The sequence below is a fragment of the Microtus pennsylvanicus genome, unplaced genomic scaffold (genome assembly GCF_037038515.1).
Source record: "Microtus pennsylvanicus isolate mMicPen1 unplaced genomic scaffold, mMicPen1.hap1 Scaffold_112, whole genome shotgun sequence".
Lineage (NCBI taxonomy): Eukaryota > Metazoa > Chordata > Mammalia > Rodentia > Cricetidae > Microtus > Microtus pennsylvanicus.
In genome coordinates this window covers 1,468,288-1,540,376 of record NW_027460895.1, presented here as the reverse complement: position 1 = coordinate 1,540,376, position 72,089 = coordinate 1,468,288, and positions in this window count along the sequence as shown.

The window sequence follows — 72,089 nt, the reverse complement described above, 5'->3', positions numbered from 1 at the left end:
TAGTTATTTACTTACTTACTTACTTACTTACTTGTTCATTCATTCCTTCACTTCCTTATCTTCTTTCATATATCTGTTTATTTATCTGCTGATTTAGCGTGACTCATTTACTTATTGAATGTTTCAATTATTATTTAGTTTTATTCATTTATTCATTCTTTATGTCTATTTTTATGTATGTATTTACTTACTTTCTTAATTTTTTTTTTTACTTTTTAAAATTTACTTAATTTTTTTCTTTCTTTGGGAATGTAGATTCTTTCTTCCTTTCTTCCTTTCTTTCCTTCTTTCTGTCTCCTGACTGTCACTGGCTAAGAAAATGGTGGCCTCCATGTCACTGGTCAGCATAGCAGCTCCTAAAATGGAATTTGATGAAGGGATACATAGATAGATAGATAGATAGATAGATAGATAGATAGATAGATAGATAGATAGATAGATGGGATGCGCACACGCTCACACACACACACACACACACACACATATGCACGCACGTGCATGACATGTACAGATGGGGGGCGATTCCAATGTTTTCAGAGGAAGGTGCTCGCTGGTAATAATAAATGTGCTGGTAAATAAGGCTGGAAATAGCTGAATATTAAATCATTAAAACTCTTCAAATAAATAAAAAGCAATTCCATTTCTCTCTCTCTCTCTTTCTCACCATATACCAGCACATCTGAACTGACTGCAACATACAAAAGAAGAAGAAACACGGAAAGAAGACATCCCTGCTGGACAGGATCTGAGATGAGAATAAATTCATCGAATGGCTGCCAACAGCATTTCATTGAGAAGAGATTCCACATTTTATGCTGTACAGTTACTTAGTTAGATAGATAGATAAAGAGAGGCCTGTGAACTGGGGTGGGCTGTGGCTTCTCAGGTCACCTCAGGTCAGGGAGGGGCTGAGGAGTGTCCCATTGGCCTTGACAATAGGCAGGAGTCAGAGGTTAATGTCAGGGCAGGGCCTGAGAGTTCCTCAAAGGGAATGAATGGAGACCCTTGCTTACCTAAGAAATGCCTGACCTTGGAAAAGGACTTGTGGAAAGCGGGCCCTTGAAACTGTGGTTTCACGTCTTACTAGAAAGCTCCCTCTTGGAAGGGAAAGTCATCGTGATATCTTACTCTTTTCCCAAGGATACCCTACCTACCCTTCTGATCATTCATACTGAATTAAGTCTTCCACTGCAAATAAATAAATAAATAAATAATAAATGAAGTGGGTGAGTGAGTGAGTGAGTGAGTAAGTAAGTAAGTAAGTAAGTAAACAAGCAAATACGTGGATGGACAAATAAATACAAAGTTTGCTGTTGTTGACTGACTTTTGATTTCATAATGAATCTCTCTCTCTCTCTCTCTCTCTCTCTCTCTCTCTCTCTCACACACACACACACACACACACACTAAATATACAATAAAAGGAAGCATAACACCTTTACTCAGGGGGCAGAGTGAACTCTGAAAGTTTTCCAGGCGGGGGGGGGGGGGGAGAGACAGAATATAAGAACAAAATGAGAAACAAGGAAAAATAGTGTTGGCTGGCTGGCCGGCTTTCAGTTCCCTGACAGAAATGAGCACATTGTGGAGGAAACACAAAGTTGTTACACTATGTGGGTGTGATGAGGAGAGATTGTGAGTGAGTGTCCTGTCAGAACAAAGTTAGTCCCATAGTTGATGAAATTCATTATCCCAAAACTTCAGCAGAATATATCCCAAGTTTGCAAATGTGTGATCAGCTTGTGACAGGTTGGGCTGGAGATGCTGAGAACTGGGGAGCCCTCAATGCAAGAGCAGACACTCATTCCCATGAAGAGGGAGAGAGGGAGGGAGGGAGGGAGGGAGGGAGGGAGGGATCATTCATTCCTATACTCAAGTTTAAAGAAAGATGAGTGGCTATCTATGGAGAGACCACTCACAGATATGAAAAATCATTTCCTAAAAATCAAATTTCTCAGTCAGTATGCAACTGCTATGGTGCTTCTCCTAGATAGAGCAAAACACACAAACAAACTGATTCCTTGATCTAGAGCCACAGTGCACATGCTGTGGAAAAGGGGACATGGCCAACTTGAATCACAATATTCATCAGAGCATGAAAAGAGCGTAAAAAGGACACAGAGGAGAGATAATTGTGGTCCTTCCTTCCTCCCTCTCTCCCTCCCTCCCTCCTTCCCTCAGGAAGTGACTGACAGATGAGACTTTGTCCAAGCAGGTTCTGTCTGAAATACCAGACTTGAGTTTCCCCCTCTGTGGGTATTAGCTAATCAGTCCTCCCTTCTTTCTGTAGGAAGGTGGTGCATGTCTCTCAGAACTTACCTGGTTTCCTCTGCACCAGGTGAACCAGGGAAAAGCTTTCTAAGCCTTATTCAGACCCATAGAGGCTGCGCTGTGTGTGACTTCAGAGACCTCAGGGAGTATAGGGGTGGGTGGGTGCTTGATGCTTCAGACTCATGTCATTGAAGGACATAACATAGTCTGGATTCACAGAGATTCACAACACAGAGCCATTGTCACTTACTAGCAGCTCAGGACACCCAGAGCTAACAAGAAATTGCAGTCTCAGCTGGGCTTTAATCACAGCACACACACAGATCTCTGTGAATTCAAAGATGGCCTGATTTACAGAGTGAGTTTTAGGACAGCCCAAGATACAAAAAGAAACCCTTTCTTGAAAAACAAAGCAAAACAGCAAAAGAAAGAAAGACAAGGAAAAAGAAAAAAATGGCAGTCTCTTTCCACTCTCTCCTCCATTGGCTCTTAAAGAGCTCTCAAGCTGAACTGGAGACCATGGTGTCACTCAAAACTGGGAAGCCAGAAACCTTAGGGGGGTCACAGGAGTCGGACTGACTGCAGCACTTGATGCCTCAACCCTGCTAATGGCTGTGATATAAGGCATGGTAAAATACGGGCTTTGGCAGAGCACTACTCCCCTTTCTCTATTATTATTGCTACACAACGAAAAGGACCGGGGGGGGGGGGGTGATGATGTGCAGTCAGTGCTGGTATTGAAATCTCACTGACTCCTTCCGCACTCCTTGTCAATTCCCGACTTTGTCAAATCAACTATCGTGAATCTTTGATGTGGGTTGGCCCTTTAGGAACTCAGAGAAACAAGACAGACAGACCTGTTTCATCCCAGAAACCTCCCAGTTCCTGAGCCCTAGCCCTGGAAGTCTCAAAGCCATCACATCCAGAAATCTCTCTAGTCCCTGCTAGTGGTGAACTCACTTCGTCTTCCCCAGGACCACTAATTATTTCTCCATGTTTTCCTGTGAGATCTGAGGCCAGCTTTCTTCTTCCTCCCTCTGGCCTCTCCACGAACGATCTCCATTCTCTAGACAACATGTCTAGAACCGAGTCTTATAGGCACCGAGAGAGTGTGTCTTGAGGGCAGTTGGCGTTTCTAGGACACGAGTGACATCACAAAATTCCGAGAGCTCTCTGGGATACCGTGGAATTTCCAGAGAAGGGACTGCTGATGTCGTGAGGCACGGCCTTTACCTCCTTGCTGATATTTCTCCCCGAACTGACCGACCGACCGACCGACCGACCAACCGGAACCTGAGGTTTCCTTTCCAGGAGTCTCTCCTCCGACACAGAGGGAGCCATTCAGGATTTCCTCCTTCCAAAACCAGAAATTTCTCTCTGCTTCATTAATATCTTCTCACTACTTCCTGAACCCATGGGGAGTTAGTTAGTTGAACACTCACTTTTTTCATGAATGACCCTTCCTCCCTCTCCTGAACATCTCATATTACTGATTCATACTCAGTAAAACAGTAATATGAGAAATTAGGCCAGGAGGACATGGAAGATGAGGGTTGAGTCTTCTGAAGTGAACAAGCACTTAGGGAAGGCTAAACTTAAGGGAATTTGACTCTGAGTGGCAAGACATGAATAGCTGCTGCCAAGGCACAGATACAGGCACCAACTGGGCCCTCGGCATCCTCCTGCATCATCAGAGCTGTGTGGGAAACTCAGCCCAAAGGAGGGGCCGTGTTCAAAGGGAGAGGGCATTTTCGAGGACAGCACTGTTTTCTTTTTCTTCTTTCTTTCTTTCTTTCTTTCTTTCTTTCTTTCTTTCTTTTTTTTTTTTTCGAGACAGGGTTGTTCTGTAGTTTTTTTTTTTTTTTTTTTTGGAGCCTGTCCTGGAACTAGCTCTTGTAGACCAGGCTGGTCTTGAACTCACATGCTTTCTTTTTTTTTCTATTGGATATTTTTGACTTCTTTATCAAAGATCAGGTGTTCGAAGATGTGTGGATCGATATCCGGGTCTTCTATTCGGTTCCATTGGTCCTCCTGTCTGTTCTTATGCCAGGACCAGGCTGTTTTCAGAACTGTAGCTTACAGAGTGTTCTTGCAGGTGGGGCACAGAAGAGGTTAATTACGGTACCTTAGTTCTTCTGCTTTTCTAGCAGACCGGAGCCCAGCTGACAGGAATCCAGTAGAGATGGTGTCAAGGTTCACACTGACACTAACAGCTGTAACTTGAGCAGGATTTGTGATCCACATGAAATTTGCAATGAATTGCAGCAAATCTGTGACACTCTAACTTGCTCAGGCTCAGTATCTGAACATACAGATGTTTGCAATGATCACTGGCTTCAGGATTTTTTTTTTGTTGTTGTTGTTGTTTTGTTTTTCCACGAGACAGGGTTTCCCTGTAGCTGAAGTTTAACGGCCTGGTGTTTTTGTGACTTACTGCTTCAAAGAACTTCTCCATTTCTTTATCCCTAAGGGAAAAGAAATATAATCACTAAATACATTTAAGTGTCTTTCAACCATTTTAGATCCCTCTGTTGAGAGTTCTCTGTTTAGGTCTGTACTCCATTTTTTAAAATTGGATTATTTGTTCTTTGGATGACCAATTTCTCGACTTCTTTGTGTATTTTGGAGATTAGTGAAGATCTTTTCCCATTCTGTAAGGCCGTCGTTTTGTCTTGTTGGCCATGTTCTTTGCTTTACAGAAGCTTTTCAGTTTCAGGAGGTCTCACTTATTAATTGTTTCTCTCAGTGTCTGTTTTTTTTTCTTTTTTTTTCTTTTTTCTTTCTTTTTTTTTCTTTTTTTTCTTTTTTTCTTTTTTTTTTCTTCTTCTTTTCTTTTTTTTCTTTTTTTTCTCTCTTTAGTTTTTTTCTTTGTTCTTTTTTTTGTTTTGTTTTTCTTTTTTTTTTCTTTTTTCTTTTTCTCTCAGTGTCTGTGCTACTGGGGTTCTATTTAGCAAGCGTTCTCCTGTGCCAATGTGTTCAAGTGCATTTGATATTTTTATTTTTATATTCTTTTATTGTGGATGAAGTCAATTATTTGAACTCTCAAATATTTTTATTGTTATTATCTCTCTATTTGTTTGCTTATTTGTGGTTGTTCACCAACTTGACTATCTAGAGGAAGTAAAAGTCGTAACAAGGTTTCCGTAGGTGAACCTGCGGAAGGATCATTAACGTGAGAGAGCAGCGGCGGCGGCTCTGCCCGCCCGCTCGCCTGCCTCGCCCGAGTTCTCGCCGGGAGGCGCGCTCCCCGGGTCGCACGTGTGTTGTGCGCACGGAAGTGTGCCTGCGCACGGGCGCGCGTGGCGGTCGTGAGAGAGAGGTCGAGAGAGGGGGAAGGGGGACGGGCGCCGGCTCGCCTGCCCTCCTCGCCCCGTCCGAGGACCCGTGTCTGGCTCTGCCGCTGGCGGCTCACGGTGGACGGCGGCTCTCTTCCCGCTCTCGCTCTCCTCCGTCCACTCCCGCTGCTTGCCTCACCGCACCGCAGCGGCCGGCGGGTGTGTCCCCTCTTTCCCGGGCGCGCGCCTTTCCCTCTCCATCCCTCTTCCCGGGGGAGGATGGGCGAGGGTCTGGCGGCGCCCCGGGCCCCCTCTCGCCGCCGACCTCCGCTCGCGCGCCGTGGCGCCGCGGCGCGCCTGTCGGGGAGGCGGCGGAGGTTGGGCGCACTTTTTTTTCCCCCCTCTCCACCTCCTTCTCCAAAGGACCGGGGTAGACCAGTAGTCCCTCCCACCGGGCGGGAGGCCATTTTTTTCCCCCGGGGATGCGGCGGGTCGACCAGATGTCCCGCTGGACTCTTTTTTTTTTTTTTTTTTTTTTTTTTAATGTATAATATATATTATATCTTCCTAGACCTGACGGGTCGACCAGTTGTCTCTGTGCACTTCCTTTTTTTTGACGGACTGGAAGCGGGTCGACCAGTTGTCCGATTAAATATTTGGCCTTAAAATGCTAAGTACCGGGGTTGACCAGTTGGCCTTGTGAACTTGGGTCGACCAGTTGTCTTTTTCCATGTCTTGATTGAATGATGTCATTCTTCAATGTGTTGGTGGTTAGTTTATCTCTTTTGTTCTCTATGCCAACACGCCCCACTCACCAAACACTTTTTTTTTAATTTATTTATTTACTTATTTTTATTTTACTTTTTTATTATTTATTTATTTATTTATACATACATACATACATCCTGTCTATCTGTCCAGATGGGGCAGGGGTAGAAGGGGCTAGCTATGAGAGGAAGGTGCTCGGTGGGCATCCAGTTGTAAATAAGGCTGGGAATAAATAGCTGAATATTAATTCATTTGAGTAATATTAAAACTGTTCAAGTAGAAAACAATTGCTTTCTTTTTCTGTTTGCCCAGAGATCTGACTGACTGCAACTTGGAAAGAAGACGGCCCTGCTGGACAGAGACCTCCCTCCTGCTTTGGGTGGGTCGACCAGTTTACATGTTTATTTCCACGTTTTGTCTTTTATGGATTGAATGGATGTGTCTCTCTCTTTTTTTTTTTTTTTGGTTTTTCGAGACAGGGTTTCTCTGTGGCTTTGGAGCCTGTCCTGGAACTAGCACTGTAGACCAGGCTGGTCTCGAACTCACAGAGATCCGCCTACCTCTGCCTCCCGAGTACTGGGATTAAAGGCGTGCGCCACCATCGCCCGGCTCTCATTTTTTTTTTCACGATTGCTTGCTTGCTTGCTTGCTTACTTACTTACTTACTTACTATCTGTTCAGCCCATCTCATTTACTTACTTCTTTAAAAAAAATGACCCACCTAGTTATTTACTTACTTACTTACTTACTTACTTGTTCATTCATTCCTTCACTTCCTTATCTTCTTTCATATATCTGTTTATTTATCTGCTGATTTAGCGTGACTCATTTACTTATTGAATGTTTCAATTATTATTTAGTTTTATTCATTTATTCATTCTTTATGTCTATTTTTATGTATGTATTTACTTACTTTCTTAATTTTTTTTTTACTTTTTAAAATTTACTTAATTTTTTTCTTTCTTTGGGAATGTAGATTCTTTCTTCCTTTCTTCCTTTCTTTCCTTCTTTCTGTCTCCTGACTGTCACTGGCTAAGAAAATGGTGGCCTCCATGTCACTGGTCAGCATAGCAGCTCCTAAAATGGAATTTGATGAAGGGATACATAGATAGATAGATAGATAGATAGATAGATAGATAGATAGATAGATAGATAGATAGATGGGATGCGCACACGCTCACACACACACACACACACACACACATATGCACGCACGTGCATGACATGTACAGATGGGGGGCGATTCCAATGTTTTCAGAGGAAGGTGCTCGCTGGTAATAATAAATGTGCTGGTAAATAAGGCTGGAAATAGCTGAATATTAAATCATTAAAACTCTTCAAATAAATAAAAAGCAATTCCATTTCTCTCTCTCTCTCTTTCTCACCATATACCAGCACATCTGAACTGACTGCAACATACAAAAGAAGAAGAAACACGGAAAGAAGACATCCCTGCTGGACAGGATCTGAGATGAGAATAAATTCATCGAATGGCTGCCAACAGCATTTCATTGAGAAGAGATTCCACATTTTATGCTGTACAGTTACTTAGTTAGATAGATAGATAAAGAGAGGCCTGTGAACTGGGGTGGGCTGTGGCTTCTCAGGTCACCTCAGGTCAGGGAGGGGCTGAGGAGTGTCCCATTGGCCTTGACAATAGGCAGGAGTCAGAGGTTAATGTCAGGGCAGGGCCTGAGAGTTCCTCAAAGGGAATGAATGGAGACCCTTGCTTACCTAAGAAATGCCTGACCTTGGAAAAGGACTTGTGGAAAGCGGGCCCTTGAAACTGTGGTTTCACGTCTTACTAGAAAGCTCCCTCTTGGAAGGGAAAGTCATCGTGATATCTTACTCTTTTCCCAAGGATACCCTACCTACCCTTCTGATCATTCATACTGAATTTAGTCTTCCACTGCAAATAAATAAATAAATAAATAAATAATAAATGAATTGGGTGAGTGAGTGAGTGAGTGAGTAAGTAAGTAAGTAAGTAAGTAAACAAGCAAATACGTGGATGGACAAATAAATACAAAGTTTGCTGTTGTTGACTGACTTTTGATTTCATAATGAATCTCTCTCTCTCTCTCTCTCTCTCTCTCACACACACACACACACACACACACACTAAATATACAATAAAAGGAAGCATAACACCTTTACTCAGGGGGCAGAGTGAACTCTGAAAGTTTTCCAGGCGGGGGGGAGGAGAGACAGAATATAAGAACAAAATGAGAAACAAGGAAAAATAGTGTTGGCTGGCTGGCCGGCTTTCAGTTCCCTGACAGAAATGAGCACATTGTGGAGGAAACACAAAGTTGTTACACTATGTGGGTGTGATGAGGAGAGATTGTGAGTGAGTGTCCTGTCAGAACAAAGTTAGTCCCATAGTTGATGAAATTCATTATCCCAAAACTTCAGCAGAATATATCCCAAGTTTGCAAATGTGTGATCAGCTTGTGACAGGTTGGGCTGGAGATGCTGAGAACTGGGGAGCCCTCAATGCAAGAGCAGACACTCATTCCCATGAAGAGGGAGAGAGGGAGGGAGGGAGGGAGGGAGGGAGGGAGGGATCATTCATTCCTATACTCAAGTTTAAAGAAAGATGAGTGGCTATCTATGGAGAGACCACTCACAGATATGAAAAATCATTTCCTAAAAATCAAATTTCTCAGTCAGTATGCAACTGCTATGGTGCTTCTCCTAGATAGAGCAAAACACACAAACAAACTGATTCCTTGATCTAGAGCCACAGTGCACATGCTGTGGAAAAGGGGACATGGCCAACTTGAATCACAATATTCATCAGAGCATGAAAAGAGCGTAAAAAGGACACAGAGGAGAGATAATTGTGGTCCTTCCTTCCTCCCTCCCTCCCTCCCTCCCTCCTTCCCTCAGGAAGTGACTGACAGATGAGACTTTGTCCAAGCAGGTTCTGTCTGAAATACCAGACTTGAGTTTCCCCCTCTGTGGGTATTAGCTAATCAGTCCTCCCTTCTTTCTGTAGGAAGGTGGTGCATGTCTCTCAGAACTTACCTGGTTTCCTCTGCACCAGGTGAACCAGGGAAAAGCTTTCTAAGCCTTATTCAGACCCATAGAGGCTGCGCTGTGTGTGACTTCAGAGACCTCAGGGAGTATAGGGGTGGGTGGGTGCTTGATGCTTCAGACTCATGTCATTGAAGGACATAACATAGTCTGGATTCACAGAGATTCACAACACAGAGCCATTGTCACTTACTAGCAGCTCAGGACACCCAGAGCTAACAAGAAATTGCAGTCTCAGCCGGGCTTTAATCACAGCACACACACAGATCTCTGTGAATTCAAAGATGGCCTGATTTACAGAGTGAGTTTTAGGACAGCCCAAGATACAAAAAGAAACCCTTTCTTGAAAAACAAAGCAAAACAGCAAAAGAAAGAAAGACAAGGAAAAAGAAAAAAATGGCAGTCTCTTTCCACTCTCTCCTCCATTGGCTCTTAAAGAGCTCTCAAGCTGAACTGGAGACCATGGTGTCACTCAAAACTGGGAAGCCAGAAACCTTAGGGGGGTCACAGGAGTCGGACTGACTGCAGCACTTGATGCCTCAACCCTGCTAATGGCTGTGATATAAGGCATGGTAAAATACGGGCTTTGGCAGAGCACTACTCCCCTTTCTCTATTATTATTGCTACACAACGAAAAGGACCGGGGGGGGGGGGTGATGATGTGCAGTCAGTGCTGGTATTGAAATCTCACTGACTCCTTCCGCACTCCTTGTCAATTCCCGACTTTGTCAAATCAACTATCGTGAATCTTTGATGTGGGTTGGCCCTTTAGGAACTCAGAGAAACAAGACAGACAGACCTGTTTCATCCCAGAAACCTCCCAGTTCCTGAGCCCTAGCCCTGGAAGTCTCAAAGCCATCACATCCAGAAATCTCTCTAGTCCCTGCTAGTGGTGAACTCACTTCGTCTTCCCCAGGACCACTAATTATTTCTCCATGTTTTCCTGTGAGATCTGAGGCCAGCTTTCTTCTTCCTCCCTCTGGCCTCTCCACGAACGATCTCCATTCTCTAGACAACATGTCTAGAACCGAGTCTTATAGGCACCGAGAGAGTGTGTCTTGAGGGCAGTTGGCGTTTCTAGGACACGAGTGACATCACAAAATTCCGAGAGCTCTCTGGGATACCGTGGAATTTCCAGAGAAGGGACTGCTGATGTCGTGAGGCACGGCCTTTACCTCCTTGCTGATATTTCTCCCCGAACTGACCGACCGACCGACCGACCGACCAACCGGAACCTGAGGTTTCCTTTCCAGGAGTCTCTCCTCCGACACAGAGGGAGCCATTCAGGATTTCCTCCTTCCAAAACCAGAAATTTCTCTCTGCTTCATTAATATCTTCTCACTACTTCCTGAACCCATGGGGAGTTAGTTAGTTGAACACTCACTTTTTTCATGAATGACCCTTCCTCCCTCTCCTGAACATCTCATATTACTGATTCATACTCAGTAAAACAGTAATATGAGAAATTAGGCCAGGAGGACATGGAAGATGAGGGTTGAGTCTTCTGAAGTGAACAAGCACTTAGGGAAGGCTAAACTTAAGGGAATTTGACTCTGAGTGGCAAGACATGAATAGCTGCTGCCAAGGCACAGATACAGGCACCAACTGGGCCCTCGGCATCCTCCTGCATCATCAGAGCTGTGTGGGAAACTCAGCCCAAAGGAGGGGCCGTGTTCAAAGGGAGAGGGCATTTTCGAGGACAGCACTGTTTTCTTTTTCTTCTTTCTTTCTTTCTTTCTTTCTTTCTTTCTTTCTTTCTTTCTTTTTTTTTTTTCGAGACAGGGTTGTTCTGTAGTTTTTTTTTTTTTTTTTGGAGCCTGTCCTGGAACTAGCTCTTGTAGACCAGGCTGGTCTTGAACTCACATGCTTTCTTTTTTTTTCTATTGGATATTTTTGACTTCTTTATCAAAGATCAGGTGTTCGAAGATGTGTGGATCGATATCCGGGTCTTCTATTCGGTTCCATTGGTCCTCCTGTCTGTTCTTATGCCAGGACCAGGCTGTTTTCAGAACTGTAGCTTACAGAGTGTTCTTGCAGGTGGGGCACAGAAGAGGTTAATTACGGTACCTTAGTTCTTCTGCTTTTCTAGCAGACCGGAGCCCAGCTGACAGGAATCCAGTAGAGATGGTGTCAAGGTTCACACTGACACTAACAGCTGTAACTTGAGCAGGATTTGTGATCCACATGAAATTTGCAATGAATTGCAGCAAATCTGTGACACTCTAACTTGCTCAGGCTCAGTATCTGAACATACAGATGTTTGCAATGATCACTGGCTTCAGGATTTTTTTTTTTGTTGTTGTTGTTGTTTTGTTTTTCCACGAGACAGGGTTTCCCTGTAGCTGAAGTTTAACGGCCTGGTGTTTTTGTGACTTACTGCTTCAAAGAACTTCTCCATTTCTTTATCCCTAAGGGAAAAGAAATATAATCACTAAATACATTTAAGTGTCTTTCAACCATTTTAGATCCCTCTGTTGAGAGTTCTCTGTTTAGGTCTGTACTCCATTTTTTAAAATTGGATTATTTGTTCTTTGGATGACCAATTTCTCGACTTCTTTGTGTATTTTGGAGATTAGTGAAGATCTTTTCCCATTCTGTAAGGCCGTCGTTTTGTCTTGTTGGCCATGTTCTTTGCTTTACAGAAGCTTTTCAGTTTCAGGAGGTCTCACTTATTAATTGTTTCTCTCAGTGTCTGTTTTTTTTTCTTTTTTTTTTCTTTTTTCTTTCTTTTTTTTTCTTTTTTTTCTTTTTTTCTTTTTTTCTTTTTTTTTCTTCTTCTTTTCTTTTTTTTTCTTTTTTTTCTCTCTTTAGTTTTTTTCTTTGTTCTTTTTTTTTGTTTTGTTTTTCTTTTTTTTTTCTTTTTTCTTTTTCTCTCAGTGTCTGTGCTACTGGGGTTCTATTTAGCAAACGTTCTCCTGTGCCAATGTGTTCAAGTGCATTTGATATTTTTATTTTTATATTCTTTTATTGTGGATGAAGTCAATTATTTGAACTCTCAAATATTTTTATTGTTATTATCTCTCTATTTGTTTGCTTATTTGTGGTTGTTCACCAACTTGACTATCTAGAGGAAGTAAAAGTCGTAAAAAGGTTTCCGTAGGTGAACCTGCGGAAGGATCATTAACGTGAGAGAGCAGCGGCGGCGGCTCTGCCCGCCCGCTCGCCTGCCTCGCCCGAGTTCTCGCCGGGAGGCGCACTCCCCGGGTCGCACGTGTGTTGTGCGCACGGAAGTGTGCGTGCGCACGGGCGCGCGTGGCGGTCGTGAGAGAGAGGTGGAGAGAGGGGGAAGGGGGACGGGCGCCGGCTCTCCCGCCCTCCTCGCCCCGTCCGAGGACCCGTGTCTGGCTCTGCCGCTGGCGGCTCACGGCGGACGGCGGCTCTCTTCCCGCTCTCGCTCTCCTCCGTCCACTCCCGCTGCTTGCCTCACCGCACCGCAGCGGCCGGCGGGTGTGTCCCCTCTTTCCCGGGCGCGCGCCTTTCCCTCTCCATCCCTCTTCCCGGGGGAGGATGGGCGAGGGTCTGGCGGCGCCCCGGGCCCCCTCTCGCCGCCGACCTCCGCTCGCGCGCCGTGGCGCCGCGGCGCGCCTGTCGGGGAGGCGGCGGAGGTTGGGCGCACTTTTTTTTCCCCCCTCTCCACCTCCTTCTCCAAAGGACCGGGGTAGACCAGTAGTCCCTCCCACCGGGCGGGAGGCCATTTTTTTCCCCCGGGGATGCGGCGGGTCGACCAGATGTCCCGCTGGACTCTTTTTTTTTTTTTTTTTTTTTTTTAATGTATAATATATATTATATCTTCCTAGACCTGACGGGTCGACCAGTTGTCTCTGTGCACTTCCTTTTTTTTGACGGACTGGAAGCGGGTCGACCAGTTGTCCGATTAAATATTTGGCCTTAAAATGCTAAGTACCGGGGTTGACCAGTTGGCCTTGTGAACTTGGGTCGACCAGTTGTCTTTTTCCATGTCTTGATTGAATGATGTCATTCTTCAATGTGTTGGTGGTTAGTTTATCTCTTTTGTTCTCTATGCCAACACGCCCCACTCACCAAACACTTTTTTTTTTTAAATTTATTTATTTACTTATTTTTATTTTACTTTTTTATTATTTATTTATTTATTTATACATACATACATACATCCTGTCTATCTGTCCAGATGGGGCAGGGGTAGAAGGGGCTAGCTATGAGAGGAAGGTGCTCGGTGGGCATCCAGTTGTAAATAAGGCTGGGAATAAATAGCTGAATATTAATTCATTTGAGTAATATTAAAACTGTTCAAGTAGAAAACAATTGCTTTCTTTTTCTGTTTGCCCAGAGATCTGACTGACTGCAACTTGGAAAGAAGACGGCCCTGCTGGACAGAGACCTCCCTCCTGCTTTGGGTGGGTCGACCAGTTTACATGTTTATTTCCACGTTTTGTCTTTTATGGATTGAATGGATGTGTCTCTCTCTTTTTTTTTTTTTTTGGTTTTTCGAGACAGGGTTTCTCTGTGGCTTTGGAGCCTGTCCTGGAACTAGCACTGTAGACCAGGCTGGTCTCGAACTCACAGAGATCCGCCTACCTCTGCCTCCCGAGTACTGGGATTAAAGGCGTGCGCCACCATCGCCCAGCTCTCATTTTTTTTTTCACGATTGCTTGCTTGCTTGCTTGCTTACTTACTTACTTACTTACTATCTGTTCAGCCCATCTCATTTACTTACTTCTTTAAAAAAAATGACCCACCTAGTTATTTACTTACTTACTTACTTACTTACTTGTTCATTCATTCCTTCACTTCCTTATCTTCTTTCATATATCTGTTTATTTATCTGCTGATTTAGCGTGACTCATTTACTTATTGAATGTTTCAATTATTATTTAGTTTTATTCATTTATTCATTCTTTATGTCTATTTTTATGTATGTATTTACTTACTTTCTTAATTTTTTTTTTACTTTTTAAAATTTACTTAATTTTTTTCTTTCTTTGGGAATGTAGATTCTTTCTTCCTTTCTTCCTTTCTTTCCTTCTTTCTGTCTCCTGACTGTCACTGGCTAAGAAAATGGTGGCCTCCATGTCACTGGTCAGCATAGCAGCTCCTAAAATGGAATTTGATGAAGGGATACATAGATAGATAGATAGATAGATAGATAGATAGATAGATAGATAGATAGATAGATAGATAGATGGGATGCGCACACGCTCACACACACACACACACACACACACATATGCACGCACGTGCATGACATGTACAGATGGGGGGCGATTCCAATGTTTTCAGAGGAAGGTGCTCGCTGGTAATAATAAATGTGCTGGTAAATAAGGCTGGAAATAGCTGAATATTAAATCATTAAAACTCTTCAAATAAATAAAAAGCAATTCCATTTCTCTCTCTCTCTCTTTCTCACCATATACCAGCACATCTGAACTGACTGCAACATACAAAAGAAGAAGAAACACGGAAAGAAGACATCCCTGCTGGACAGGATCTGAGATGAGAATAAATTCATCGAATGGCTGCCAACAGCATTTCATTGAGAAGAGATTCCACATTTTATGCTGTACAGTTACTTAGTTAGATAGATAGATAGATAGATAAAGAGAGGCCTGTGAACTGGGGTGGGCTGTGGCTTCTCAGGTCACCTCAGGTCAGGGAGGGGCTGAGGAGTGTCCCATTGGCCTTGACAATAGGCAGGAGTCAGAGGTTAATGTCAGGGCAGGGCCTGAGAGTTCCTCAAAGGGAATGAATGGAGACCCTTGCTTACCTAAGAAATGCCTGACCTTGGAAAAGGACTTGTGGAAAGCGGGCCCTTGAAACTGTGGTTTCACGTCTTACTAGAAAGCTCCCTCTTGGAAGGGAAAGTCATCGTGATATCTTACTCTTTTCCCAAGGATACCCTACCTACCCTTCTGATCATTCTTACTGAATTAAGTCTTCCACTGCAAATAAATAAATAAATAAATAATAAATGAAGTGGGTGAGTGAGTGAGTGAGTGAGTAAGTAAGTAAGTAAGTAAGTAAACAAGCAAATACGTGGATGGACAAATAAATACAAAGTTTGCTGTTGTTGACTGACTTTTGATTTCATAATGAATCTCTCTCTCTCTCTCTCTCTCTCTCACACACACACACACACACACACACACTAAATATACAATAAAAGGAAGCATAACACCTTTACTCAGGGGGCAGAGTGAACTCTGAAAGTTTTCCAGGCGGGTGGGGGGGGAGAGACAGAATATAAGAACAAAATGAGAAACAAGGAAAAATAGTGTTGGCTGGCTGGCCGGCTTTCAGTTCCCTGACAGAAATGAGCACATTGTGGAGGAAACACAAAGTTGTTACACTATGTGGGTGTGATGAGGAGAGATTGTGAGTGAGTGTCCTGTCAGAACAAAGTTAGTCCCATAGTTGATGAAATTCATTATCCCAAAACTTCAGCAGAATATATCCCAAGTTTGCAAATGTGTGATCAGCTTGTGACAGGTTGGGCTGGAGATGCTGAGAACTGGGGAGCCCTCAATGCAAGAGCAGACACTCATTCCCATGAAGAGGGAGAGAGGGAGGGAGGGAGGGAGGGAGGGAGGGATCATTCATTCCTATACTCAAGTTTAAAGAAAGATGAGTGGCTATCTATGGAGAGACCACTCACAGATATGAAAAATCATTTCCTAAAAATCAAATTTCTCAGTCAGTATGCAACTGCTATGGTGCTTCTCCTAGATAGAGCAAAACACACAAACAAACTGATTCCTTGATCTAGAGCCACAGTGCACATGCTGTGGAAAAGGGGACATGGCCAACTTGAATCACAATATTCATCAGAGCATGAAAAGAGCGTAAAAAGGACACAGAGGAGAGATAATTGTGGTCCTTCCTTCCTCCCTCCCTCCCTCCCTCCCTCCTTCCCTCAGGAAGTGACTGACAGATGAGACTTTGTCCAAGCAGGTTCTGTCTGAAATACCAGACTTGAGTTTCCCCCTCTGTGGGTATTAGCTAATCAGTCCTCCCTTCTTTCTGTAGGAAGGTGGTGCATGTCTCTCAGAACTTACCTGGTTTCCTCTGCACCAGGTGAACCAGGGAAAAGCTTTCTAAGCCTTATTCAGACCCATAGAGGCTGCGCTGTGTGTGACTTCAGAGACCTCAGGGAGTATAGGGGTGGGTGGGTGCTTGATGCTTCAGACTCATGTCATTGAAGGACATAACATAGTCTGGATTCACAGAGATTCACAACACAGAGCCATTGTCACTTACTAACAGCTCAGGACACCCAGAGCTAACAAGAAATTGCAGTCTCAGCCGGGCTTTAATCACAGCACACACACAGATCTCTGTGAATTCAAAGATGGCCTGATTTACAGAGTGAGTTTTAGGACAGCCCAAGATACAAAAAGAAACCCTTTCTTGAAAAACAAAGCAAAACAGCAAAAGAAAGAAAGACAAGGAAAAAGAAAAAAATGGCAGTCTCTTTCCACTCTCTCCTCCATTGGCTCTTAAAGAGCTCTCAAGCTGAACTGGAGACCATGGTGTCACTCAAAACTGGGAAGCCAGAAACCTTAGGGGGGTCACAGGAGTCGGACTGACTGCAGCACTTGATGCCTCAACCCTGCTAATGGCTGTGATATAAGGCATGGTAAAATACGGGCTTTGGCAGAGCACTACTCCCCTTTCTCTATTATTATTGCTACACAACGAAAAGGACCGGGGGGGGGTGATGATGTGCAGTCAGTGCTGGTATTGAAATCTCACTGACTCCTTCCGCACTCCTTGTCAATTCCCGACTTTGTCAAATCAACTATCGTGAATCTTTGATGTGGGTTGGCCCTTTAGGAACTCAGAGAAACAAGACAGACAGACCTGTTTCATCCCAGAAACCTCCCAGTTCCTGAGCCCTAGCCCTGGAAGTCTCAAAGCCATCACATCCAGAAATCTCTCTAGTCCCTGCTAGTGGTGAACTCACTTCGTCTTCCCCAGGACCACTAATTATTTCTCCATGTTTTCCTGTGAGATCTGAGGCCAGCTTTCTTCTTCCTCCCTCTGGCCTCTCCACGAACGATCTCCATTCTCTAGACAACATGTCTAGAACCGAGTCTTATAGGCACCGAGAGAGTGTGTCTTGAGGGCAGTTGGCGTTTCTAGGACACGAGTAACATCACAAAATTCCGAGAGCTCTCTGGGATACCGTGGAATTTCCAGAGAAGGGACTGCTGATGTCGTGAGGCACGGCCTTTACCTCCTTGCTGATATTTCTCCCCGAACTGACCGACCGACCGACCGACCGACCAACCGGAACCTGAGGTTTCCTTTCCAGGAGTCTCTCCTCCGACACAGAGGGAGCCATTCAGGATTTCCTCCTTCCAAAACCAGAAATTTCTCTCTGCTTCATTAATATCTTCTCACTACTTCCTGAACCCATGGGGAGTTAGTTAGTTGAACACTCACTTTTTTCATGAATGACCCTTCCTCCCTCTCCTGAACATCTCATATTACTGATTCATACTCAGTAAAACAGTAATATGAGAAATTAGGCCAGGAGGACATGGAAGATGAGGGTTGAGTCTTCTGAAGTGAACAAGCACTTAGGGAAGGCTAAACTTAAGGGAATTTGACTCTGAGTGGCAAGACATGAATAGCTGCTGCCAAGGCACAGATACAGGCACCAACTGGGCCCTCGGCATCCTCCTGCATCATCAGAGCTGTGTGGGAAACTCAGCCCAAAGGAGGGGCCGTGTTCAAAGGGAGAGGGCATTTTCGAGGACAGCACTGTTTTCTTTTTCTTCTTTCTTTCTTTCTTTCTTTCTTTCTTTCTTTCTTTCTTTTTTTTTTTTCGAGACAGGGTTGTTCTGTAGTTTTTTTTTTTTTTTTGGAGCCTGTCCTGGAACTAGCTCTTGTAGACCAGGCTGGTCTTGAACTCACATGCTTTCTTTTTTTTTCTATTGGATATTTTTGACTTCTTTATCAAAGATCAGGTGTTCGAAGATGTGTGGATTGATATCCGGGTCTTCTATTCGGTTCCATTGGTCCTCCTGTCTGTTCTTATGCCAGGACCAGGCTGTTTTCAGAACTGTAGCTTACAGAGTGTTCTTGCAGGTGGGGCACAGAAGAGGTTAATTACGGTACCTTAGTTCTTCTGCTTTTCTAGCAGACCGGAGCCCAGCTGACAGGAATCCAGTAGAGATGGTGTCAAGGTTCACACTGACACTAACAGCTGTAACTTGAGCAGGATTTGTGATCCACATGAAATTTGCAATGAATTGCAGCAAATCTGTGACACTCTAACTTGCTCAGGCTCAGTATCTGAACATACAGATGTTTGCAATGATCACTGGCTTCAGGATTTTTTTTTTTTTTTGTTGTTGTTTTGTTTTTCCACGAGACAGGGTTTCCCTGTAGCTGAAGTTTAACGGCCTGGTGTTTTTGTGACTTACTGCTTCAAAGAACTTCTCCATTTCTTTATCCCTAAGGGAAAAGAAATATAATCACTAAATACATTTAAGTGTCTTTCAACCATTTTAGATCCCTCTGTTGAGAGTTCTCTGTTTAGGTCTGTACTCCATTTTTTAAAATTGGATTATTTGTTCTTTGGATGACCAATTTCTCGACTTCTTTGTGTATTTTGGAGATTAGTGAAGATCTTTTCCCATTCTGTAAGGCCGTCGTTTTGTCTTGTTGGCCATGTTCTTTGCTTTACAGAAGCTTTTCAGTTTCAGGAGGTCTCACTTATTAATTGTTTCTCTCAGTGTCTGTTTTTTTTTTCTTTTTTTTTCTTTTTTCTTTCTTTTTTTTTCTTTTTTTTCTTTTTTTCTTTTTTTTTTCTTCTTCTTTTCTTTTTTTTTTCTTTTTTTGCTCTCTTTAGTTTTTTTCTTTGTTCTTTTTTTTTGTTTTGTTTTTCTTTTTTTTTTCTTTTTTCTTTTTCTCTCAGTGTCTGTGCTACTGGGGTTCTATTTAGCAAGCGTTCTCCTGTGCCAATGTGTTCAAGTGCATTTGATATTTTTATTTTTATATTCTTTTATTGTGGATGAAGTCAATTATTTGAACTCTCAAATATTTTTATTGTTATTATCTCTCTATTTGTTTGCTTATTTGTGGTTGTTCACCAACTTGACTATCTAGAGGAAGTAAAAGTCGTAACAAGGTTTCCGTAGGTGAACCTGCGGAAGGATCATTAACGTGAGAGAGCAGCGGCGGCGGCTCTGCCCGCCCGCTCGCCTGCCTCGCCCGAGTTCTCGCCGGGAGGCGCGCTCCCCGGGTCGCACGTGTGTTGTGCGCACGGAAGTGTGCGTGCGCACGGGCGCGCGTGGCGGTCGTGAGAGAGAGGTCGAGAGAGGGGGAAGGGGGACTGGCGCCGGCTCGCCTGCCCTCCTCGCCCCGTCCGAGGACCCCTGTCTGGCTCTGCCGCTGGCGGCTCACGGCAGACGGCGGCTCTCTTCCCGCTCTCGCTCTCCTCCGTCCACTCCCGCTGCTTGCCTCACCGCACCGCAGCGGCCGGCGGGTGTGTCCCCTCTTTCCCGGGCGCGCGCCTTTCCCTCTCCATCCCTCTTCCCGGGGGAGGATGCGCGAGGGTCTGGCGGCGCCCCGGGCCCCCTCTCGCCGCCGACCTCCGCTCGCGCGCCGTGGCGCCGCGGCGCGCCTGTCGGGGAGGCGGCGGAGGTTGGGCGCACTTTTTTTTCCCCCCTCTCCACCTCCTTCTCCAAAGGACCGGGGTAGACCAGTAGTCCCTCCCACCGGGCGGGAGGCCATTTTTTTCCCCCGGGGATGCGGCGGGTCGACCAGATGTCCCGCTGGACTCTTTTTTTTTTTTTTTTTTTTTTTTTTTAATGTATAATATATATTATATCTTCCTAGACCTGACGGGTCGACCAGTTGTCTCTGTGCACTTCCTTTTTTTTGACGGACTGGAAGCGGGTCGACCAGTTGTCCGATTAAATATTTGGCCTTAAAATGCTAAGTACCGGGGTTGACCAGTTGGCCTTGTGAACTTGGGTCGACCAGTTGTCTTTTTCCATGTCTTGATTGAATGATGTCATTCTTCAATGTGTTGGTGGTTAGTTTATCTCTTTTGTTCTCTATGCCAACACGCCCCACTCACCAAACACTTTTTTTCTTTAATTTATTTATTTACTTATTTTTATTTTACTTTTTTATTATTTATTTATTTATTTATACATACATACATACATCCTGTCTATCTGTCCAGATGGGGCAGGGGTAGAAGGGGCTAGCTATGAGAGGAAGGTGCTCGGTGGGCATCCAGTTGTAAATAAGGCTGGGAATAAATAGCTGAATATTAATTCATTTGAGTAATATTAAAACTGTTCAAGTAGAAAACAATTGCTTTCTTTTTCTGTTTGCCCAGAGATCTGACTGACTGCAACTTGGAAAGAAGACGGCCCTGCTGGACAGAGACCTCCCTCCTGCTTTGGGTGGGTCGACCAGTTTACAAGTTTATTTCCACGTTTTGTCTTTTATGGATTGAATGGATGTGTCTCTCTCTTTTTTTTTTTTTTTTGGTTTTTCGAGACAGGGTTTCTCTGTGGCTTTGGAGCCTGTCCTGGAACTAGCACTGTAGACCAGGCTGGTCTCGAACTCACAGAGATCCGCCTACCTCTGCCTCCCGAGTACTGGGATTAAAGGCGTGCGCCACCATCGCCCGGCTCTCATTTTTTTTTTCACGATTGCTTGCTTGCTTGCTTGCTTACTTACTTACTTACTTACTATCTGTTCAGCCCATCTCATTTACTTACTTCTTTAAAAAAAATGACCCACCTAGTTATTTACTTACTTACTTACTTACTTACTTGTTCATTCATTCCTTCACTTCCTTATCTTCTTTCATATATCTGTTTATTTATCTGCTGATTTAGCGTGACTCATTTACTTATTGAATGTTTCAATTATTATTTAGTTTTATTCATTTATTCATTCTTTATGTCTATTTTTATGTATGTATTTACTTACTTTCTTAATTTTTTTTTTACTTTTTAAAATTTACTTAATTTTTTTCTTTCTTTGGGAATGTAGATTCTTTCTTCCTTTCTTCCTTTCTTTCCTTCTTTCTGTCTCCTGACTGTCACTGGCTAAGAAAATGGTGGCCTCCATGTCACTGGTCAGCATAGCAGCTCCTAAAATGGAATTTGATGAAGGGATACATAGATAGATAGATAGATAGATAGATAGATAGATAGATAGATAGATAGATAGATAGATAGATGGGATGCGCACACGCTCACACACACACACACACACACACACACATATGCACGCACGTGCATGACATGTACAGATGGGGGGCGATTCCAATGTTTTCAGAGGAAGGTGCTCGCTGGTAATAATAAATGTGCTGGTAAATAAGGCTGGAAATAGCTGAATATTAAATCATTAAAACTCTTCAAATAAATAAAAAGCAATTCCATTTCTCTCTCTCTCTCTTTCTCACCATATACCAGCACATCTGAACTGACTGCAACATACAAAAGAAGAAGAAACACGGAAAGAAGACATCCCTGCTGGACAGGATCTGAGATGAGAATAAATTCATCGAATGGCTGCCAACAGCATTTCATTGAGAAGAGATTCCACATTTTATGCTGTACAGTTACTTAGTTAGATAGATAGATAAAGAGAGGCCTGTGAACTGGGGTGGGCTGTGGCTTCTCAGGTCACCTCAGGTCAGGGAGGGGCTGAGGAGTGTCCCATTGGCCTTGACAATAGGCAGGAGTCAGAGGTTAATGTCAGGGCAGGGCCTGAGAGTTCCTCAAAGGGAATGAATGGAGACCCTTGCTTACCTAAGAAATGCCTGACCTTGGAAAAGGACTTGTGGAAAGCGGGCCCTTGAAACTGTGGTTTCACGTCTTACTAGAAAGCTCCCTCTTGGAAGGGAAAGTCATCGTGATATCTTACTCTTTTCCCAAGGATACCCTACCTACCCTTCTGATCATTCATACTGAATTAAGTCTTCCACTGCAAATAAATAAATAAATAAATAATAAATGAAGTGGGTGAGTGAGTGAGTGAGTGAGTGAGTAAGTAAGTAAGTAAGTAAGTAAACAAGCAAATACGTGGATGGACAAATAAATACAAAGTTTGCTGTTGTTGACTGACTTTTGATTTCATAATGAATCTCTCTCTCTCTCTCTCTCTCTCACACACACACACACACACACACACACACTAAATATACAATAAAAGGAAGCATAACACCTTTACTCAGGGGGCAGAGTGAACTCTGAAAGTTTTCCAGGCGGGGGGGGGGGGAGAGACAGAATATAAGAACAAAATGAGAAACAAGGAAAAATAGTGTTGGCTGGCTGGCCGGCTTTCAGTTCCCTGACAGAAATGAGCACATTGTGGAGGAAACACAAAGTTGTTACACTATGTGGGTGTGATGAGGAGAGATTGTGAGTGAGTGTCCTGTCAGAACAAAGTTAGTCCCATAGTTGATGAAATTCATTATCCCAAAACTTCAGCAGAATATATCCCAAGTTTGCAAATGTGTGATCAGCTTGTGACAGGTTGGGCTGGAGATGCTGAGAACTGGGGAGCCCTCAATGCAAGAGCAGACACTCATTCCCATGAAGAGGGAGAGAGGGAGGGAGGGAGGGAGGGAGGGAGGGAGGGAGGGAGGGATCATTCATTCCTATACTCAAGTTTAAAGAAAGATGAGTGGCTATCTATGGAGAGACCACTCACAGATATGAAAAATCATTTCCTAAAAATCAAATTTCTCAGTCAGTATGCAACTGCTATGGTGCTTCTCCTAGATAGAGCAAAACACACAAACAAACTGATTCCTTGATCTAGAGCCACAGTGCACATGCTGTGGAAAAGGGGACATGGCCAACTTGAATCACAATATTCATCAGAGCATGAAAAGAGCGTAAAAAGGACACAGAGGAGAGATAATTGTGGTCCTTCCTTCCTCCCTCCCTCCCTCCCTCCCTCCTTCCCTCAGGAAGTGACTGACAGATGAGACTTTGTCCAAGCAGGTTCTGTCTGAAATACCAGACTTGAGTTTCCCCCTCTGTGGGTATTAGCTAATCAGTCCTCCCTTCTTTCTGTAGGAAGGTGGTGCATGTCTCTCAGAACTTACCTGGTTTCCTCTGCACCAGGTGAACCAGGGAAAAGCTTTCTAAGCCTTATTCAGACCCATAGAGGCTGCGCTGTTTGTGACTTCAGAGACCTCAGGGAGTATAGGGGTGGGTGGGTGCTTGATGCTTCAGACTCATGTCATTGAAGGACATAACATAGTCTGGATTCACAGAGATTCACAACACAGAGCCATTGTCACTTACTAACAGCTCAGGACACCCAGAGCTAACAAGAAATTGCAGTCTCAGCCGGGCTTTAATCACAGCACACACACAGATCTCTGTGAATTCAAAGATGGCCTGATTTACAGAGTGAGTTTTAGGACAGCCCAAGATACAAAAAGAAACCCTTTCTTGAAAAACAAAGCAAAACAGCAAAAGAAAGAAAGACAAGGAAAAAGAAAAAAATGGCAGTCTCTTTCCACTCTCTCCTCCATTGGCTCTTAAAGAGCTCTCAAGCTGAACTGGAGACCATGGTGTCACTCAAAACTGGGAAGCCAGAAACCTTAGGGGGGTCACAGGAGTCGGACTGACTGCAGCACTTGATGCCTCAACCCTGCTAATGGCTGTGATATAAGGCATGGTAAAATACGGGCTTTGGCAGAGCACTACTCCCCTTTCTCTATTATTATTGCTACACAACGAAAAGGACCGGGGGGGGGTGATGATGTGCAGTCAGTGCTGGTATTGAAATCTCACTGACTCCTTCCGCACTCCTTGTCAATTCCCGACTTTGTCAAATCAACTATCGTGAATCTTTGATGTGGGTTGGCCCTTTAGGAACTCAGAGAAACAAGACAGACAGACCTGTTTCATCCCAGAAACCTCCCAGTTCCTGAGCCCTAGCCCTGGAAGTCTCAAAGCCATCACATCCAGAAATCTCTCTAGTCCCTGCTAGTGGTGAACTCACTTCGTCTTCCCCAGGACCACTAATTATTTCTCCATGTTTTCCTGTGAGATCTGAGGCCAGCTTTCTTCTTCCTCCCTCTGGCCTCTCCACGAACGATCTCCATTCTCTAGACAACATGTCTAGAACCGAGTCTTATAGGCACCGAGAGAGTGTGTCTTGAGGGCAGTTGGCGTTTCTAGGACACGAGTGACATCACAAAATTCCGAGAGCTCTCTGGGATACCGTGGAATTTCCAGAGAAGGGACTGCTGATGTCGTGAGGCACGGCCTTTACCTCCTTGCTGATATTTCTCCCCGAACTGACCGACCGACCGACCGACCGACCAACCGGAACCTGAGGTTTCCTTTCCAGGAGTCTCTCCTCCGACACAGAGGGAGCCATTCAGGATTTCCTCCTTCCAAAACCAGAAATTTCTCTCTGCTTCATTAATATCTTCTCACTACTTCCTGAACCCATGGGGAGTTAGTTAGTTGAACACTCACTTTTTTCATGAATGACCCTTCCTCCCTCTCCTGAACATCTCATATTACTGATTCATACTCAGTAAAACAGTAATATGAGAAATTAGGCCAGGAGGACATGGAAGATGAGGGTTGAGTCTTCTGAAGTGAACAAGCACTTAGGGAAGGCTAAACTTAAGGGAATTTGACTCTGAGTGGCAAGACATGAATAGCTGCTGCCAAGGCACAGATACAGGCACCAACTGGGCCCTCGGCATCCTCCTGCATCATCAGAGCTGTGTGGGAAACTCAGCCCAAAGGAGGGGCCGTGTTCAAAGGGAGAGGGCATTTTCGAGGACAGCACTGTTTTCTTTTTCTTCTTTCTTTCTTTCTTTCTTTCTTTCTTTCTTTCTTTCTTTTTTTTTTTTCGAGACAGGGTTGTTCTGTAGTTTTTTTTTTTTTTTTTTGGAGCCTGTCCTGGAACTAGCTCTTGTAGACCAGGCTGGTCTTGAACTCACATGCTTTCTTTTTTTTTCTATTGGATATTTTTGACTTCTTTATCAAAGATCAGGTGTTCGAAGATGTGTGGATCGATATCCGGGTCTTCTATTCGGTTCCATTGGTCCTCCTGTCTGTTCTTATGCCAGGACCAGGCTGTTTTCAGAACTGTAGCTTACAGAGTGTTCTTGCAGGTGGGGCACAGAAGAGGTTAATTACGGTACCTTAGTTCTTCTGCTTTTCTAGCAGACCGGAGCCCAGCTGACAGGAATCCAGTAGAGATGGTGTCAAGGTTCACACTGACACTAACAGCTGTAACTTGAGCAGGATTTGTGATCCACATGAAATTTGCAATGAATTGCAGCAAATCTGTGACACTCTAACTTGCTCAGGCTCAGTATCTGAACATACAGATGTTTGCAATGATCACTGGCTTCAGGATTTTTTTTTTTGTTGTTGTTGTTGTTTTGTTTTTCCACGAGACAGGGTTTCCCTGTAGCTGAAGTTTAACGGCCTGGTGTTTTTGTGACTTACTGCTTCAAAGAACTTCTCCATTTCTTTATCCCTAAGGGAAAAGAAATATAATCACTAAATACATTTAAGTGTCTTTCAACCATTTTAGATCCCTCTGTTGAGAGTTCTCTGTTTAGGTCTGTACTCCATTTTTTAAAATTGGATTATTTGTTCTTTGGATGACCAATTTCTCGACTTCTTTGTGTATTTTGGAGATTAGTGAAGATCTTTTCCCATTCTGTAAGGCCGTCGTTTTGTCTTGTTGGCCATGTTCTTTGCTTTACAGAAGCTTTTCAGTTTCAGGAGGTCTCACTTATTAATTGTTTCTCTCAGTGTCTGTTTTTTTTTCTTTTTTTTTCTTTTTTCTTTCTTTTTTTTTTCTTTTTTTTCTTTTTTTCTTTTTTTCTTTTTTTTCTTCTTCTTCTTTTCTTTTTTTTTCTTTTTTTTCTCTCTTTAGTTTTTTTCTTTGTTCTTTTTTTTTGTTTTGTTTTTCTTTTTTTTTTCTTTTTTCTTTTTTTTCTTTTTCTCTCAGTGTCTGTGCTACTGGGGTTCTATTTAGCAAGCGTTCTCCTGTGCCAATGTGTTCAAGTGCATTTGATATTTTTATTTTTATATTCTTTTATTGTGGATGAAGTCAATTATTTGAACTCTCAAATATTTTTATTGTTATTATCTCTCTATTTGTTTGCTTATTTGTGGTTGTTCACCAACTTGACTATCTAGAGGAAGTAAAAGTCGTAACAAGGTTTCCGTAGGTGAACCTGCGGAAGGATCATTAACGTGAGAGAGCAGCGGCGGCGGCTCTGCCCGCCCGCTCGCCTGCCTCGCCCGAGTTCTCACCGGGAGGCGCGCTCCCCGGGTCGCACGTGTGTTGTGCGCACGGAAGTGTGCGTGCGCACGGGCGCGCGTGGCGGTCGTGAGAGAGAGGTCGAGAGAGGGGGAAGGGGGACGGGCGCCGGCTCGCCCGCCCTCCTCGCCCCGTCCGAGGACCCGTGTCTGGCTCTGCCGCTGGCGGCTCACGGCGGACGGCGGCTCTCTTCCCGCTCTCGCTCTCCTCCGTCCACTCCCGCTGCTTGCCTCACCGCACCGCAGCGGCCCGCGGGTGTGTCCCCTCTTTCCCGGGCGCGCGCCTTTCCCTCTCCATCCCTCTTCCCGGGGGAGGATGGGCGAGGGTCTGGCGGCGCCCCGGGCCCCCTCTCGCCGCCGACCTCCGCTCGCGCGCCGTGGCGCCGCGGCGCGCCTGTCGGGGAGGCGGCGGAGGTTGGGCGCACTTTTTTTTCCCCCCTCTCCACCTCCTTCTCCAAAGGACCGGGGTAGACCAGTAGTCCCTCCCACCGGGCGGGAGGCCATTTTTTTCCCCCGGGGATGCGGCGGGTCGACCAGATGTCCCGCTGGACTCTTTTTTTTTTTTTTTTTTTTTTTTTTTTAATGTATAATATATATTATATCTTCCTAGACCTGACGGGTCGACCAGTTGTCTCTGTGCACTTCCTTTTTTTTGACGGACTGGAAGCGGGTCGACCAGTTGTCCGATTAAATATTTGGCCTTAAAATGCTAAGTACCGGGGTTGACCAGTTGGCCTTGTGAACTTGGGTCGACCAGTTGTCTTTTTCCATGTCTTGATTGAATGATGTCATTCTTCAATGTGTTGGTGGTTAGTTTATCTCTTTTGTTCTCTATGCCAACACGCCCCACTCACCAAACACTTTTTTTTTTAATTAATTTATTTACTTATTTTTATTTTACTTTTTTATTATTTATTTATTTATTTATACATACATACATACATACATCCTGTCTATCTGTCCAGATGGGGCAGGGGTAGAAGGGGCTAGCTATGAGAGGAAGGTGCTCGGTGGGCATCCAGTTGTAAATAAGGCTGGGAATAAATAGCTGAATATTAATTTATTTGAGTAATATTAAAACTGTTCAAGTAGAAAACAATTGCTTTCTTTTTCTGTTTGCCCAGAGATCTGACTGACTGCAACTTGGAAAGAAGACGGCCCTGCTGGACAGAGACCTCCCTCCTGCTTTGGGTGGGTCGACCAGTTTACATGTTTATTTCCACGTTTTGTCTTTTATGGATTGAATGGATGTGTCTCTCTCTCTTTTTTTTTTTTTTGGTTTTTCGAGACAGGGTTTCTCTGTGGCTTTGGAGCCTGTCCTGGAACTAGCACTGTAGACCAGGCTGGTCTCGAACTCACAGAGATCCGCCTACCTCTGCCTCCCGAGTACTGGGATTAAAGGCGTGCGCCACCATCGCCCGGCTCTCATTTTTTTTTTCACAATTGCTTGCTTGCTTGCTTGCTTACTTACTTACTTACTTACTATCTGTTCAGCCCATCTCATTTACTTACTTCTTTAAAAAAAATGACCCACCTAGTTATTTACTTACTTACTTACTTACTTACTTGTTCATTCATTCCTTCACTTCCTTATCTTCTTTCATATATCTGTTTATTTATCTGCTGATTTAGCGTGACTCATTTACTTATTGAATGTTTCAATTATTATTTAGTTTTATTCATTTATTCATTCTTTATGTCTATTTTTATGTATGTATTTACTTACTTTCTTAATTTTTTTTTACTTTTTAAAATTTACTTAATTTTTTTCTTTCTTTGGGAATGTAGATTCTTTCTTCCTTTCTTCCTTTCTTTCCTTCTTTCTGTCTCCTGACTGTCACTGGCTAAGAAAATGGTGGCCTCCATGTCACTGGTCAGCATAGCAGCTCCTAAAATGGAATTTGATGAAGGGATACATAGATAGATAGATAGATAGATAGATAGATAGATAGATAGATAGATAGATAGATAGATAGATGGGATGCGCACACGCTCACACACACACACACACACACACACACATATGCACGCACGTGCATGACATGTACAGATGGGGGGCGATTCCAATGTTTTCAGAGGAAGGTGCTCGCTGGTAATAATAAATGTGCTGGTAAATAAGGCTGGAAATAGCTGAATATTAAATCATTAAAACTCTTCAAATAAATAAAAAGCAATTCCATTTCTCTCTCTCTCTCTTTCTCACCATATACCAGCACATCTGAACTGACTGCAACATACAAAAGAAGAAGAAACACGGAAAGAAGACATCCCTGCTGGACAGGATCTGAGATGAGAATAAATTCATCGAATGGCTGCCAACAGCATTTCATTGAGAAGAGATTCCACATTTTATGCTGTACAGTTACTTAGTTAGATAGATAGATAAAGAGAGGCCTGTGAACTGGGGTGGGCTGTGGCTTCTCAGGTCACCTCAGGTCAGGGAGGGGCTGAGGAGTGTCCCATTGGCCTTGACAATAGGCAGGAGTCAGAGGTTAATGTCAGGGCAGGGCCTGAGAGTTCCTCAAAGGGAATGAATGGAGACCCTTGCTTACCTAAGAAATGCCTGACCTTGGAAAAGGACTTGTGGAAAGCGGGCCCTTGAAACTGTGGTTTCACGTCTTACTAGAAAGCTCCCTCTTGGAAGGGAAAGTCATCGTGATATCTTACTCTTTTCCCAAGGATACCCTACCTACCCTTCTGATCATTCTTACTGAATTAAGTCTTCCACTGCAAATAAATAAATAAATAAATAATAAATGAAGTGGGTGAGTGAGTGAGTGAGTAAGTAAGTAAGTAAGTAAGTAAACAAGCAAATACGTGGATGGACAAATAAATACAAAGTTTACTGTTGTTGACTGACTTTTGATTTCATAATGAATCTCTCTCTCTCTCTCTCTCTCTCTCTCTCTCACACACACACACACACACACACTAAATATACAATAAAAGGAAGCATAACACCTTTACTCAGGGGGCAGAGTGAACTCTGAAAGTTTTCCAGGCGGGGGGGGGGGGGAGAGACAGAATATAAGAACAAAATGAGAAACAAGGAAAAATAGTGTTGGCTGGCTGGCCGGCTTTCAGTTCCCTGACAGAAATGAGCACATTGTGGAGGAAACACAAAGTTGTTACACTATGTGGGTGTGATGAGGAGAGATTGTGAGTGAGTGTCCTGTCAGAACAAAGTTAGTCCCATAGTTGATGAAATTCATTATCCCAAAACTTCAGCAGAATATATCCCAAGTTTGCAAATGTGTGATCAGCTTGTGACAGGTTGGGCTGGAGATGCTGAGAACTGGGGAGCCCTCAATGCAAGAGCAGACACTCATTCCCATGAAGAGGGAGAGAGGGAGGGAGGGAGGGAGGGAGGGAGGGATCATTCATTCCTATACTCAAGTTTAAAGAAAGATGAGTGGCTATCTATGGAGAGACCACTCACAGATATGAAAAATCATTTCCTAAAAATCAAATTTCTCAGTCAGTATGCAACTGCTATGGTGCTTCTCCTAGATAGAGCAAAACACACAAACAAACTGATTCCTTGATCTAGAGCCACAGTGCACATGCTGTGGAAAAGGGGACATGGCCAACTTGAATCACAGTATTCATCAGAGCATGAAAAGAGCGTAAAAAGGACACAGAGGAGAGATAATTGTGGTCCTTCCTTCCTCCCTCCCTCCCTCCCTCCCTCCTTCCCTCAGGAAGTGACTGACAGATGAGACTTTGTCCAAGCAGGTTCTGTCTGAAATACCAGACTTGAGTTTCCCCCTCTGTGGGTATTAGCTAATCAGTCCTCCCTTCTTTCTGTAGGAAGGTGGTGCATGTCTCTCAGAACTTACCTGGTTTCCTCTGCACCAGGTGAACCAGGGAAAAGCTTTCTAAGCCTTATTCAGACCCATAGAGGCTGCGCTGTGTGTGACTTCAGAGACCTCAGGGAGTATAGGGGTGGGTGGGTGCTTGATGCTTCAGACTCATGTATGACTCATGTATGAAGGACATAACATAGTCTGGATTCACAGAGATTCACAACACAGAGCCATTGTCACTTACTAACAGCTCAGGACACCCAGAGCTAACAAGAAATTGCAGTCTCAGCCGGGCTTTAATCACAGCACACACACAGATCTCTGTGAATTCAAAGATGGCCTGATTTACAGAGTGAGTTTTAGGACAGCCCAAGATACAAAAAGAAACCCTTTCTTGAAAAACAAAGCAAAACAGCAAAAGAAAGAAAGACAAGGAAAAAGAAAAAAATGGCAGTCTCTTTCCACTCTCTCCTCCATTGGCTCTTAAAGAGCTCTCAAGCTGAACTGGAGACCATGGTGTCACTCAAAACTGGGAAGCCAGAAACCTTAGGGGGGTCACAGGAGTCGGACTGACTGCAGCACTTGATGCCTCAACCCTGCTAATGGCTGTGATATAAGGCATGGTAAAATACGGGCTTTGGCAGAGCACTACTCCCCTTTCTCTATTATTATTGCTACACAACGAAAAGGACCGGGGGGGGGGGTGATGATGTGCAGTCAGTGCTGGTATTGAAATCTCACTGACTCCTTCCGCACTCCTTGTCAATTCCCGACTTTGTCAAATCAACTATCGTGAATCTTTGATGTGGGTTGGCCCTTTAGGAACTCAGAGAAACAAGACAGACAGACCTGTTTCATCCCAGAAACCTCCCAGTTCCTGAGCCCTAGCCCTGGAAGTCTCAAAGCCATCACATCCAGAAATCTCTCTAGTCCCTGCTAGTGGTGAACTCACTTCGTCTTCCCCAGGACCACTAATTATTTCTCCATGTTTTCCTGTGAGATCTGAGGCCAGCTTTCTTCTTCCTCCCTCTGGCCTCTCCACGAACGATCTCCATTCTCTAGACAACATGTCTAGAACCGAGTCTTATAGGCACCGAGAGAGTGTGTCTTGAGGGCAGTTGGCGTTTCTAGGACACGAGTGACATCACAAAATTCCGAGAGCTCTCTGGGATACCGTGGAATTTCCAGAGAAGGGACTGCTGATGTCGTGAGGCACGGCCTTTACCTCCTTGCTGATATTTCTCCCCGAACTGACCGACCGACCGACCGACCGACCAACCGGAACCTGAGGTTTCCTTTCCAGGAGTCTCTCCTCCGACACAGAGGGAGCCATTCAGGATTTCCTCCTTCCAAAACCAGAAATTTCTCTCTGCTTCATTAATATCTTCTCACTACTTCCTGAACCCATGGGGAGTTAGTTAGTTGAACACTCACTTTTTTCATGAATGACCCTTCCTCCCTCTCCTGAACATCTCATATTACTGATTCATACTCAGTAAAACAGTAATATGAGAAATTAGGCCAGGAGGACATGGAAGATGAGGGTTGAGTCTTCTGAAGTGAACAAGCACTTAGGGAAGGCTAAACTTAAGGGAATTTGACTCTGAGTGGCAAGACATGAATAGCTGCTGCCAAGGCACAGATACAGGCACCAACTGGGCCCTCGGCATCCTCCTGCATCATCAGAGCTGTGTGGGAAACTCAGCCCAAAGGAGGGGCCGTGTTCAAAGGGAGAGGGCATTTTCGAGGACAGCACTGTTTTCTTTTTCTTCTTTCTTTCTTTCTTTCTTTCTTTCTTTCTTTCTTTCTTTCTTTCTTTCTTTCTTTTTTTTTTTTCGAGACAGGGTTGTTCTGTAGTTTTTTTTTTTTTTTTTTGGAGCCTGTCCTGGAACTAGCTCTTGTAGACCAGGCTGGTCTTGAACTCACATGCTTTCTTTTTTTTTCTATTGGATATTTTTGACTTCTTTATCAAAGATCAGGTGTTCGAAGATGTGTGGATCGATATCCGGGTCTTCTATTCGGTTCCATTGGTCCTCCTGTCTGTTCTTATGCCAGGACCAGGCTGTTTTCAGAACTGTAGCTTACAGAGTGTTCTTGCAGGTGGGGCACAGAAGAGGTTAATTACGGTACCTTAGTTCTTCTGCTTTTCTAGCAGACCGGAGCCCAGCTGACAGGAATCCAGTAGAGATGGTGTCAAGGTTCACACTGACACTAACAGCTGTAACTTGAGCAGGATTTGTGATCCACATGAAATTTGCAATGAATTGCAGCAAATCTGTGACACTCTAACTTGCTCAGGCTCAGTATCTGAACATACAGATGTTTGCAATGATCACTGGCTTCAGGATTTTTTTTTTGTTGTTGTTGTTTTGTTTTTCCACGAGACAGGGTTTCCCTGTAGCTGAAGTTTAACGGCCTGGTGTTTTTGTGACTTACTGCTTCAAAGAACTTCTCCATTTCTTTATCCCTAAGGGAAAAGAAATATAATCACTAAATACATTTAAGTGTCTTTCAACCATTTTAGATCCCTCTGTTGAGAGTTCTCTGTTTAGGTCTGTACTCCATTTTTTAAAATTGGATTATTTGTTCTTTGGATGACCAATTTCTCGACTTCTTTGTGTATTTTGGAGATTAGTGAAGATCTTTTCCCATTCTGTAAGGCCGTCGTTTTGTCTTGTTGGCCATGTTCTTTGCTTTACAGAAGCTTTTCAGTTTCAGGAGGTCTCACTTATTAATTGTTTCTCTCAGTGTCTGTTTTTTTTTCTTTTTTTTTCTTTTTTTTTTCTTTTTTTTCTTTTTTTCTTTTTTTCTTTTTCTTCTTCTTCTTCTTTTCTTTTTTTTTCTTTTTTTTCTCTCTTTAGTTTTTTTCTTTGTTCTTTTTTTTTGTTTTGTTTTTCTTTTTTTTCTTTTTTCTTTTTTTTCTTTTTCTCTCAGTGTCTGTGCTACTGGGGTTCTATTTAGCAAGCGTTCTCCTGTGCCAATGTGTTCAAGTGCATTTGATATTTTTATTTTTATATTCTTTTATTGTGGATGAAGTCAATTATTTGAACTCTCAAATATTTTTATTGTTATTATCTCTCTATTTGTTTGCTTATTTGTGGTTGTTCACCAACTTGACTATCTAGAGGAAGTAAAAGTCGTAACAAGGTTTCCGTAGGTGAACCTGCGGAAGGATCATTAACGTGAGAGAGCAGCGGTGGCGGCTCTGCCCGCCCGCTCGCCTGCCTCGCCCGAGTTCTCACCGGGAGGCGCGCTCCCCGGGTCGCACGTGTGTTGTGCGCACGGAAGTGTGCGTGCGCACGGGCGCGCGTGGCGGTCGTGAGAGAGAGGTCGAGAGAGGGGGAAGGGGGACGGGCGCCGGCTCGCCCGCCCTCCTCGCCCCGTCCGAGGACCCGTGTCTGGCTCTGCCGCTGGCGGCTCACGGCGGACGGCGGCTCTCTTCCCGCTCTCGCTCTCCTCCGTCCACTCCCGCTGCTTGCCTCACCGCACCGCAGCGGCCCGCGGGTGTGTCCCCTCTTTCCCGGGCGCGCGCCTTTCCCTCTCCATCCCTCTTCCCGGGGGAGGATGGGCGAGGGTCTGGCGGCGTCCCGGGCCCCCTCTCGCCGCCGACCTCTGCTCGCGCGCCGTGGCGCCGCGGCGCGCCTGTCGGGGAGGCGGCGGAGGTTGGGCGCACTTTTTTTTCCCCCCTCTCCACCTCCTTCTCCAAAGGACCGGGGTAGACCAGTAGTCCCTCCCACCGGGCGGGAGGCCATTTTTTTCCCCCGGGGATGCGGCGGGTCGACCAGATGTCCCGCTGGACTCTTTTTTTTTTTTTTTTTTTTTTTTTTTAATGTATAATATATATTATATCTTCCTAGACCTGACGGGTCGACCAGTTGTCTCTGTGCACTTCCTTTTTTTTGACGGACTGGAAGCGGGTCGACCAGTTGTCCGATTAAATATTTGGCCTTAAAATGCTAAGTACCGGGGTTGACCAGTTGGCCTTGTGAACTTGGGTCGACCAGTTGTCTTTTTCCATGTCTTGATTGAATGATGTCATTCTTCAATGTGTTGGTGGTTAGTTTATCTCTTTTGTTCTCTATGCCAACACGCCCCACTCACCAAACACTTTTTTTTTAATTTATTTATTTACTTATTTTTATTTTACTTTTTTATTATTTATTTATTTATTTATACAAACATACATACATACATCCTGTCTATCTGTCCAGATGGGGCAGGGGTAGAAGGGGCTAGCTATGAGAGGAAGGTGCTCGGTGGGCATCCAGTTGTAAATAAGGCTGGGAATAAATAGCTGAATATTAATTCATTTGAGTAATATTAAAACTGTTCAAGTAGAAAACAATTGCTTTCTTTTTCTGTTTGCCCAGAGATCTGACTGACTGCAACTTGGAAAGAAGACGGCCCTGCTGGACAGAGACCTCCCTCCTGCTTTGGGTGGGTTGACCAGTTTACATGTTTATTTCCACGTTTTGTCTTTTATGGATTGAATGGATGTGTCTCTCTCTTTTTTTTTTTTTTTTGGTTTTTCGAGACAGGGTTTCTCTGTGGCTTTGGAGCCTGTCCTGGAACTAGCACTGTAGACCAGGCTGGTCTCGAACTCACAGAGATCCGCCTACCTCTGCCTCCCGAGTACTGGGATTAAAGGCGTGCGCCACCATCGCCCGGCTCTCATTTTTTTTTTCACGATTGCTTGCTTGCTTGCTTGCTTACTTACTTACTTACTTACTATCTGTTCAGCCCATCTCATTTACTTACTTCTTTAAAAAAAATGACCCACCTAGTTATTTACTTACTTACTTACTTACTTACTTGTTCATTCATTCCTTCACTTCCTTATCTTCTTTCATATATCTGTTTATTTATCTGCTGATTTAGCGTGACTCATTTACTTATTGAATGTTTCAATTATTATTTAGTTTTATTCATTTATTCATTCTTTATGTCTATTTTTATGTATGTATTTACTTACTTTCTTAATTTTTTTTTACTTTTTAAAATTTACTTAATTTTTTTCTTTCTTTGGGAATGTAGATTCTTTCTTCCTTTCTTCCTTTCTTTCCTTCTTTCTGTCTCCTGACTGTCACTGGCTAAGAAAATGGTGGCCTCCATGTCACTGGTCAGCATAGCAGCTCCTAAAATGGAATTTGATGAAGGGATACATAGATAGATAGATAGATAGATAGATAGATAGATAGATAGATAGATAGATAGATGGGATGCGCACACGCTCACACACACACACACACACACACACACACACACATATGCACGCACGTGCATGACATGTACAGATGGGGGGCGATTCCAATGTTTTCAGAGGAAGGTGCTCGCTGGTAATAATAAATGTGCTGGTAAATAAGGCTGGAAATAGCTGAATATTAAATCATTAAAACTCTTCAAATAAATAAAAAGCAATTCCATTTCTCTCTCTCTCTCTTTCTCACCATATACCAGCACATCTGAACTGACTGCAACATACAAAAGAAGAAGAAACACGGAAAGAAGACATCCCTGCTGGACAGGATCTGAGATGAGAATAAATTCATCGAATGGCTGCCAACAGCATTTCATTGAGAAGAGATTCCACATTTTATGCTGTACAGTTACTTAGTTAGATAGATAGATAGATAAAGAGAGGCCTGTGAACTGGGGTGGGCTGTGGCTTCTCAGGTCACCTCAGGTCAGGGAGGGGCTGAGGAGTGTCCCATTGGCCTTGACAATAGGCAGGAGTCAGAGGTTAATGTCAGGGCAGGGCCTGAGAGTTCCTCAAAGGGAATGAATGGAGACCCTTGCTTACCTAAGAAATGCCTGACCTTGGAAAAGGACTTGTGGAAAGCGGGCCCTTGAAACTGTGGTTTCACGTCTTACTAGAAAGCTCCCTCTTGGAAGGGAAAGTCGTCGTGATATCTTACTCTTTTCCCAAGGATACCCTACCTACCCTTCTGATCATTCTTACTGAATTAAGTCTTCCACTGCAAATAAATAAATAAATAAATAATAAATGAAGTGGGTGAGTGAGTGAGTGAGTAAGTAAGTAAGTAAGTAAGTAAACAAGCAAATACGTGGATGGACAAATAAATACAAAGTTTGCTGTTGTTGACTGACTTTTGATTTCATAATGAATCTCTCTCTCTCTCTCTCTCTCACACACACACACACACACACACACTAAATATACAATAAAAGGAAGCATAACACCTTTACTCAGGGGGCAGAGTGAACTCTGAAAGTTTTCCAGGCGGGGGGGGGGGAGAGACAGAATATAAGAACAAAATGAGAAACAAGGAAAAATAGTGTTGGCTGGCTGGCCGGCTTTCAGTTCCCTGACAGAAATGAGCACATTGTGGAGGAAACACAAAGTTGTTACACTATGTGGGTGTGATGAGGAGAGATTGTGAGTGAGTGTCCTGTCAGAACAAAGTTAGTCCCATAGTTGATGAAATTCATTATCCCAAAACTTCAGCAGAATATATCCCAAGTTTGCAAATGTGTGATCAGCTTGTGACAGGTTGGGCTGGAGATGCTGAGAACTGGGGAGCCCTCAATGCAAGAGCAGACACTCATTCCCATGAAGAGGGAGAGAGGGAGGGAGGGAGGGAGGGAGGGAGGGATCATTCATTCCTATACTCAAGTTTAAAGAAAGATGAGTGGCTATCTATGGAGAGACCACTCACAGATATGAAAAATCATTTCCTAAAAATCAAATTTCTCAGTCAGTATGCAACTGCTATGGTGCTTCTCCTAGATAGAGCAAAACACACAAACAAACTGATTCCTTGATCTAGAGCCACAGTGCACATGCTGTGGAAAAGGGGACATGGCCAACTTGAATCACAATATTCATCAGAGCATGAAAAGAGCGTAAAAAGGACACAGAGGAGAGATAATTGTGGTCCTTCCTTCCTCCCTCCCTCCCTCCCTCCCTCCTTCCCTCAGGAAGTGACTGACAGATGAGACTTTGTCCAAGCAGGTTCTGTCTGAAATACCAGACTTGAGTTTCCCCCTCTGTGGGTATTAGCTAATCAGTCCTCCCTTCTTTCTGTAGGAAGGTGGTGCATGTCTCTCAGAACTTACCTGGTTTCCTCTGCACCAGGTGAACCAGGGAAAAGCTTTCTAAGCCTTATTCAGACCCATAGAGGCTGCGCTGTGTGTGACTTCAGAGACCTCAGGGAGTATAGGGGTGGGTGGGTGCTTGATGCTTCAGACTCATGTCATTGAAGGACATAACATAGTCTGGATTCACAGAGATTCACAACACAGAGCCATTGTCACTTACTAACAGCTCAGGACACCCAGAGCTAACAAGAAATTGCAGTCTCAGCCGGGCTTTAATCACAGCACACACACAGATCTCTGTGAATTCAAAGATGGCCTGATTTACAGAGTGAGTTTTAGGACAGCCCAAGATACAAAAAGAAACCCTTTCTTGAAAAACAAAGCAAAACAGCAAAAGAAAGAAAGACAAGGAAAAAGAAAAAAATGGCAGTCTCTTTCCACTCTCTCCTCCATTGGCTCTTAAAGAGCTCTCAAGCTGAACTGGAGACCATGGTGTCACTCAAAACTGGGAAGCCAGAAACCTTAGGGGGGTCACAGGAGTCGGACTGACTGCAGCACTTGATGCCTCAACCCTGCTAATGGCTGTGATATAAGGCATGGTAAAATACGGGCTTTGGCAGAGCACTACTCCCCTTTCTCTATTATTATTGCTACACAACGAAAAGGACCGGGGGGGGGGGTGATGATGTGCAGTCAGTGCTGGTATTGAAATCTCACTGACTCCTTCCGCACTCCTTGTCAATTCCCGACTTTGTCAAATCAACTATCGTGAATCTTTGATGTGGGTTGGCCCTTTAGGAACTCAGAGAAACAAGACAGACAGACCTGTTTCATCCCAGAAACCTCCCAGTTCCTGAGCCCTAGCCCTGGAAGTCTCAAAGCCATCACATCCAGAAATCTCTCTAGTCCCTGCTAGTGGTGAACTCACTTCGTCTTCCCCAGGACCACTAATTATTTCTCCATGTTTTCCTGTGAGATCTGAGGCCAGCTTTCTTCTTCCTCCCTCTGGCCTCTCCACGAACGATCTCCATTCTCTAGACAACATGTCTAGAACCGAGTCTTATAGGCACCGAGAGAGTGTGTCTTGAGGGCAGTTGGCGTTTCTAGGACACGAGTGACATCACAAAATTCCGAGAGCTCTCTGGGATACCGTGGAATTTCCAGAGAAGGGACTGCTGATGTCGTGAGGCACGGCCTTTACCTCCTTGCTGATATTTCTCCCCGAACTGACCGACCGACCGACCGACCGACCAACCGGAACCTGAGGTTTCCTTTCCAGGAGTCTCTCCTCCGACACAGAGGGAGCCATTCAGGATTTCCTCCTTCCAAAACCAGAAATTTCTCTCTGCTTCATTAATATCTTCTCACTACTTCCTGAACCCATGGGGAGTTAGTTAGTTGAACACTCACTTTTTTCATGAATGACCCTTCCTCCCTCTCCTGAACATCTCATATTACTGATTCATACTCAGTAAAACAGTAATATGAGAAATTAGGCCAGGAGGACATGGAAGATGAGGGTTGAGTCTTCTGAAGTGAACAAGCACTTAGGGAAGGCTAAACTTAAGGGAATTTGACTCTGAGTGGCAAGACATGAATAGCTGCTGCCAAGGCACAGATACAGGCACCAACTGGGCCCTCGGCATCCTCCTGCATCATCAGAGCTGTGTGGGAAACTCAGCCCAAAGGAGGGGCCGTGTTCAAAGGGAGAGGGCATTTTCGAGGACAGCACTGTTTTCTTTTTCTTCTTTCTTTCTTTCTTTCTTTCTTTCTTTCTTTCTTTCTTTCTTTTTTTTTTTTCGAGACAGGGTTCTTCTGTAGTTTTTTTTTTTTTTTGGAGCCTGTCCTGGAACTAGCTCTTGTAGACCAGGCTGGTCTTGAACTCACATGCTTTCTTTTTTTTTCTATTGGATATTTTTGACTTCTTTATCAAAGATCAGGTGTTCGAAGATGTGTGGATCGATATCCGGGTCTTCTATTCGGTTCCATTGGTCCTCCTGTCTGTTCTTATGCCAGGACCAGGCTGTTTTCAGAACTGTAGCTTACAGAGTGTTCTTGCAGGTGGGGCACAGAAGAGGTTAATTACGGTACCTTAGTTCTTCTGCTTTTCTAGCAGACCGGAGCCCAGCTGACAGGAATCCAGTAGAGATGGTGTCAAGGTTCACACTGACACTAACAGCTGTAACTTGAGCAGGATTTGTGATCCACATGAAATTTGCAATGAATTGCAGCAAATCTGTGACACTCTAACTTGCTCAGGCTCAGTATCTGAACATACAGATGTTTGCAATGATCACTGGCTTCAGGATTTTTTTTTTTTGTTGTTGTTGTTTTGTTTTTCCACGAGACAGGGTTTCCCTGTAGCTGAAGTTTAACGGCCTGGTGTTTTTGTGACTTACTGCTTCAAAGAACTTCTCCATTTCTTTATCCCTAAGGGAAAAGAAATATAATCACTAAATACATTTAAGTGTCTTTCAACCATTTTAGATCCCTCTGTTGAGAGTTCTCTGTTTAGGTCTGTACTCCATTTTTTAAAATTGGATTATTTGTTCTTTGGATGACCAATTTCTCGACTTCTTTGTGTATTTTGGAGATTAGTGAAGATCTTTTCCCATTCTGTAAGGCCGTCGTTTTGTCTTGTTGGCCATGTTCTTTGCTTTACAGAAGCTTTTCAGTTTCAGGAGGTCTCACTTATTAATTGTTTCTCTCAGTGTCTGTTTTTTTTTTCTTTTTTTTTCTTTTTTTTTTCTTTTTTTTCTTTTTTTCTTTTTTTCTTTTTTTTCTTCTTCTTCTTTTCTTTTTTTTTCTTTTTTTTCTCTCTTTAGTTTTTTTCTTTGTTCTTTTGTTTTGTTTTGTTTTTCTTTTTTTTTCTTTTTTCTTTTTTTTCTTTTTCTCTCAGTGTCTGTGCTACTGGGGTTCTATTTAGCAAGCGTTCTCCTGTGCCAATGTGTTCAAGTGCATTTGATATTTTTATTTTTATATTCTTTTATTGTGGATGAAGTCAATTATTTGAACTCTCAAATATTTTTATTGTTATTATCTCTCTATTTGTTTGCTTATTTGTGGTTGTTCACCAACTTGACTATCTAGAGGAAGTAAAAGTCGTAACAAGGTTTCCGTAGGTGAACCTGCGGAAGGATCATTAACGTGAGAGAGCAGCGGCGGCGGCTCTGCCCGCCCGCTCGCCTGCCTCGCCCGAGTTCTCACCGGGAGGCGCGCTCCCCGGGTCGCACGTGTGTTGTGCGCACGGAAGTGTGCGTGCGCACGGGCGCGCGTGGCGGTCGTGAGAGAGCGGTCGAGAGAGGGGGAAGGGGGACGGGCGCCGGCTCGCCCGCCCTCCTCGCCCCGTCCGAGGACCCCTGTCTGGCTCTGCCGCTGGCGGCTCACGGCGGACGGCGGCTCTCTTCCCGCTCTCGCTCTCCTCCGTCCACTCCCGCTGCTTGCCTCACCGCACCGCAGCGGCCCGCGGGTGTGTCCCCTCTTTCCCGGGCGCGCGCCTTTCCCTCTCCATCCCTCTTCCCGGGGGAGGATGGGCGAGGGTCTGGCGGCGCCCCGGGCCCCCTCTCGCCGCCGACCTCTGCTCGCGCGCCGTGGCGCCGCGGCGCGCCTGTCGGGGAGGCGGCGGAGGTTGGGCGCACTTTTTTTTCCCCCCTCTCCACCTCATTCTCCAAAGGACCGGGGTAGACCAGTAGTCCCTCCCACCGGGCGGGAGGCCATTTTTTTCCCCCGGGGATGCGGCGGGTCGACCAGATGTCCCGCTGGACTCTTTTTTTTTTTTTTTTTTTTTTTTTTTTAATGTATAATATATATTATATCTTCCTAGACCTGACAGGTCGACCAGTTGTCTCTGTGCACTTCCTTTTTTTTGACGGACTGGAAGCGGGTCGACCAGTTGTCCGATTAAATATTTGGCCTTAAAATGCTAAGTACCGGGGTTGACCAGTTGGCCTTGTGAACTTGGGTCGACCAGTTGTCTTTTTCCATGTCTTGATTGAATGATGTCATTCTTCAATGTGTTGGTGGTTAGTTTATCTCTTTTGTTCTCTATGCCAACACGCCCCACTCACCAAACACTTTTTTTTTAATTTATTTATTTACTTATTTTTATTTTACTTTTTTATTATTTATTTATTTATTTATACATACATACATACATACATCCTGTCTATCTGTCCAGATGGGGCAGGGGTAGAAGGGGCTAGCTATGAGAGGAAGGTGCTCGGTGGGCATCCAGTTGTAAATAAGGCTGGGAATAAATAGCTGAATATTAATTCATTTGAGTAATATTAAAACTGTTCAAGTAGAAAACAATTGCTTTCTTTTTCTGTTTGCCCAGAGATCTGACTGACTGCAACTTGGAAAGAAGACGGCCCTGCTGGACAGAGACCTCCCTCCTGCTTTGGGTGGGTCGACCAGTTTACATGTTTATTTCCACGTTTTGTCTTTTATGGATTGAATGGATGTGTCTCTCTCTTTTTTTTTTTTTTTGGTTTTTCGAGACAGGGTTTCTCTGTGGCTTTGGAGCCTGTCCTGGAACTAGCACTGTAGACCAGGCTGGTCTCGAACTCACAGAGATCCGCCTACCTCTGCCTCCCGAGTACTGGGATTAAAGGCGTGCGCCACCATCGCCCGGCTCTCATTTTTTTTTTCACGATTGCTTGCTTGCTTGCTTGCTTACTTACTTACTTACTTACTATCTGTTCAGCCCATCTCATTTACTTACTTCTTTAAAAAAAATGACCCACCTAGTTATTTACTTACTTACTTACTTACTTACTTGTTCATTCATTCCTTCACTTCCTTATCTTCTTTCATATATCTGTTTATTTATCTGCTGATTTAGCGTGACTCATTTACTTATTGAATGTTTCAATTATTATTTAGTTTTATTCATTTATTCATTCTTTATGTCTATTTTTATGTATGTATTTACTTACTTTCTTAATTTTTTTTTTACTTTTTAAAATTTACTTAATTTTTTTCTTTCTTTGGGAATGTAGATTCTTTCTTCCTTTCTTCCTTTCTTTCCTTCTTTCTGTCTCCTGACTGTCACTGGCTAAGAAAATGGTGGCCTCCATGTCACTGGTCAGCATAGCAGCTCCTAAAATGGAATTTGATGAAGGGATACATAGATAGATAGATAGATAGATAGATAGATAGATAGATAGATAGATAGATAGATAGATAGATGGGATGCGCACACGCTCACACACACACACACACACACACACACACACACACACATATGCACGCACGTGCATGACATGTACAGATGGGGGGCGATTCCAATGTTTTCAGAGGAAGGTGCTCGCTGGTAATAATAAATGTGCTGGTAAATAAGGCTGGAAATAGCTGAATATTAAATCATTAAAACTCTTCAAATAAATAAAAAGCAATTCCATTTCTCTCTCTCTCTCTTTCTCACCATATACCAGCACATCTGAACTGACTGCAACATACAAAAGAAGAAGAAACACGGAAAGAAGACATCCCTGCTGGACAGGATCTGAGATGAGAATAAATTCATCGAATGGCTGCCAACAGCATTTCATTGAGAAGAGATTCCACATTTTATGCTGTACAGTTACTTAGTTAGATAGATAGATAGATAAAGAGAGGCCTGTGAACTGGGGTGGGCTGTGGCTTCTCAGGTCACCTCAGGTCAGGGAGGGGCTGAGGAGTGTCCCATTGGCCTTGACAATAGGCAGGAGTCAGAGGTTAATGTCAGGGCAGGGCCTGAGAGTTCCTCAAAGGGAATGAATGGAGACCCTTGCTTACCTAAGAAATGCCTGACCTTGGAAAAGGACTTGTGGAAAGCGGGCCCTTGAAACTGTGGTTTCACGTCTTACTAGAAAGCTCCCTCTTGGAAGGGAAAGTCATCGTGATATCTTACTCTTTTCCCAAGGATACCCTACCTACCCTTCTGATCATTCTTACTGAATTAAGTCTTCCACTGCAAATAAATAAATAAATAAATAATAAATGAAGTGGGTGAGTGAGTGAGTGAGTAAGTAAGTAAGTAAGTAAGTAAACAAGCAAATACGTGGATGGACAAATAAATACAAAGTTTGCTGTTGTTGACTGACTTTTGATTTCATAATGAATCTCTCTCTCTCTCTCTCTCTCTCTCTCACACACACACACACACACACACACACACTAAATATACAATAAAAGGAAGCATAACACCTTTACTCAGGGAGCAGAGTGAACTCTGAAAGTTTTCCAGGCGGGGGGGGGGGAGAGACAGAATATAAGAACAAAATGAGAAACAAGGAAAAATAGTGTTGGCTGGCTGGCCGGCTTTCAGTTCCCTGACAGAAATGAGCACATTGTGGAGGAAACACAAAGTTGTTACACTATGTGGGTGTGATGAGGAGAGATTGTGAGTGAGTGTCCTGTCAGAACAAAGTTAGTCCCATAGTTGATGAAATTCATTATCCCAAAACTTCAGCAGAATATATCCCAAGTTTGCAAATGTGTGATCAGCTTGTGACAGGTTGGGCTGGAGATGCTGAGAACTGGGGAGCCCTCAATGCAAGAGCAGACACTCATTCCCATGAAGAGGGAGAGAGGGAGGGAGGGAGGGAGGGAGGGAGGGAGGGAGGGATCATTCATTCCTATACTCAAGTTTAAAGAAAGATGAGTGGCTATCTATGGAGAGACCACTCACAGATATGAAAAATCATTTCCTAAAAATCAAATTTCTCAGTCAGTATGCAACTGCTATGGTGCTTCTCCTAGATAGAGCAAAACACACAAACAAACTGATTCCTTGATCTAGAGCCACAGTGCACATGCTGTGGAAAAGGGGACATGGCCAACTTGAATCACAATATTCATCAGAGCATGAAAAGAGCGTAAAAAGGACACAGAGGAGAGATAATTGTGGTCCTTCCTTCCTCCCTCCCTCCCTCCCTCCCTCCTTCCCTCAGGAAGTGACTGACAGATGAGACTTTGTCCAAGCAGGTTCTGTCTGAAATACCAGACTTGAGTTTCCCCCTCTGTGGGTATTAGCTAATCAGTCCTCCCTTCTTTCTGTAGGAAGGTGGTGCATGTCTCTCAGAACTTACCTGGTTTCCTCTGCACCAGGTGAACCAGGGAAAAGCTTTCTAAGCCTTATTCAGACCCATAGAGGCTGCGCTGTGTGTGACTTCAGAGACCTCAGGGAGTATAGGGGTGGGTGGGTGCTTGATGCTTCAGACTCATGTCATTGAAGGACATAACATAGTCTGGATTCACAGAGATTCACAACACAGAGCCATTGTCACTTACTAACAGCTCAGGACACCCAGAGCTAACAAGAAATTGCAGTCTCAGCCGGGCTTTAATCACAGCACACACACAGATCTCTGTGAATTCAAAGATGGCCTGATTTACAGAGTGAGTTTTAGGACAGCCCAAGATACAAAAAGAAACCCTTTCTTGAAAAACAAAGCAAAACAGCAAAAGAAAGAAAGACAAGGAAAAAGAAAAAAATGGCAGTCTCTTTCCACTCTCTCCTCCATTGGCTCTTAAAGAGCTCTCAAGCTGAACTGGAGACCATGGTGTCACTCAAAACTGGGAAGCCAGAAACCTTAGGGGGGTCACAGGAGTCGGACTGACTGCAGCACTTGATGCCTCAACCCTGCTAATGGCTGTGATATAAGGCATGGTAAAATACGGGCTTTGGCAGAGCACTACTCCCCTTTCTCTATTATTATTGCTACACAACGAAAAGGACCGGGGGGGGGGTGATGATGTGCAGTCAGTGCTGGTATTGAAATCTCACTGACTCCTTCCGCACTCCTTGTCAATTCCCGACTTTGTCAAATCAACTATCGTGAATCTTTGATGTGGGTTGGCCCTTTAGGAACTCAGAGAAACAAGACAGACAGACCTGTTTCATCCCAGAAACCTCCCAGTTCCTGAGCCCTAGCCCTGGAAGTCTCAAAGCCATCACATCCAGAAATCTCTCTAGTCCCTGCTAGTGGTGAACTCACTTCGTCTTCCCCAGGACCACTAATTATTTCTCCATGTTTTCCTGTGAGATCTGAGGCCAGCTTTCTTCTTCCTCCCTCTGGCCTCTCCACGAACGATCTCCATTCTCTAGACAACATGTCTAGAACCGAGTCTTATAGGCACCGAGAGAGTGTGTCTTGAGGGCAGTTGGCGTTTCTAGGACACGAGTGACATCACAAAATTCCGAGAGCTCTCTGGGATACCGTGGAATTTCCAGAGAAGGGACTGCTGATGTCGTGAGGCACGGCCTTTACCTCCTTGCTGATATTTCTCCCCGAACTGACCGACCGACCGACCGACCGACCAACCGGAACCTGAGGTTTCCTTTCCAGGAGTCTCTCCTCCGACACAGAGGGAGCCATTCAGGATTTCCTCCTTCCAAAACCAGAAATTTCTCTCTGCTTCATTAATATCTTCTCACTACTTCCTGAACCCATGGGGAGTTAGTTAGTTGAACACTCACTTTTTTCATGAATGACCCTTCCTCCCTCTCCTGAACATCTCATATTACTGATTCATACTCAGTAAAACAGTAATATGAGAAATTAGGCCAGGAGGACATGGAAGATGAGGGTTGAGTCTTCTGAAGTGAACAAGCACTTAGGGAAGGCTAAACTTAAGGGAATTTGACTCTGAGTGGCAAGACATGAATAGCTGCTGCCAAGGCACAGATACAGGCACCAACTGGGCCCTCGGCATCCTCCTGCATCATCAGAGCTGTGTGGGAAACTCAGCCCAAAGGAGGGGCCGTGTTCAAAGGGAGAGGGCATTTTCGAGGACAGCACTGTTTTCTTTTTCTTCTTTCTTTCTTTCTTTCTTTCTTTCTTTCTTTCTTTCTTTCTTTTTTTTTTTTTCGAGACAGGGTTGTTCTGTAGTTTTTTTTTTTTTTTTTTGGAGCCTGTCCTGGAACTAGCTCTTGTAGACCAGGCTGGTCTTGAACTCACATGCTTTCTTTTTTTTTCTATTGGATATTTTTGACTTCTTTATCAAAGATCAGGTGTTCGAAGATGTGTGGATCGATATCCGGGTCTTCTATTCGGTTCCATTGGTCCTCCTGTCTGTTCTTATGCCAGGACCAGGCTGTTTTCAGAACTGTAGCTTACAGAGTGTTCTTGCAGGTGGGGCACAGAAGAGGTTAATTACGGTACCTTAGTTCTTCTGCTTTTCTAGCAGACCGGAGCCCAGCTGACAGGAATCCAGTAGAGATGGTGTCAAGGTTCACACTGACACTAACAGCTGTAACTTGAGCAGGATTTGTGATCCACATGAAATTTGCAATGAATTGCAGCAAATCTGTGACACTCTAACTTGCTCAGGCTCAGTATCTGAACATACAGATGTTTGCAATGATCACTGGCTTCAGGATTTTTTTTTTTTGTTGTTGTTGTTTTGTTTTTCCACGAGACAGGGTTTCCCTGTAGCTGAAGTTTAACGGCCTGGTGTTTTTGTGACTTACTGCTTCAAAGAACTTCTCCATTTCTTTATCCCTAAGGGAAAAGAAATATAATCACTAAATACATTTAAGTGTCTTTCAACCATTTTAGATCCCTCTGTTGAGAGTTCTCTGTTTAGGTCTGTACTCCATTTTTTAAAATTGGATTATTTGTTCTTTGGATGACCAATTTCTCGACTTCTTTGTGTATTTTGGAGATTAGTGAAGATCTTTTCCCATTCTGTAAGGCCGTCGTTTTGTCTTGTTGGCCATGTTCTTTGCTTTACAGAAGCTTTTCAGTTTCAGGAGGTCTCACTTATTAATTGTTTCTCTCAGTGTCTGTTTTTTTTTCTTTTTTTTTCTTTTTTCTTTCTTTTTTTTTCTTTTTTTTCTTTTTTTCTTTTTTTCTTTTTTTTTCTTCTTCTTTTCTTTTTTTTTCTTTTTTTGCTCTCTTTAGTTTTTTTCTTTGTTCTTTTTTTTTGTTTTGTTTTTCTTTTTTTTTTCTTTTTTCTTTTTCTCTCAGTGTCTGTGCTACTGGGGTTCTATTTAGCAAGCGTTCTCCTGTGCCAATGTGTTCAAGTGCATTTGATATTTTTATTTTTATATTCTTTTATTGTGGATGAAGTCAATTATTTGAACTCTCAAATATTTTTATTGTTATTATCTCTCTATTTGTTTGCTTATTTGTGGTTGTTCACCAACTTGACTATCTAGAGGAAGTAAAAGTCGTAACAAGGTTTCCGTAGGTGAACCTGCGGAAGGATCATTAACGTGAGAGAGCAGCGGCGGCGGCTCTGCCCGCCCGCTCGCCTGCCTCGCCCGAGTTCTCGCCGGGAGGCGCGCTCCCCGGGTCGCACGTGTGTTGTGCGCACGGAAGTGTGCGTGCGCACGGGCGCGCGTGGCGGTCGTGAGAGAGAGGTCGAGAGAGGGGGAAGGGGGACGGGCGCCGGCTCGCCTGCCCTCCTCGCCCCGTCCGAGGACCCGTGTCTGGCTCTGCCGCTGGCGGCTCACGGCAGACGGTGGCTCTCTTCCCGCTCTCGCTCTCCTCCGTCCACTCCCGCTGCTTGCCTCACCGCACCGCAGCGGCCGGCGGGTGTGTCCCCTCTTTCCCGGGCGCGCGCCTTTCCCTCTCCATCCCTCTTCCCGGGGGAGGATGGGCGAGGGTCTGGCGGCGCCCCGGGCCCCCTCTCGCCGCCGACCTCCGCTCGCGCGCCGTGGCGCCGCGGCGCGCCTGTCGGGGAGGCGGCGGAGGTTGGGCGCACTTTTTTTTCCCCCCTCTCCACCTCCTTCTCCAAAGGACCGGGGTAGACCAGTAGTCCCTCCCACCGGGCGGGAGGCCATTTTTTTCCCCCGGGGATGCGGCGGGTCGACCAGATGTCCCGCTGGACTCTTTTTTTTTTTTTTTTTTTTTTTTTAATGTATAATATATATTATATCTTCCTAGACCTGACGGGTCGACCAGTTGTCTCTGTGCACTTCCTTTTTTTTGACGGACTGGAAGCGGGTCGACCAGTTGTCCGATTAAATATTTGGCCTTAAAATGCTAAGTACCGGGGTTGACCAGTTGGCCTTGTGAACTTGGGTCGACCAGTTGTCTTTTTCCATGTCTTGATTGAATGATGTCATTCTTCAATGTGTTGGTGGTTAGTTTATCTCTTTTGTTCTCTATGCCAACACGCCCCACTCACCAAACACTTTTTTTTTTTAATTTATTTATTTACTTATTTTTATTTTACTTTTTTATTATTTATTTATTTATACATACATACATACATCCTGTCTATCTGTCCAGATGGGGCAGGGGTAGAAGGGGCTAGCTATGAGAGGAAGGTGCTCGGTGGGCATCCAGTTGTAAATAAGGCTGGGAATAAATAGCTGAATATTAATTCATTTGAGTAATATTAAAACTGTTCAAGTAGAAAACAATTGCTTTCTTTTTCTGTTTGCCCAGAGATCTGACTGACTGCAACTTGGAAAGAAGACGGCCCTGCTGGACAGAGACCTCCCTCCTGCTTTGGGTGGGTCGACCAGTTTACATGTTTATTTCCACGTTTTGTCTTTTATGGATTGAATGGATGTGTCTCTCTCTTTTTTTTTTTTTTTTTGGTTTTTCGAGACAGGGTTTCTCTGTGGCTTTGGAGCCTGTCCTGGAACTAGCACTGTAGACCAGGCTGGTCTCGAACTCACAGAGATCCGCCTACCTCTGCCTCCCGAGTACTGGGATTAAAGGCGTGCGCCACCATCGCCCGGCTCTCATTTTTTTTTTTCACGATTGCTTGCTTGCTTGCTTGCTTACTTACTTACTTACTTACTATCTGTTCAGCCCATCTCATTTACTTACTTCTTTAAAAAAAATGACCCACCTAGTTATTTACTTACTTACTTACTTACTTACTTGTTCATTCATTCCTTCACTTCCTTATCTTCTTTCATATATCTGTTTATTTATCTGCTGATTTAGCGTGACTCATTTACTTATTGAATGTTTCAATTATTATTTAGTTTTATTCATTTATTCATTCTTTATGTCTATTTTTATGTATGTATTTACTTACTTTCTTAATTTTTTTTTTACTTTTTAAAATTTACTTAATTTTTTTCTTTCTTTGGGAATGTAGATTCTTTCTTCCTTTCTTCCTTTCTTTCCTTCTTTCTGTCTCCTGACTGTCACTGGCTAAGAAAATGGTGGCCTCCATGTCACTGGTCAGCATAGCAGCTCCTAAAATGGAATTTGATGAAGGGATACATAGATAGATAGATAGATAGATAGATAGATAGATAGATAGATAGATAGATAGATGGGATGCGCACACGCTCACACACACACACACACACACACACATATGCACGCACGTGCATGACATGTACAGATGGGGGGCGATTCCAATGTTTTCAGAGGAAGGTGCTCGCTGGTAATAATAAATGTGCTGGTAAATAAGGCTGGAAATAGCTGAATATTAAATCATTAAAACTCTTCAAATAAATAAAAAGCAATTCCATTTCTCTCTCTCTCTCTTTCTCACCATATACCAGCACATCTGAACTGACTGCAACATACAAAAGAAGAAGAAACACGGAAAGAAGACATCCCTGCTGGACAGGATCTGAGATGAGAATAAATTCATCGAATGGCTGCCAACAGCATTTCATTGAGAAGAGATTCCACATTTTATGCTGTACAGTTACTTAGTTAGATAGATAGATAAAGAGAGGCCTGTGAACTGGGGTGGGCTGTGGCTTCTCAGGTCACCTCAGGTCAGGGAGGGGCAGAGGAGTGTCCCATTGGCCTTGACAATAGGCAGGAGTCAGAGGTTAATGTCAGGGCAGGGCCTGAGAGTTCCTCAAAGGGAATGAATGGAGACCCTTGCTTACCTAAGAAATGCCTGACCTTGGAAAAGGACTTGTGGAAAGCGGGCCCTTGAAACTGTGGTTTCACGTCTTACTAGAAAGCTCCCTCTTGGAAGGGAAAGTCATCGTGATATCTTACTCTTTTCCCAAGGATACCCTACCTACCCTTCTGATCATTCATACTGAATTAAGTCTTCCACTGCAAATAAATAAATAAATAAATAATAAATGAAGTGGGTGAGTGAGTGAGTGAGTGAGTGAGTAAGTAAGTAAGTAAGTAAGTAAACAAGCAAATACGTGGATGGACAAATAAATACAAAGTTTGCTGTTGTTGACTGACTTTTGATTTCATAATGAATCTCTCTCTCTCTCTCTCTCTCTCTCTCTCTCTCACACACACACACACACACACACACACACTAAATATACAATAAAAGGAAGCATAACACCTTTACTCAGGGGGCAGAGTGAACTCTGAAAGTTTTCCAGGCGGGGGGGGGGGGAGAGACAGAATATAAGAACAAAATGAGAAACAAGGAAAAATAGTGTTGGCTGGCTGGCCGGCTTTCAGTTCCCTGACAGAAATGAGCACATTGTGGAGGAAACACAAAGTTGTTACACTATGTGGGTGTGATGAGGAGAGATTGTGAGTGAGTGTCCTGTCAGAACAAAGTTAGTCCCATAGTTGATGAAATTCATTATCCCAAAACTTCAGCAGAATATATCCCAAGTTTGCAAATGTGTGATCAGCTTGTGACAGGTTGGGCTGGAGATGCTGAGAACTGGGGAGCCCTCAATGCAAGAGCAGACACTCATTCCCATGAAGAGGGAGAGAGGGAGGGAGGGAGGGAGGGAGGGAGGGATCATTCATTCCTATACTCAAGTTTAAAGAAAGATGAGTGGCTATCTATGGAGAGACCACTCACAGATATGAAAAATCATTTCCTAAAAATCAAATTTCTCAGTCAGTATGCAACTGCTATGGTGCTTCTCCTAGATAGAGCAAAACACACAAACAAACTGATTCCTTGATCTAGAGCCACAGTGCACATGCTGTGGAAAAGGGGACATGGCCAACTTGAATCACAATATTCATCAGAGCATGAAAAGAGCGTAAAAAGGACACAGAGGAGAGATAATTGTGGTCCTTCCTTCCTCCCTCCCTCCCTCCCTCCCTCCTTCCCTCAGGAAGTGACTGACAGATGAGACTTTGTCCAAGCAGGTTCTGTCTGAAATACCAGACTTGAGTTTCCCCCTCTGTGGGTATTAGCTAATCAGTCCTCCCTTCTTTCTGTAGGAAGGTGGTGCATGTCTCTCAGAACTTACCTGGTTTCCTCTGCACCAGGTGAACCAGGGAAAAGCTTTCTAAGCCTTATTCAGACCCATAGAGGCTGCGCTGTGTGTGACTTCAGAGACCTCAGGGAGTATAGGGGTGGGTGGGTGCTTGATGCTTCAGACTCATGTCATTGAAGGACATAACATAGTCTGGATTCACAGAGATTCACAACACAGAGCCATTGTCACTTACTAACAGCTCAGGACACCCAGAGCTAACAAGAAATTGCAGTCTCAGCCGGGCTTTAATCACAGCACACACACAGATCTCTGTGAATTCAAAGATGGCCTGATTTACAGAGTGAGTTTTAGGACAGCCCAAGATACAAAAAGAAACCCTTTCTTGAAAAACAAAGCAAAACAGCAAAAGAAAGAAAGACAAGGAAAAAGAAAAAAATGGCAGTCTCTTTCCACTCTCTCCTCCATTGGCTCTTAAAGAGCTCTCAAGCTGAACTGGAGACCATGGTGTCACTCAAAACTGGGAAGCCAGAAACCTTAGGGGGGTCACAGGAGTCGGACTGACTGCAGCACTTGATGCCTCAACCCTGCTAATGGCTGTGATATAAGGCATGGTAAAATACGGGCTTTGGCAGAGCACTACTCCCCTTTCTCTATTATTATTGCTACACAACGAAAAGGACCGGGGGGGGGTGATGATGTGCAGTCAGTGCTGGTATTGAAATCTCACTGACTCCTTCCGCACTCCTTGTCAATTCCCGACTTTGTCAAATCAACTATCGTGAATCTTTGATGTGGGTTGGCCCTTTAGGAACTCAGAGAAACAAGACAGACAGACCTGTTTCATCCCAGAAACCTCCCAGTTCCTGAGCCCTAGCCCTGGAAGTCTCAAAGCCATCACATCCAGAAATCTCTCTAGTCCCTGCTAGTGGTGAACTCACTTCGTCTTCCCCAGGACCACTAATTATTTCTCCATGTTTTCCTGTGAGATCTGAGGCCAGCTTTCTTCTTCCTCCCTCTGGCCTCTCCACGAACGATCTCCATTCTCTAGACAACATGTCTAGAACCGAGTCTTATAGGCACCGAGAGAGTGTGTCTTGAGGGCAGTTGGCGTTTCTAGGACACGAGTGACATCACAAAATTCCGAGAGCTCTCTGGGATACCGTGGAATTTCCAGAGAAGGGACTGCTGATGTCGTGAGGCACGGCCTTTACCTCCTTGCTGATATTTCTCCCCGAACTGACCGACCGACCGACCGACCGACCAACCGGAACCTGAGGTTTCCTTTCCAGGAGTCTCTCCTCCGACACAGAGGGAGCCATTCAGGATTTCCTCCTTCCAAAACCAGAAATTTCTCTCTGCTTCATTAATATCTTCTCACTACTTCCTGAACCCATGGGGAGTTAGTTAGTTGAACACTCACTTTTTTCATGAATGACCCTTCCTCCCTCTCCTGAACATCTCATATTACTGATTCATACTCAGTAAAACAGTAATATGAGAAATTAGGCCAGGAGGACATGGAAGATGAGGGTTGAGTCTTCTGAAGTGAACAAGCACTTAGGGAAGGCTAAACTTAAGGGAATTTGACTCTGAGTGGCAAGACATGAATAGCTGCTGCCAAGGCACAGATACAGGCACCAACTGGGCCCTCGGCATCCTCCTGCATCATCAGAGCTGTGTGGGAAACTCAGCCCAAAGGAGGGGCCGTGTTCAAAGGGAGAGGGCATTTTCGAGGACAGCACTGTGTTCTTTTTCTTCTTTCTTTCTTTCTTTCTTTCTTTTTTTTTTTCGAGACAGGGTTGTTCTGTAGTTTTTTTTTTTTTTTGGAGCCTGTCCTGGAACTAGCTCTTGTAGACCAGGCTGGTCTTGAACTCACATGCTTTCTTTTTTTTTCTATTGGATATTTTTGACTTCTTTATCAAAGATCAGGTGTTCGAAGATGTGTGGATCGATATCCGTGTCTTCTATTCGGTTCCATTGGTCCTCCTGTCTGTTCTTATGCCAGGACCAGGCTGTTTTCAGAACTGTAGCTTACAGAGTGTTCTTGCAGGTGGGGCACAGAAGAGGTTAATTACGGTACCTTAGTTCTTCTGCTTTTCTAGCAGACCGGAGCCCAGCTGACAGGAATCCAGTAGAGATGGTGTCAAGGTTCACACTGACACTAACAGCTGTAACTTGAGCAGGATTTGTGATCCACATGAAATTTGCAATGAATTGCAGCAAATCTGTGACACTCTAACTTGCTCAGGCTCAGTATCTGAACATACAGATGTTTGCAATGATCACTGGCTTCAGGATTTTTTTTTTTGTTGTTGTTGTTTTGTTTTTCCACGAGACAGGGTTTCCCTGTAGCTGAAGTTTAACGGCCTGGTGTTTTTGTGACTTACTGCTTCAAAGAACTTCTCCATTTCTTTATCCCTAAGGGAAAAGAAATATAATCACTAAATACATTTAAGTGTCTTTCAACCATTTTAGATCCCTCTGTTGAGAGTTCTCTGTTTAGGTCTGTACTCCATTTTTTAAAATTGGATTATTTGTTCTTTGGATGACCAATTTCTCGACTTCTTTGTGTATTTTGGAGATTAGTGAAGATCTTTTCCCATTCTGTAAGGCCGTCGTTTTGTCTTGTTGGCCATGTTCTTTGCTTTACAGAAGCTTTTCAGTTTCAGGAGGTCTCACTTATTAATTGTTTCTCTCAGTGTCTGTTTTTTTTTCTTTTTTCTTTCTTTTTTTTTCTTTTTTTCTTTTTTTTTTCTTCTTCTTTTCTTTTTTTTTCTTTTTTTTCTCTCTTTAGTTTTTTTCTTTGTTCTTTTTTTTTGTTTTGTTTTTCTTTTTTTTTTCTTTTTTCTTTTTCTCTCAGTGTCTGTGCTACTGGGGTTCTATTTAGCAAGCGTTCTCCTGTGCCAATGTGTTCAAGTGCATTTGATATTTTTATTTTTATATTCTTTTATTGTGGATGAAGTCAATTATTTGAACTCTCAAATATTTTTATTGTTATTATCTCTCTATTTGTTTGCTTATTTGTGGTTGTTCACCAACTTGACTATCTAGAGGAAGTAAAAGTCGTAACAAGGTTTCCGTAGGTGAACCTGCGGAAGGATCATTAACGTGAGAGAGCAGCGGCGGCGGCTCTGCCCGCCCGCTCGCCTGCCTCGCCCGAGTTCTCGCCGGGAGGCGCGCTCCCCGGGTCGCACGTGTGTTGTGCGCACGGAAGTGTGCGTGCGCACGGGCGCGCGTGGCGGTCGTGAGAGAGAGGTCGAGAGAGGGGGAAGGGGGACGGGCGCCGGCTCGCCCGCCCTCCTCGCCCCGTCCGAGGACCCGTGTCTGGGTCTGCCGCTGGCGGCTCACGGCAGACGGCGGCTCTCTTCCCGCTCTCGCTCTCCTCCGTCCACTCCCGCTGCTTGCCTCACCGCACCGCAGCGGCCCGCGGGTGTGTCCCCTCTTTCCCGGGCGCGCGCCTTTCCCTCTCCATCCCTCTTCCCGGGGGAGGATGGGCGAGGGTCTGGCGGCGCCCCGGGCCCCCTCTCGCCGCCGACCTCCGCTCGCGCGCCGTAGCGCCGCGGCGCGCCTGTCGGGGAGGCGGCGGAGGTTGGGCGCACTTTTTTTTCCCCCCTCTCCACCTCCTTCTCCAAAGGACCGGGGTAGACCAGTAGTCCCTCCCACCGGGCGGGAGGCCATTTTTTTCCCCCGGGGATGCGGCGGGTCGACCAGATGTCCCGCTGGACTCTTTTTTTTTTTTTTTTTTTTTTTTTAATGTATAATATACATTATATCTTCCTAGACCTGACGGGTCGACCAGTTGTCTCTGTGCACTTCCTTTTTTTTGACGGACTGGAAGCGGGTCGACCAGTTGTCCGATTAAATATTTGGCCTTAAAATGCTAAGTACCGGGGTTGACCAGTTGGCCTTGTGAACTTGGGTCGACCAGTTGTCTTTTTCCATGTCTTGATTGAATGATGTCATTCTTCAATGTGTTGGTGGTTAGTTTATCTCTTTTGTTCTCTATGCCAACACGCCCCACTCACCAAACACTTTTTTTTTTTAATTTATTTATTTACTTATTTTTATTTTACTTTTTTATTATTTATTTATTTATTTATTTATACATACATACATACATACATCCTGTCTATCTGTCCAGATGGGGCAGGGGTAGAAGGGGCTAGCTATGAGAGGAAGGTGCTCGGTGGGCATCCAGTTGTAAATAAGGCTGGGAATAAATAGCTGAATATTAATTCATTTGAGTAATATTAAAACTGTTCAAGTAGAAAACAATTGCTTTCTTTTTCTGTTTGCCCAGAGATCTGACTGACTGCAACTTGGAAAGAAGACGGCCCTGCTGGACAGAGACCTCCCTCCTGCTTTGGGTGGGTCGACCAGTTTACATGTTTATTTCCACGTTTTGTCTTTTATGGATTGAATGGATGTGTCTCTCTCTTTTTTTTTTTTTTTTTGGTTTTTCGAGACAGGGTTTCTCTGTGGCTTTGGAGCCTGTCCTGGAACTAGCACTGTAGACCAGGCTGGTCTCGAACTCACAGAGATCCGCCTACCTCTGCCTCCCGAGTACTGGGATTAAAGGCGTGCGCCACCATCGCCCGGCTCTCATTTTTTTTTTCACGATTGCTTGCTTGCTTGCTTGCTTACTTACTTACTTACTTACTATCTGTTCAGCCCATCTCATTTACTTACTTCTTTAAAAAAAATGACCCACCTAGTTATTTACTTACTTACTTACTTACTTACTTGTTCATTCATTCCTTCACTTCCTTATCTTCTTTCATATATCTGTTTATTTATCTGCTGATTTAGCGTGACTCATTTACTTATTGAATGTTTCAATTATTATTTAGTTTTATTCATTTATTCATTCTTTATGTCTATTTTTATGTATGTATTTACTTACTTTCTTAATTTTTTTTTTACTTTTTAAAATTTACTTAATTTTTTTCTTTCTTTGGGAATGTAGATTCTTTCTTCCTTTCTTCCTTTCTTTCCTTCTTTCTGTCTCCTGACTGTCACTGGCTAAGAAAATGGTGGCCTCCATGTCACTGGTCAGCATAGCAGCTCCTAAAATGGAATTTGATGAAGGGATACATAGATAGATAGATAGATAGATAGATAGATAGATAGATAGATAGATAGATGGGATGCGCACACGCTCACACACACACACACACACACACATATGCACGCACGTGCATGACATGTACAGATGGGGGGCGATTCCAATGTTTTCAGAGGAAGGTGCTCGCTGGTAATAATAAATGTGCTGGTAAATAAGGCTGGAAATAGCTGAATATTAAATCATTAAAACTCTTCAAATAAATAAAAAGCAATTCCATTTCTCTCTCTCTCTCTTTCTCACCATATACCAGCACATCTGAACTGACTGCAACATACAAAAGAAGAAGAAACACGGAAAGAAGACATCCCTGCTGGACAGGATCTGAGATGAGAATAAATTCATCGAATGGCTGCCAACAGCATTTCATTGAGAAGAGATTCCACATTTTATGCTGTACAGTTACTTAGTTAGATAGATAGATAAAGAGAGGCCTGTGAACTGGGGTGGGCTGTGGCTTCTCAGGTCACCTCAGGTCAGGGAGGGGCTGAGGAGTGTCCCATTGGCCTTGACAATAGGCAGGAGTCAGAGGTTAATGTCAGGGCAGGGCCTGAGAGTTCCTCAAAGGGAATGAATGGAGACCCTTGCTTACCTAAGAAATGCCTGACCTTGGAAAAGGACTTGTGGAAAGCGGGCCCTTGAAACTGTGGTTTCACGTCTTACTAGAAAGCTCCCTCTTGGAAGGGAAAGTCATCGTGATATCTTACTCTTTTCCCAAGGATACCCTACCTACCCTTCTGATCATTCATACTGAATTAAGTCTTCCACTGCAAATAAATAAATAAATAAATAATAAATGAAGTGGGTGAGTGAGTGAGTGAGTGAGTGAGTGAGTAAGTAAGTAAGTAAGTAAGTAAACAAGCAAATACGTGGATGGACAAATAAATACAAAGTTTGCTGTTGTTGACTGACTTTTGATTTCATAATGAATCTCTCTCTCTCTCTCTCTCTCTCTCTCTCACACACACACACACACACACACTAAATATACAATAAAAGGAAGCATAACACCTTTACTCAGGGGGCAGAGTGAACTCTGAAAGTTTTCCAGGCGGGGGGGGGGGGGAGAGACAGAATATAAGAACAAAATGAGAAACAAGGAAAAATAGTGTTGGCTGGCTGGCCGGCTTTCAGTTCCCTGACAGAAATGAGCACATTGTGGAGGAAACACAAAGTTGTTACACTATGTGGGTGTGATGAGGAGAGATTGTGAGTGAGTGTCCTGTCAGAACAAAGTTAGTCCCATAGTTGATGAAATTCATTATCCCAAAACTTCAGCAGAATATATCCCAAGTTTGCAAATGTGTGATCAGCTTGTGACAGGTTGGGCTGGAGATGCTGAGAACTGGGGAGCCCTCAATGCAAGAGCAGACACTCATTCCCATGAAGAGGGAGAGAGGGAGGGAGGGAGGGAGGGAGGGAGGGAGGGATCATTCATTCCTATACTCAAGTTTAAAGAAAGATGAGTGGCTATCTATGGAGAGACCACTCACAGATATGAAAAATCATTTCCTAAAAATCAAATTTCTCAGTCAGTATGCAACTGCTATGGTGCTTCTCCTAGATAGAGCAAAACACACAAACAAACTGATTCCTTGATCTAGAGCCACAGTGCACATGCTGTGGAAAAGGGGACATGGCCAACTTGAATCACAATATTCATCAGAGCATGAAAAGAGCGTAAAAAGGACACAGAGGAGAGATAATTGTGGTCCTTCCTTCCTCCCTCCCTCCCTCCCTCCCTCCCTCCTTCCCTCAGGAAGTGACTGACAGATGAGACTTTGTCCAAGCAGGTTCTGTCTGAAATACCAGACTTGAGTTTCCCCCTCTGTGGGTATTAGCTAATCAGTCCTCCCTTCTTTCTGTAGGAAGGTGGTGCATGTCTCTCAGAACTTACCTGGTTTCCTCTGCACCAGGTGAACCAGGGAAAAGCTTTCTAAGCCTTATTCAGACCCATAGAGGCTGCGCTGTGTGTGACTTCAGAGACCTCAGGGAGTATAGGGGTGGGTGGGTGCTTGATGCTTCAGACTCATGTCATTGAAGGACATAACATAGTCTGGATTCACAGAGATTCACAACACAGAGCCATTGTCACTTACTAGCAGCTCAGGACACCCAGAGCTAACAAGAAATTGCAGTCTCAGCCGGGCTTTAATCACAGCACACACACAGATCTCTGTGAATTCAAAGATGGCCTGATTTACAGAGTGAGTTTTAGGACAGCCCAAGATACAAAAAGAAACCCTTTCTTGAAAAACAAAGCAAAACAGCAAAAGAAAGAAAGACAAGGAAAAAGAAAAAAATGGCAGTCTCTTTCCACTCTCTCCTCCATTGGCTCTTAAAGAGCTCTCAAGCTGAACTGGAGACCATGGTGTCACTCAAAACTGGGAAGCCAGAAACCTTAGGGGGGTCACAGGAGTCGGACTGACTGCAGCACTTGATGCCTCAACCCTGCTAATGGCTGTGATATAAGGCATGGTAAAATACGGGCTTTGGCAGAGCACTACTCCCCTTTCTCTATTATTATTGCTACACAACGAAAAGGACCGGGGGGGGGTGATGATGTGCAGTCAGTGCTGGTATTGAAATCTCACTGACTCCTTCCGCACTCCTTGTCAATTCCCGACTTTGTCAAATCAACTATCGTGAATCTTTGATGTGGGTTGGCCCTTTAGGAACTCAGAGAAACAAGACAGACAGACCTGTTTCATCCCAGAAACCTCCCAGTTCCTGAGCCCTAGCCCTGGAAGTCTCAAAGCCATCACATCCAGAAATCTCTCTAGTCCCTGCTAGTGGTGAACTCACTTCGTCTTCCCCAGGACCACTAATTATTTCTCCATGTTTTCCTGTGAGATCTGAGGCCAGCTTTCTTCTTCCTCCCTCTGGCCTCTCCACGAACGATCTCCATTCTCTAGACAACATGTCTAGAACCGAGTCTTATAGGCACCGAGAGAGTGTGTCTTGAGGGCAGTTGGCGTTTCTAGGACACGAGTGACATCACAAAATTCCGAGAGCTCTCTGGGATACCGTGGAATTTCCAGAGAAGGGACAGCTGATGTCGTGAGGCACGGCCTTTACCTCCTTGCTGATATTTCTCCCCGAACTGACCGACCGACCGACCGACCGACCAACCGGAACCTGAGGTTTCCTTTCCAGGAGTCTCTCCTCCGACACAGAGGGAGCCATTCAGGATTTCCTCCTTCCAAAACCAGAAATTTCTCTCTGCTTCATTAATATCTTCTCACTACTTCCTGAACCCATGGGGAGTTAGTTAGTTGAACACTCACTTTTTTCGTGAATGACCCTTCCTCCCTCTCCTGAACATCTCATATTACTGATTCATACTCAGTAAAACAGTAATATGAGAAATTAGGCCAGGAGGACATGGAAGATGAGGGTTGAGTCTTCTGAAGTGAACAAGCACTTAGGGAAGGCTAAACTTAAGGGAATTTGACTCTGAGTGGCAAGACATGAATAGCTGCTGCCAAGGCACAGATACAGGCACCAACTGGGCCCTCGGCATCCTCCTGCATCATCAGAGCTGTGTGGGAAACTCAGCCCAAAGGAGGGGCCGTGTTCAAAGGGAGAGGGCATTTTCGAGGACAGCACTGTTTTCTTTTTCTTCTTTCTTTCTTTCTTTCTTTCTTTCTTTCTTTCTTTCTTTCTTTTTTTTTTTTCGAGACAGGGTTGTTCTGTAGTTTTTTTTTTTTTGGAGCCTGTCCTGGAACTAGCTCTTGTAGACCAGGCTGGTCTTGAACTCACATGCTTTCTTTTTTTTTCTATTGGATATTTTTGACTTCTTTATCAAAGATCAGGTGTTCGAAGATGTGTGGATCGATATCCGGGTCTTCTATTCGGTTCCATTGGTCCTCCTGTCTGTTCTTATGCCAGGACCAGGCTGTTTTCAGAACTGTAGCTTACAGAGTGTTCTTGCAGGTGGGGCACAGAAGAGGTTAATTACGGTACCTTAGTTCTTCTGCTTTTCTAGCAGACCGGAGCCCAGCTGACAGGAATCCAGTAGAGATGGTGTCAAGGTTCACACTGACACTAACAGCTGTAACTTGAGCAGGATTTGTGATCCACATGAAATTTGCAATGAATTGCAGCAAATCTGTGACACTCTAACTTGCTCAGGCTCAGTATCTGAACATACAGATGTTTGCAATGATCACTGGCTTCAGGATTTTTTTTTTTTGTTGTTGTTGTTGTTTTGTTTTTCCACGAGACAGGGTTTCCCTGTAGCTGAAGTTTAACGGCCTGGTGTTTTTGTGACTTACTGCTTCAAAGAACTTCTCCATTTCTTTATCCCTAAGGGAAAAGAAATATAATCACTAAATACATTTAAGTGTCTTTCAACCATTTTAGATCCCTCTGTTGAGAGTTCTCTGTTTAGGTCTGTACTCCATTTTTTAAAATTGGATTATTTGTTCTTTGGATGACCAATTTCTCGACTTCTTTGTGTATTTTGGAGATTAGTGAAGATCTTTTCCCATTCTGTAAGGCCGTCGTTTTGTCTTGTTGGCCATGTTCTTTGCTTTACAGAAGCTTTTCAGTTTCAGGAGGTCTCACTTATTAATTGTTTCTCTCAGTGTCTGTTTTTTTTTCTTTTTTCTTTCTTTTTTTTTTCTTTTTTTTCTTTTTTTCTTTTTTTCTTTTTTTTTCTTCTTCTTTTCTTTTTTTTTCTTTTTTTTCTCTCTTTAGTTTTTTTCTTTGTTCTTTTTTTTTGTTTTGTTTTTCTTTTTTTTTTCTTTTTTCTTTTTCTCTCAGTGTCTGTGCTACTGGGGTTCTATTTAGCAAGCGTTCTCCTGTGCCAATGTGTTCAAGTGCATTTGATATTTTTATTTTTATATTCTTTTATTGTGGATGAAGTCAATTATTTGAACTCTCAAATATTTTTATTGTTATTATCTCTCTATTTGTTTGCTTATTTGTGGTTGTTCACCAACTTGACTATCTAGAGGAAGTAAAAGTCGTAACAAGGTTTCCGTAGGTGAACCTGCGGAAGGATCATTAACGTGAGAGAGCAGCGGCGGCGGCTCTGCCCGCCCGCTCGCCTGCCTCGCCCGAGTTCTCGCCGGGAGGCGCGCTCCCCGGGTCGCACGTGTGTTGTGCGCACGGAAGTGTGCCTGCGCACGGGCGCGCGTGGCGGTCGTGAGAGAGAGGTCGAGAGAGGGGGAAGGGGGACGGGCGCCGGCTCGCCTGCCCTCCTCGCCCCGTCCGAGGACCCGTGTCTGGCTCTGCCGCTGGCGGCTCACGGCGGACGGCGGCTCTCTTCCCGCTCTCGCTCTCCTCCGTCCACTCCCGCTGCTTGCCTCACCGCACCGCAGCGGCCGGCGGGTGTGTCCCCTCTTTCCCGGGCACGCGCCTTTCCCTCTCCATCCCTCTTCCCGGGGGAGGATGGGCGAGGGTCTGGCGGCGCCCCGGGCCCCCTCTCGCCGCCGACCTCCGCTCGCGCGCCGTGGCGCCGCGGCGCGCCTGTCGGGGAGGCGGCGGCGGCGGAGGGTGGGCGCACTTTTTTTTCCCCCCTCTCCACCTCCTTCTCCAAAGGACCGGGGTAGACCAGTAGTCCCTCCCACCGGGCGGGAGGCCATTTTTTCCCCCGGGGATGCGGCGGGTCGACCAGATGTCCCGCTGGATTCTTTTTTTTTTTTTTTTTTTTTTTTTTTTAATGTATAATATATATTATATCTTCCTAGACCTGACGGGTCGACCAGTTGTCTCTGTGCACTTCCTTTTTTTTGACGGACTGGAAGCGGGTCGACCAGTTGTCCGATTAAATATTTGGCCTTAAAATGCTAAGTACCGGGGTTGACCAGTTGGCCTTGTGAACTTGGGTCGACCAGTTGTCTTTTTCCATGTCTTGATTGAATGATGTCATTCTTCAATGTGTTGGTGGTTAGTTTATCTCTTTTGTTCTCTATGCCAACACGCCCCACTCACCAAACACTTTTTTTTTAATTTATTTATTTACTTATTTTTATTTTACTTTTTTATTATTTATTTATTTATTTATACATACATACATACATCCTGTCTATCTGTCCAGATGGGGCAGGGGTAGAAGGGGCTAGCTATGAGAGGAAGGTGCTCGGTGGGCATCCAGTTGTAAATAAGGCTGGGAATAAATAGCTGAATATTAATTCATTTGAGTAATATTAAAACTGTTCAAGTAGAAAACAATTGCTTTCTTTTTCTGTTTGCCCAGAGATCTGACTGACTGCAACTTGGAAAGAAGACGGCCCTGCTGGACAGAGACCTCCCTCCTGCTTTGGGTGGGTCGACCAGTTTACATGTTTATTTCCACGTTTTGTCTTTTATGGATTGAATGGATGTGTCTCTCTCTTTTTTTTTTTTTTTTTGGTTTTTCGAGACAGGGTTTCTCTGTGGCTTTGGAGCCTGTCCTGGAACTAGCACTGTAGACCAGGCTGGTCTCGAACTCACAGAGATCCGCCTACCTCTGCCTCCCGAGTACTGGGATTAAAGGCGTGCGCCACCATCGCCCGGCTCTCATTTTTTTTTTCACGATTGCTTGCTTGCTTGCTTGCTTACTTACTTACTTACTTACTATCTGTTCAGCCCATCTCATTTACTTACTTCTTTAAAAAAAATGACCCACCTAGTTATTTACTTACTTACTTACTTACTTACTTGTTCATTCATTCCTTCACTTCCTTATCTTCTTTCATATATCTGTTTATTTATCTGCTGATTTAGCGTGACTCATTTACTTATTGAATGTTTCAATTATTATTTAGTTTTATTCATTTATTCATTCTTTATGTCTATTTTTATGTATGTATTTACTTACTTTCTTAATTTTTTTTTTACTTTTTAAAATTTACTTAATTTTTTTCTTTCTTTGGGAATGTAGATTCTTTCTTCCTTTCTTCCTTTCTTTCCTTCTTTCTGTCTCCTGACTGTCACTGGCTAAGAAAATGGTGGCCTCCATGTCACTGGTCAGCATAGCAGCTCCTAAAATGGAATTTGATGAAGGGATACATAGATAGATAGATAGATAGATAGATAGATAGATAGATAGATAGATAGATAGATAGATAGATGGGATGCGCACACGCTCACACACACACACACACACACACACATATGCACGCACGTGCATGACATGTACAGATGGGGGGCGATTCCAATGTTTTCAGAGGAAGGTGCTCACTGGTAATAATAAATGTGCTGGTAAATAAGGCTGGAAATAGCTGAATATTAAATCATTAAAACTCTTCAAATAAATAAAAAGCAATTCCATTTCTCTCTCTCTCTCTTTCTCACCATATACCAGCACATCTGAACTGACTGCAACATACAAAAGAAGAAGAAACACGGAAAGAAGACATCCCTGCTGGACAGGATCTGAGATGAGAATAAATTCATCGAATGGCTGCCAACAGCATTTCATTGAGAAGAGATTCCACATTTTATGCTGTACAGTTACTTAGTTAGATAGATAGATAAAGAGAGGCCTGTGAACTGGGGTGGGCTGTGGCTTCTCAGGTCACCTCAGGTCAGGGAGGGGCTGAGGAGTGTCCCATTGGCCTTGACAATAGGCAGGAGTCAGAGGTTAATGTCAGGGCAGGGCCTGAGAGTTCCTCAAAGGGAATGAATGGAGACCCTTGCTTACCTAAGAAATGCCTGACCTTGGAAAAGGACTTGTGGAAAGCGGGCCCTTGAAACTGTGGTTTCACGTCTTACTAGAAAGCTCCCTCTTGGAAGGGAAAGTCATCGTGATATCTTACTCTTTTCCCAAGGATACCCTACCTACCCTTCTGATCATTCATACTGAATTAAGTCTTCCACTGCAAATAAATAAATAAATAAATAATAAATGAAGTGGGTGAGTGAGTGAGTGAGTGAGTGAGTGAGTAAGTAAGTAAGTAAGTAAGTAAACAAGCAAATACGTGGATGGACAAATAAATACAAAGTTTGCTGTTGTTGACTGACTTTTGATTTCATAATGAATCTCTCTCTCTCTCTCTCTCTCTCACACACACACACACACACACACACACACTAAATATACAATAAAAGGAAGCATAACACCTTTACTCAGGGGGCAGAGTGAACTCTGAAAGTTTTCCAGGCGGGGGGGGGGAGAGACAGAATATAAGAACAAAATGAGAAACAAGGAAAAATAGTGTTGGCTGGCTGGCCGGCTTTCAGTTCCCTGACAGAAATGAGCACATTGTGGAGGAAACACAAAGTTGTTACACTATGTGGGTGTGATGAGGAGAGATTGTGAGTGAGTGTCCTGTCAGAACAAAGTTAGTCCCATAGTTGATGAAATTCATTATCCCAAAACTTCAGCAGAATATATCCCAAGTTTGCAAATGTGTGATCAGCTTGTGACAGGTTGGGCTGGAGATGCTGAGAACTGGGGAGCCCTCAATGCAAGAGCAGACACTCATTCCCATGAAGAGGGAGAGAGGGAGGGAGGGAGGGAGGGAGGGAGGGATCATTCATTCCTATACTCAAGTTTAAAGAAAGATGAGTGGCTATCTATGGAGAGACCACTCACAGATATGAAAAATCATTTCCTAAAAATCAAATTTCTCAGTCAGTATGCAACTGCTATGGTGCTTCTCCTAGATAGAGCAAAACACACAAACAAACTGATTCCTTGATCTAGAGCCACAGTGCACATGCTGTGGAAAAGGGGACATGGCCAACTTGAATCACAATATTCATCAGAGCATGAAAAGAGCGTAAAAAGGACACAGAGGAGAGATAATTGTGGTCCTTCCTTCCTCCCTCCCTCCCTCCCTCCCTCCCTCCTTCCCTCAGGAAGTGACTGACAGATGAGACTTTGTCCAAGCAGGTTCTGTCTGAAATACCAGACTTGAGTTTCCCCCTCTGTGGGTATTAGCTAATCAGTCCTCCCTACTTTCTGTAGGAAGGTGGTGCATGTCTCTCAGAACTTACCTGGTTTCCTCTGCACCAGGTGAACCAGGGAAAAGCTTTCTAAGCCTTATTCAGACCCATAGAGGCTGCGCTGTGTGTGACTTCAGAGACCTCAGGGAGTATAGGGGTGGGTGGGTGCTTGATGCTTCAGACTCATGTCATTGAAGGACATAACATAGTCTGGATTCACAGAGATTCACAACACAGAGCCATTGTCACTTACTAGCAGCTCAGGACACCCAGAGCTAACAAGAAATTGCAGTCTCAGCCGGGCTTTAATCACAGCACACACACAGATCTCTGTGAATTCAAAGATGGCCTGATTTACAGAGTGAGTTTTAGGACAGCCCAAGATACAAAAAGAAACCCTTTCTTGAAAAACAAAGCAAAACAGCAAAAGAAAGAAAGACAAGGAAAAAGAAAAAAATGGCAGTCTCTTTCCACTCTCTCCTCCATTGGCTCTTAAAGAGCTCTCAAGCTGAACTGGAGACCATGGTGTCACTCAAAACTGGGAAGCCAGAAACCTTAGGGGGGTCACAGGAGTCGGACTGACTGCAGCACTTGATGCCTCAACCCTGCTAATGGCTGTGATATAAGGCATGGTAAAATACGGGCTTTGGCAGAGCACTACTCCCCTTTCTCTATTATTATTGCTACACAACGAAAAGGACCGGGGGGGGGGGTGATGATGTGCAGTCAGTGCTGGTATTGAAATCTCACTGACTCCTTCCGCACTCCTTGTCAATTCCCGACTTTGTCAAATCAACTATCGTGAATCTTTGATGTGGGTTGGCCCTTTAGGAACTCAGAGAAACAAGACAGACAGACCTGTTTCATCCCAGAAACCTCCCAGTTCCTGAGCCCTAGCCCTGGAAGTCTCAAAGCCATCACATCCAGAAATCTCTCTAGGCCCTGCTAGTGGTGAACTCACTTCGTCTTCCCCAGGACCACTAATTATTTCTCCATGTTTTCCTGTGAGATCTGAGGCCAGCTTTCTTCTTCCTCCCTCTGGCCTCTCCACGAACGATCTCCATTCTCTAGACAACATGTCTAGAACCGAGTCTTATAGGCACCGAGAGAGTGTGTCTTGAGGGCAGTTGGCGTTTCTAGGACACGAGTGACATCACAAAATTCCGAGAGCTCTCTGGGATACCGTGGAATTTCCAGAGAAGGGACAGCTGATGTCGTGAGGCACGGCCTTTACCTCCTTGCTGATATTTCTCCCCGAACTGACCGACCGACCGACCGACCGACCAACCGGAACCTGAGGTTTCCTTTCCAGGAGTCTCTCCTCCGACACAGAGGGAGCCATTCAGGATTTCCTCCTTCCAAAACCAGAAATTTCTCTCTGCTTCATTAATATCTTCTCACTACTTCCTGAACCCATGGGGAGTTAGTTAGTTGAACACTCACTTTTTTCGTGAATGACCCTTCCTCCCTCTCCTGAACATCTCATATTACTGATTCATACTCAGTAAAACAGTAATATGAGAAATTAGGCCAGGAGGACATGGAAGATGAGGGTTGAGTCTTCTGAAGTGAACAAGCACTTAGGGAAGGCTAAACTTAAGGGAATTTGACTCTGAGTGGCAAGACATGAATAGCTGCTGCCAAGGCACAGATACAGGCACCAACTGTGCCCTCGGCATCCTCCTGCATCATCAGAGCTGTGTGGGAAACTCAGCCCAAAGGAGGGGCCGTGTTCAAAGGGAGAGGGCATTTTCGAGGACAGCACTGTTTTCTTTTTCTTCTTTCTTTCTTTCTTTCTTTCTTTCTTTCTTTCTTTTTTTTTTTTCGAGACAGGGTTCTTCTGTAGTTTTTTTTTTTTGGAGCCTGTCCTGGAACTAGCTCTTGTAGACCAGGCTGGTCTTGAACTCACATGCTTTCTTTTTTTTTCTATTGGATATTTTTGACTTCTTTATCAAAGATCAGGTGTTCGAAGATGTGTGGATCGATATCCGGGTCTTCTATTCGGTTCCATTGGTCCTCCTGTCTGTTCTTATGCCAGGACCAGGCTGTTTTCAGAACTGTAGCTTACAGAGTGTTCTTGCAGGTGGGGCACAGAAGAGGTTAATTACGGTACCTTAGTTCTTCTGCTTTTCTAGCAGACCGGAGCCCAGCTGACAGGAATCCAGTAGAGATGGTGTCAAGGTTCACACTGACACTAACAGCTGTAACTTGAGCAGGATTTGTGATCCACATGAAATTTGCAATGAATTGCAGCAAATCTGTGACACTCTAACTTGCTCAGGCTCAGTATCTGAACATACAGATGTTTGCAATGATCACTGGCTTCAGGATTTTTTTTTTTGTTGTTGTTGTTGTTTTGTTTTTCCACGAGACAGGGTTTCCCTGTAGCTGAAGTTTAACGGCCTGGTGTTTTTGTGACTTACTGCTTCAAAGAACTTCTCCATTTCTTTATCCCTAAGGGAAAAGAAATATAATCACTAAATACATTTAAGTGTCTTTCAACCATTTTAGATCCCTCTGTTGAGAGTTCTCTGTTTAGGTCTGTACTCCATTTTTTAAAATTGGATTATTTGTTCTTTGGATGACCAATTTCTCGACTTCTTTGTGTATTTTGGAGATTAGTGAAGATCTTTTCCCATTCTGTAAGGCCGTCGTTTTGTCTTGTTGGCCATGTTCTTTGCTTTACAGAAGCTTTTCAGTTTCAGGAGGTCTCACTTATTAATTGTTTCTCTCAGTGTCTGTTTTTTTTTCTTTTTTCTTTCTTTTTTTTTCTTTTTTTTCTTTTTTTCTTTTTTTCTTTTTTTTTCTTCTTCTTTTCTTTTTTTTTCTTTTTTTTCTCTCTTTAGTTTTTTTCTTTGTTCTTTTTTTTTGTTTTGTTTTTCTTTTTTTTTTCTTTTTTCTTTTTCTCTCAGTGTCTGTGCTACTGGGGTTCTATTTAGCAAGCGTTCTCCTGTGCCAATGTGTTCAAGTGCATTTGATATTTTTATTTTTATATTCTTTTATTGTGGATGAAGTCAATTATTTGAACTCTCAAATATTTTTATTGTTATTATCTCTCTATTTGTTTGCTTATTTGTGGTTGTTCACCAACTTGACTATCTAGAGGAAGTAAAAGTCGTAACAAGGTTTCCGTAGGTGAACCTGCGGAAGGATCATTAACGTGAGAGAGCAGCGGTGGCGGCTCTGCCCGCCCGCTCGCCTGCCTCGCCCGAGTTCTCGCCGGGAGGCGCGCTCCCCGGGTCGCACGTGTGTTGTGCGCACGGAAGTGTGCGTGCGCACGGGCGCGCGTGGCGGTCGTGAGAGAGAGGTCGAGAGAGGGGGAAGGGGGACGGGCGCCGGCTCGCCTGCCCTCCTCGCCCCGTCCGAGGACCCGTGTCTGGCTCTGCCGCTGGCGGCTCACGGCGGACGGCGGCTCTCTTCCCGCTCTCGCTCTCCTCCGTCCACTCCCGCTGCTTGCCTCACCGCACCGCAGCGGCCGGCGGGTGTGTCCCCTCTTTCCCGGGCACGCGCCTTTCCCTCTCCATCCCTCTTCCCGGGGGAGGATGGGCGAGGGTCTGGCGGCGCCCCGGGCCCCCTCTCGCCGCCGACCTCCGCTCGCGCGCCGTGGCGCCGCGGCGCGCCTGTCGGGGAGGCGGCGGCGGCGGAGGGTGGGCGCACTTTTTTTTCCCCCCTCTCCACCTCCTTCTCCAAAGGACCGGGGTAGACCAGTAGTCCCTCCCACCGGGCGGGAGGCCATTTTTTCCCCCGGGGATGCGGCGGGTCGACCAGATGTCCCGCTGGATTCTTTTTTTTTTTTTTTTTTTTTTTTTTTAATGTATAATATATATTATATCTTCCTAGACCTGACGGGTCGACCAGTTGTCTCTGTGCACTTCCTTTTTTTTGACGGACTGGAAGCGGGTCGACCAGTTGTCCGATTAAATATTTGGCCTTAAAATGCTAAGTACCGGGGTTGACCAGTTGGCCTTGTGAACTTGGGTCGACCAGTTGTCTTTTTCCATGTCTTGATTGAATGATGTCATTCTTCAATGTGTTGGTGGTTAGTTTATCTCTTTTGTTCTCTATGCCAACACGCCCCACTCACCAAACACTTTTTTTTTAATTTATTTATTTACTTATTTTTATTTTACTTTTTTATTATTTATTTATTTATTTATACATACATACATACATCCTGTCTATCTGTCCAGATGGGGCAGGGGTAGAAGGGGCTAGCTATGAGAGGAAGGTGCTCGGTGGGCATCCAGTTGTAAATAAGGCTGGGAATAAATAGCTGAATATTAATTCATTTGAGTAATATTAAAACTGTTCAAGTAGAAAACAATTGCTTTCTTTTTCTGTTTGCCCAGAGATCTGACTGACTGCAACTTGGAAAGAAGACGGCCCTGCTGGACAGAGACCTCCCTCCTGCTTTGGGTGGGTCGACCAGTTTACATGTTTATTTCCACGTTTTGTCTTTTATGGATTGAATGGATGTGTCTCTCTCTTTTTTTTTTTTTTTTTGGTTTTTCGAGACAGGGTTTCTCTGTGGCTTTGGAGCCTGTCCTGGAACTAGCACTGTAGACCAGGCTGGTCTCGAACTCACAGAGATCCGCCTACCTCTGCCTCCCGAGTACTGGGATTAAAGGCGTGCGCCACCATCGCCCGGCTCTCATTTTTTTTTTCACGATTGCTTGCTTGCTTGCTTGCTTACTTACTTACTTACTTACTATCTGTTCAGCCCATCTCATTTACTTACTTCTTTAAAAAAAATGACCCACCTAGTTATTTACTTACTTACTTACTTACTTACTTGTTCATTCATTCCTTCACTTCCTTATCTTCTTTCATATATCTGTTTATTTATCTGCTGATTTAGCGTGACTCATTTACTTATTGAATGTTTCAATTATTATTTAGTTTTATTCATTTATTCATTCTTTATGTCTATTTTTATGTATGTATTTACTTACTTTCTTAATTTTTTTTTTACTTTTTAAAATTTACTTAATTTTTTTCTTTCTTTGGGAATGTAGATTCTTTCTTCCTTTCTTCCTTTCTTTCCTTCTTTCTGTCTCCTGACTGTCACTGGCTAAGAAAATGGTGGCCTCCATGTCACTGGTCAGCATAGCAGCTCCTAAAATGGAATTTGATGAAGGGATACATAGATAGATAGATAGATAGATAGATAGATAGATAGATAGATAGATAGATAGATGGGATGCGCACACGCTCACACACACACACACACACACACACACACACATATGCACGCACGTGCATGACATGTACAGATGGGGGGCGATTCCAATGTTTTCAGAGGAAGGTGCTCGCTGGTAATAATAAATGTGCTGGTAAATAAGGCTGGAAATAGCTGAATATTAAATCATTAAAACTCTTCAAATAAATAAAAAGCAATTCCATTTCTCTCTCTCTCTCTTTCTCACCATATACCAGCACATCTGAACTGACTGCAACATACAAAAGAAGAAGAAACACGGAAAGAAGACATCCCTGCTGGACAGGATCTGAGATGAGAATAAATTCATCGAATGGCTGCCAACAGCATTTCATTGAGAAGAGATTCCACATTTTATGCTGTACAGTTACTTAGTTAGATAGATAGATAAAGAGAGGCCTGTGAACTGGGGTGGGCTGTGGCTTCTCAGGTCACCTCAGGTCAGGGAGGGGCTGAGGAGTGTCCCATTGGCCTTGACAATAGGCAGGAGTCAGAGGTTAATGTCAGGGCAGGGCCTGAGAGTTCCTCAAAGGGAATGAATGGAGACCCTTGCTTACCTAAGAAATGCCTGACCTTGGAAAAGGACTTGTGGAAAGCGGGCCCTTGAAACTGTGGTTTCACGTCTTACTAGAAAGCTCCCTCTTGGAAGGGAAAGTCATCGTGATATCTTACTCTTTTCCCAAGGATACCCTACCTACCCTTCTGATCATTCTTACTGAATTAAGTCTTCCACTGCAAATAAATAAATAAATAAATAATAAATGAAGTGGGTGAGTGAGTGAGTGAGTAAGTAAGTAAGTAAGTAAGTAAACAAGCAAATACGTGGATGGACAAATAAATACAAAGTTTGCTGTTGTTGACTGACTTTTGATTTCATAATGAATCTCTCTCTCTCTCTCTCTCTCTCTCACACACACACACACACACACACACACTAAATATACAATAAAAGGAAGCATAACACCTTTACTCAGGGGGCAGAGTGAACTCTGAAAGTTTTCCAGGCGGGGGGGGGGGAGAGACAGAATATAAGAACAAAATGAGAAACAAGGAAAAATAGTGTTGGCTGGCTGGCCGGCTTTCAGTTCCCTGACAGAAATGAGCACATTGTGGAGGAAACACAAAGTTGTTACACTATGTGGGTGTGATGAGGAGAGATTGTGAGTGAGTGTCCTGTCAGAACAAAGTTAGTCCCATAGTTGATGAAATTCATTATCCCAAAACTTCAGCAGAATATATCCCAAGTTTGCAAATGTGTGATCAGCTTGTGACAGGTTGGGCTGGAGATGCTGAGAACTGGG